The sequence below is a fragment of the Manis pentadactyla genome, chromosome 3 (genome assembly GCF_030020395.1).
Source record: "Manis pentadactyla isolate mManPen7 chromosome 3, mManPen7.hap1, whole genome shotgun sequence".
Taxonomy (NCBI): Eukaryota; Metazoa; Chordata; class Mammalia; order Pholidota; family Manidae; genus Manis; species Manis pentadactyla.
The window spans coordinates 87,636,359-87,708,074 of record NC_080021.1 but is presented as its reverse complement, the minus strand read 5'-3'; the positions used below and the strand labels follow the sequence as shown (position 1 = coordinate 87,708,074).

Sequence of the window (71,716 nt, the reverse complement as noted above, 5' to 3'; positions counted from 1 at the left end):
ACAAGTGCAACCAGTATTCTTCCTTTAGGAGGACTCCACACATGCCACCTGCCTTCTGACAGGCCACATGCCATGCTGGTGAGGCCGCTGGAGATGGGGAACACCGCACGGTGCCCAGGGCCAAGCAGGCATCTCAGGCGCTCCCTGGGGAGGCAGCCTCTGTGGGGATGAGCATCACACGTTTCCCTTGTGGCATGGGAAAGTGGACAAGGCCACCGTTCTTCAGCTACATTTCCACAAGCTTGAATGGGGTCAGATCAATGCCTAAATTATTTATGTCACTCCAGTACGAAGTTCATATAATGGGTGTTTGGACTTAATGTGTCTAAACTGGAAATTAATAGGATTTCATTTAAAGCTTTCTCCAGGTCACTGCTACCATTTGTTCACTCTAAGCTGCAATCTTGGAGTGTCATGTGGAGCTGGCCCCTGTGGGGTGCTCTGCTCCTGCCCTGGGAGCAGGCATACTAGTTCAGGTCTCCTTCATCTGGGGGCTGGGTCCCCTGAAGAGCACTGTGCTTCATTACTTCCCTGCCATGTTAGGGTAACACTTTTTTTGGGAAAGGGGGGTAATGTCCTCTCCCTTATTGTCATTATTTTCTTTCACGTGCAACATGATGATTATATTAGCTATAGTTTGCCTTTGCAAGATGATCCATTCTGTTTTCCTTCATGGTATATGTGTTGCAATTGGAAATAAAATGATTTCTCATCGTGTCACCTTTCTCTTGAGAAACGGGATTGTGGCATTTTTCAATTATTTATTTGCTTAGGCAACTTTAAATCTTCTCCTTATGTTTTCCCACAGTGAATGCTGACAAACTACAGGAAAAAAAAAACCCATAAAACTTTTAACATTACATTTCTGAGGGTTTTCTTCCCTACCCTTAAAAATTTTAGGATTGTTATTCTTCATAGGTTAATTGCCAAATAGTTCTTTAAAATTATAGCATTTGCTTCCTGTTTTCAAGGGTTATCTGAAATCAACTACTCAAATATAGACTGGTTGCAAAATACCATGCTTAAATTAGATGGTGTGGGGGCCGCAGTGAGAGCTCTGTGTCAGGGCAGGTGTCAGGGCTCATGGCTACAGATGCAGCCACCAGCCTTGGCAGGGTCTGTGCATGCCCTCCCCCATGATCCCAGCCCACCTCAACTTTGTGTCCCAAGAGCCTGGCCCTGATGTCTGCACACCCACTGCACCCATGCAGTCTGGGGTTTTCCTGGACGGCGAGTGATTGAGCTGCTTCCTTTCCATCGATGTCTACCGTGATACAAAGAAAGAAAGAAGTGGGTGCTCCATCTACACATTTCTTCTGAGATCTGATCTTCCTGGGCTGCAGGTGTTTCCGAGTCCCCCCTCCAGGCTGCTCCTCTGGGTGCCTCCAGCTGTGTTCCCTGTCACTGTCCTTGGGCTCCGGTAGAGCATGTTTTGTTTTCCTTAGGAGGTGCCCTCATCATGTGGGCGCAGCAACTGCTCTGCATATGGTAGCTGAATTGGTTCGATGTGCTGACAAAGCCAGAGATTTGAGGGGAAAAGTAGCAGCAACATAGAGTGGATACTTGGGCCTGTGGTCTGTGAATGACAGTGAGTAAGTGAAATCATTATGTGTTAATCTCTCTTATTAGCCAAACACTGCAATGCTGGCCTGTTACTTTCCTTTAAGAACACTGAAAACATGGAGGTGGTAATATCAATGGTTTGACCATGACTCGAGGCATTTCCCCTCATTTGATCCAGGGCTGCTGGTCAAGGGGCTGTCCAGCATTCAACATGCAGACATCACCGATGCATGACCCATGTGGTTGATGTCTGTGAGCTGGTGGACATGTGTCTGCGGTGGATGGTGTTGACCATATCTTGCTGGCTCATCTGCAAAACCCTGCTACTTTACTTCAAGGACAAAGTATGCCCAGACCGCATGTGGCCGGCTCATCACACAGGATGCCATCTTCCCTCCCACTGCTAACTTTGGGGAATCGCCCACCAAAGTGCCCACAGGTGTCTTCTGTGGCTCATTGTGATGGCATCTCACAAGCCCCTTCACTGCAGTTAGCTACCTGTCATCTTCTGGGACACCTTCCTCTAGAGGAATGTTGGTCAAGTAAGTTAATAGGTCTGTGGTTGTACATGTTCTGCATGGCTGTGTGTTATAATGAAGAGCCATCAGTGTTGGGTTTCTCGTCTGACTCTGAGCGAGGGTCTAGAGAGCATGGCCATGCTGCTGGAAAGGCCTGACTGCCTGCCGACTCTGCCCCTTGGGTGTGAGGGGCCTGATGAGTTGGCTCAATGGTACAACCTTCACTGGTTTTCACAACTTGGAATCTAGCAATGACATTTCTGTGCTTCCCTTCTTGGTTCATTTTTGTCTGCAAGTCTTAGACCATAAAGCCACCAGCAATAAACTTGCTCCAGTATTCTCAGGGCTGGGTCCTAAAGCCATTGTAGTCTGCATGACTGATAAGAGCTCTCTTTCTATAACACTGGTCTGCAGGTCTGCATTCCTTCCTGAAGACATGGTGTCCAGCGACCTAGACATGATGAGGAGTTGGCTTCCACGCTATGCCCATCCAGAAGGGGGGTGCATTTCCTGTTGTGGGTCTCCTTCTCACCTGCAGGCCATACATGCTGATCACAGATCAACAGCTCAGCATGACTTTGTGCCCAGACGTATAATTGCTGGGAGGTTTGCATGAGGAGTTACGAAATCCTTGTCATTCCTCATCACTATTAAGCAATCAGTTTCCCTGGGAATGCACTTGTGTTGGACCAGATAAGCTGTCAGCACTCTGAGTGGCCTTTCACTGATGTGCACAGCGTTTCCCGCTGTGTGCTCAGAACCTGCTTAATGGTCAGATCCTGTCAGCCCCAGTATGGTCACGGGCTGTTTCCCACCCACCACTCAGTTCTCCCTCGGCTACATCATTGAAAGAAACAGTGCGAAGAAAAGACTAAAGGATGTGCCGAGTGACTACCTCCAGCGACCGGCAGTGAGGAGGTGTCCATGCGATGCGGAGCCCTGCAGCTGTGTGAAGTGCCCTGGGAAAGGCTTCAGGGCCTGGCCCTGGGGCTGGCTTTCTTCTAGCAGATAGAGAGAGAGAGCAATTAGAGTCTGGAAGCATAAGCAAATCTGTTGTGTTTATACAGAGACGTTTCCCCAAAGTGAGGCAGAAGCAGAGACACAAGTAATGAGCACATGTGTTTGGAAAGAATATAAGGTACTTATAAATATTATAGTGGCGTCGCTATAGTTAAAGGTCTGGCAGCATTTCCATTATAAACTCTCATTGTCAGGGGTTTAAAACTCTGCTGTTAAAATTCCAGGCTGCAACTTGGCATCCCAGGGTATGCTTGGAAACAAAGCTTTCGTCCTGACCTCATGTAGGTTTTTTGTGGTGCTCCCACATGGCCCCGCCGAGCTCTCTGCTCCTCTGATCCTGTTTGCATCTATAAGGGGAGCAAAGTGGCAGGTCCAGAGTCCCTGTGTCAGGATAGGGTCTCTGGGTTATTGGAAAGGGGAGTCTGATCGGAAGCACTCATGTAATTTCACTGACCTCTTTATTGGGTACGAAGCTCAGTAATACCTGAGAGCTAATAACGTAGAAAAGCTAGCTTCTTTAGGGTCCATCAGTGATTTATAAGGGAATTCCAAGTGAGGCTGCCGTCCCAGGACATTGCTCATCAGAGAAAGCGCTAGGCTTTATCTTTGATCCACAAAGTGAATGGTCAGACAAAACTGATTAGTGAATTCGGCACAGGGCTACATAGTAATTAAATACAAGTAGAGGTTCCTAGAATAAATCTGCAAGCAATCTTAGGCCAACAAAACAACTTTTGAGAGAAACTTTTTCCCCCTTTCATTTAATGACAGCAGCATGTGGGCTATTTGATCAACAAATGCTCTGTCTTGATGAGCATTAACCTAAAGTGAAGACAGATCTGACAGCGAGCACATCCGGAGGCTCTGGAAGCAGTGTTCTTGCCTTGCCCTCCAGGTGAGGCGTCTGGGAGGCTGCAGTTCAGCTCCTCCATGCGGCGCAGCTGGACTTTGCCGGCGGTGAGCTTTCCACTGCAATCTTATCTCATTTAGTCCTAGCAACTCCTGCTCTTTTATCATGGAATTATCTCCACTTTTGTCCCATCCGTGTAACATCTACAAATGATGCCTTTTCCTTGTGTATCTGGACTGACATGAGCTGTGTCATGAGACACATCCTCAGGGAAGATAAAAGATTCTTAAGACAATACATAAGAAGCCTAACAGAGCCTAGAAAATGTGCCAAGAAGTTTGTAGAGCTTAGAACTTTAAAATTAAAAAAAAAAAAGAGACCATGATAATTGAAGATCCTATCAAGCTGGACAGATGCTTTGTTGGGGAGCTGAGAATTCCTTCCATCCATTCAGTTGCCATCACGAGTGGTCAAGAGCAAGTTTGAAATTTAAGAAAAACACCTTTCTTCAGTTCTCAGGCATGGAATCAGATTTGACCTTAAAATTGTATGTCACTCGCAGAGACACCATGCCATGTCCACTAAAGTAGCATCCATCTTTATCAAAGGGAAAGTTACCAGCAATCACTCTTTGCCACTTGTTCGATTTTGTCTAAAACGGGACACAGCTGACATTTAGTAGACTGATTGAACTTGCTAAGAAAAAAGTTCACTGTTAAAATGGACATTTTGTCTTAGCTGAGCCCAAGGTATAAAAAAGAAGGAAGCAGAAGGAAAACTGCTTGAGTTACATACAGCACAGAGCGGATTTTCAGGCTTACTATCCAATGGCTTGGCTCTCATTTAAATCCTAGGAAATGTAGAGTGAGGACTGGAGATTCTGTTTTAATTTCAGATTTACTTTTCTGCCAGTGGCATGGGTGGGGGGCATATGCTCCAGGCTAAATTCAAAACATCTAGTAAAATTCAAAGCTCCCATGGGGCAGGCTGTAATAGTCAGATGAATTAAACCATTTAAAAAGAAAATTAAATGTGTTTAAACATGCTGCTATCTAACCAGGCTCAACGCTCTTTGGAGCTATGAGTCGCTGATTGTTTTCTTTTGTTTTGGAGACTAAGTGGGAACTATGGGCTGTCTCATGGGGTTTGCCCAGCCCGTCCCCTGGGCTGCGGCCTCCTTTGCAGTTTGGATGCTTCCTTTCCATCCTTCTCTCTATTCTTCATCCCTTCTTATCACTGTTGTAAGGACCTACAGGCAAGAAGACCATAAAAACATTTTAACTGTTACTTACAAGTGAAAACAACAAGCAGATAGACGGGAAGATGTGGGCACCTGGCCAGCTGCGAGGGGCCTTGGGTCACAGTTTGCCTATTGTTTGCTTCTGCCATGTGGGCCTGGGACGTGACAAGACCTCAGTGTGTACAAAACCTGGAAAAAATGCGTGGATCGGAGTGCACAAATGGAAATATAGCAATTCTCTATTTGTTTTGTAATCAAAAATTGTTTGAGAAATTTGTTTCCCATTCTTACGAATTTTCTTCGAGAGATATTTGAAATCTATTTCACCTTGAGGTCTCACAAATGTATATTAGTCCCTTGCAGCCAATACCAATATTCTCCCAAATTAAACACAACGCACACACACACACACACACACACACACACACACACACACACACACACACACACACACATTACTCAGCAGAGCAGTCTTAGAACATTTACAGTTTCTTTTATGAGCCAAAAAATTAACGTAGCCTTCAAATAATACCAGAATTGACTTTTTCTTTTATTGAAGTTACAGATGAAATTTGTTTCTTTTTCTGTTCACCTTTAATCCTGTTTTATAGTACATTTTTTTTTCATGGCAAGTAGCCAGCTGGGGACAGGTTGGGTAGTTTTATTACTGGGTAAAGTGTTAGCAGTTATACCTCTGTGCATAGTCCTGAGTAGAAATTTCTCCCTAGGTAGATTTATATGTGCCCCAGGGAGAGCCCTCTGGCTTCTCAGTAGAACTGCCCAATTTGGGGACTGGACGAAATTCCCTGCCTCCACCCAGAGGCTGGGAGTGTGATGTGGGTGGGTGGGCAGTGCATCCTCAGCTTGACCAGAGAGAGGGGTGGGGGTGGCAAATTGGAAATTTTTTCTTTTAAATTTCAATAATTCTTCTACTATATACTATATAATATATATAGTAGTGCTAACATTCCTTTACTTTAATAGAAAGTTCACCTGCAATTCTGTAATAAAGACCTCGTCATCCGGAAAGGCTTGTCTTGCTTATCCTGAGCCCTCACAAGTTCCCGAGGAGGGAGCCCCCAGGCCTGTGGGAGAGAGGTGCCTTGGAGTAGCAGGGGTGGCCGCCACTCCTCGTAAAATCCTGCTGCTCTGGCTCACTGCAGTGAGGCCAGCCGGTCGCCCAGCAGCACCTCCGTACCCAAGCCGCTGTCCTCAGGCGCAGGTCTAGAGAGTTGAGGGGAGGGTCCCAGGGCTGTCCTGCACTAATGCAAGTCCTACCCTAATGTGTGTCCTAGGGTGAAGATCCTTCTGACTCAGGCACTCTCGGATACATGACCAGCCTGGAGTAGTTACACAACTACTTGAGTTAATTTTGGGGTGTCTCCACCATTGCTGCATTATGTCCTTATTGCAGGGTCCCATTCCCCTAATACTTTATAGTCATTGTCACTTACAAGCTGCAGTGTGTCCTTGTTATGCAGATGAAGACAGGCCTTCCAGGTGGGAAAGGATGTGAAGAGTGGGGTCCATTGTCAGATTTCTGGGATAGCCTGGGCTCAGGTGTTTGTCCCTGAGGCATCCTCAGTGCCATATGGCCTGGGCCTTTGCCACCATCCTGGGCACCGCTGCATGGAGCAGCATGACCTGGGACATTGCCTCATGAGCTTAGGCGGACCAGCAGGAGACAATGAATTTCATTTTCTCCTTCCTGCAAACCCAGTCTTGGTTTTCCTGCACCTATGCCTAAGAGAGGTAGGGTCTGGGTTGGCTTGGCTGCATTTCTAGGAAGAAATAGCACACACACTGTGACATAAATCATAAAACAAATGCTCTAACTTCTCAGATATGAAATTTAAATTGCTTCTTTCAGAGTCAGAGTTGTGGTTAAGGGTTGAAAATTGCTAAGATATTCTGTATGATATCATGAATTTTTAATGAAAGCTTTATAGTTATCATTTATTTAACATTTTTTTTGGAGGGGGGAGACTATTATCTCATGTTTATATGCAAAAATTGAGTCTTTTTCTGGATAGAAACTGTTTAATTAATCTCTTTGCCCAGAATGGTGCTTAGCATATAGCAGGTGCTCATGAGGCTTTGTTAAATAGAGGGCAATTTTTAATCACCATTTGATCCTGGCACACCATAAGAATTGAAATTTCGTTTCCCTTGAAATCTGACTCTTTGCAATAGTGTCACTAAATATATTTAATATACTTATATTATACAATTTACATAAAGAAATTAAAAATCATATACATATACATGTATTTATAAATATAACTTATTTACATATATACAATATATATAATTTGTATATTTATATTCTTATGTAATATAAAATACAACTAAATATACTCCAAGTGAGAGACCTCTTTATAGCCTTTTTAGGCCCTCCCTAGAATAGGATTCCAGTGTTGATCAAGTTTTAGAAATGATATATAAAAACAAGAGATTATAAAAGAAAATCATAAGGTAATTTGAATATTGGAATTGGACACATGTTGAGCTACTTGGAGTTATTTTAATTTTATGAAAGAAGAAAAACTAAGTATGGATGACAAAATGATTTATATTTTTTACAAAAACAGATTAAAAGAGATGGAAGAAATGATCAGAAATTAAAACAGATTGTTAAAAAAAGTCTGGTGGATTTTTCAGCCTTGGAAAACTAAAAACAAAATGATATGGAATAGTTTGTCCTTATAGTGAGGCCTTTCTGAGATCTGTTCAATACTAAAATTTTAAGGCAGTGTTTGGTTAACTATCTTTTCCAAAAGAGCAAATAAAAGCTTACTTACATTGGGGCCACACAGAAGATCATAATTTTGGGGGTGGTTTGAAGATACAGCCATTGTTGCATTAGTGATAATGGAAAAGTACACTTTTCTTACAAAAATCATAAAAGTTGGAAAGTTGCCAACTACCTGTTGGCTGAGAAGGGAAGCTAGTCTGCAGGGCTCACTTCCTTTCGCTGGTGGTGTTTTCCACAGAAATACAGAACCACACTTCCCACAGTGCCATTCCACTGCCACCAGGGCTGGAAATGGTAACAGTCCAGGACAGAAAAAAAAGATGATTCCCTGTTTTTTTATTTTTCCCCCATTGTCAGATGGCCAGTGGCCAGAGGACAGCCCTTGGCAACTAACAATGAAGCAGGAAATGGCCTATGGTAAATATTCCCTTCATTGCCCTGTTCTTTCAATAACACTGGTCCAGTTTAAGATGCAGATACTCAAATGACTAATGTGTGTGATCTAAAATGCTTTGAGTTTGCCTGAGGAATGCCATGTAAAAAAATTTCTTGTTTTCCCTACATTTTCATCATCAAAATAACAATAGAGAACAAATGCTGGCGAGGCTATGGAGAAAAGGGAACCCTTGTGCATTGTCAGCGGGAATGTAAACTGGGGCAGCTACTATGGAAAACAGCATGGAGGTTCCTCAAAAATTAGAAATGAAACAACCATATGAATGAGCAATTCCACTTCTGGGTATTTATCAAAAGGAAACAAAAACACTAACCTGAAAAGATATCTGCACCCCCATGTTCATTGCAGCATTATTTACAATAGCCATGACATGGAAGCAGGCTGAGTGTCAATCAACAAATGAATGGATAAAGAAGTTGTGATGTCTAGCTACAATGGAATACTACTCAGCCACGTCATATGAGGAAATCCTACTATTTGCAACAACATGGATGGAACTTGAAGGCATTATGTTAAATGAAATAAGTCATACAGAAAAAAACAAATACTATTTTATCTCACCTAAATGTGGAATCTTTAAAAGAAAGCAAATTTATAGAAAAAGAGATGAGATTTGTAGTTATCAGAGGCAGCAGCTACCAGGAGGGGAGATGGAAGAAGATGGTCAAAAGGCACTGACTCTCAGTGACAAGATAAATAAATACTAGCGATGTGATGTACAGCATGGTGACTATACCTACCACTGCTGTATGATATACAGGAAAGTTGTTAAGACAGTAAACCTTGAAAGAATTCTCATCACAAGGTGAAAAATTTTCATTTTTCTTCTTTCTTCTTTTTTTATTGCATCTGTATGAGAAGATGAGTGCTAGCTGAACCTATTGCGGTCATCAGTTCACAGTACATGTAATCAGACCATAATACTGTACATCTTGAATTTATACAGTAGTGTATGTGAATTATCTCTAAATAACCTCGAAAAAGCTGATAACAAAATTTAAAATAAAATAACTGCCTTGAAATATAAAATCATCCATAATTTCAGAATCCCATAGAGTTTCATTTTTTAAAACTTTCTTTAATATGAGAGAGTAAATTCTGAAGACAAAAAGATCATGAAATAGCTCAATATTGGAGAAAGGTTGCATAAACAAGTGTTCAATATATGGTAGGTATGGAAGATTTTGAATAAGACACAGTGGTGTCTTGTATCAACATAAACTTATCACTAGAAGCTTGCAATCCTAGCGTGCATACTATTTGGGGTCTGTGAGAAGGGTCAGCACTAAAATCATATGAAATTAATACAAATGTACAGTATCATCATCATTAAGCTTCTATTTACCCTAAACTTTCTTTCATTGTGCTGTTTATGATCATTAATTTACTGATGTACTTACTTAAGCTATAAAGCCTTCCTCAGAGTCTTCACACTTTGGGTGTATGTTGAATAAGTTGCATGTTCTGCATTCTTTTGTCCATCTGATGAGTTGCCCTTTAGTGTAATATTCATTGTCTAGGGTACTACTACTTTTCTGTATAATTTATTTTTACTGAGTCAAAAGCCTCTTTAGCTTCTTAAATATATCAGAGATATTAAATATATGTAGTATGTATTTAAGTATATATGTGAAATAATTTCTCCTGGACTGGATACAAAGATACTGTGTTTCATGCTCATAGATGTTGGAATCTACTTGGTATTCTGAAATTCTGCACAGTAATAAGTATTAACTGCCATCACATACACAGTGAGGAAAGTAACTGGTATCTTGGCTATTAATATGCTTTGTGAATTAAGCACTTCTTGATCTTTTTCAGAGCAGTTGAGTACATTTTCCACCTCCCAGCCTCCTACCTACATGTTTTATAGGCCTGTGAATACTGAAAGTGAAGAAATGAAAAACAAGTTAATTTGCTTTCATTTTTGCTGGCTGACTGCCTGGGCTTTTAGCTGCTTTTCTGAAATTCTGATTCAACTAATCTGCTAATTTAATCTGCATAACTGAAAGCTAGTATAAAATATATGAAAGTTATTTATCAGAACTGTTAAAGGTGGCAGAGGGGCTGGATTTACATGTCCTTTCTCCTTTCAAGATTTTAGTAAATCTCTCACGTGTCCAAAATCCCCATGTGAAAGAATAACCGTCCGTGCAAGCCACTCCGGCGGCAGTACCGCCTCATCCCGGAGGACCTGGAGCCTCTGCTCGCAACCTGCCATGAACCATGGCTTCCGCCCCAGTTTCTTACCCAAGAATCCTGGAATCTTGGCTCCCTCGAGGTTATGATTGAAGACACAGGTTTTTGCCTGTTCCCATTTTTAGTAAGGGCACTTGTTTTTCCTCGCGAATGTTTAGAAACTAGGGTCAAGTTAGACTTGACGTATCTGGCAAATGTTAATCTAGATCAGACGGAAGATTTGAATATGTAACTGGGTTTATGATTTGGACAGTGTGAGCTTGGTGTTGACGACCCCGCTGGAGGACTAGGCAGGAGATCACAGGGCAAGACACTGAATGAAATGGGAAGAAACCTGAAGAGCAAAGTTAAAAGAAGTCCTTAAAGCCCAGAGTTAAAGCAAGGTAGTGGCTTAGAAAATCATATTTGATTTGTATGAAATTTTATACTTGAAAATTGATTAATGAGTAGAATGTCAGATATTCTTAATGTAAGAAAGGTGAAAATCATGTTTTTTTAAAAAACAGATTTCCTGATTCCTTAAAATGTGTTTTCCATGCAATAGGGAACCTGAGTGTAGCATTAACTTTTTAAAGAACATGCAGAGATAATAAAATACTGTTCTACCATGTAGGGGTCAAGGCCTGATTCATGTGGGGTTGTGGGTGTCAGCAGAGATCAGAAACCATGCAGAAAGAAAGCTGGAGAGGTCTGGCCCACTTGTAACCACTCTCATTTTAGTTCCCAAATTAGAAGACCTACTGGGAAAAGTACATGTAGGTTCCTTTCAAAGCTTCAATGTGCATGTGTCTAACGCGTATCACAAGATAAGAAAGTTACTCTTCTTTTGATTAGTACAAAATCTGTAGGGCTAGACACCTGGGACGGCTTCAGGCTTTCTAAAGCTACTAGTTCTTCTAGGTAGTGAGATAAATGTGGAATGAACAGAGAGGTTCCTCCTCCAGCTGAGGAAATCAACCTTATTCCTATTATTTGATGTAATCAAGTTATTTTGGGGCCGCTTACATATGTATACTTTGATTAGTTTTCTTTGGTAATTTCATGATTATTTCTTAAGATATCTAAAAACTAACTTTCTTTGTGCCCATGCTCTTAGTAATTCTGATTTGGTAACCTCTTATATTAGCTAGAAGATGGATATTTCAATAATTTGAAATGAGTTAATGTGAGCCCACATCCCAATCAGATCCAAAATTTTAAGTGCTCATAAAAATCGGAAACTCTGCAATAACACTAAATCCACATACACAGAGGCAAACAATTTACGTTTTTGTGTCACTTTTGGTGAACTTTTGCAGACATTTCTGCCTGGATTGTCTGTTAAGCCTTCTCCTATATTAATGTAGCTTTGGAAGAAAAGGGCTAAGTTGGGTTTAAATGTCCTATTCAAAACATTGTGAGTATAAAAAATATAACTCCAGGGCCAAAATCACCAATGAAAAGAAATTGTGCTGGTTGTGTGACATTGGCCCTTGCACAAGGTGATTGGTGTCAGTGCAAAGGGAAACTGTCCCTCAGGGGAGGGAAGTGAGCTGTCCATTAGGGGAGGGAATCCATCACATAAGAAAAAGGGAGGCTGCAGGTGATGCACTTTGCCTTCTAAGTTCAGAATAGATGACAGCTTCATAGTTTGGCATTTTCTGTTACTACAGGAAGAGATTTCAAGTCTTTGCTTAGAGTCATACATTAGAACCATTCTACAGAAGTCATTAATTTATTTATTCACCAAATGATGGTCTCAGTGTAACTCTCCAGCTGTTGCTGTTCTTATGAACTGCTCCTCAGAATTAATAGAATTTCTGGTGCCAGTTGTCTTGTAGGGAAGCCTTTTGAGTGATGCTTTTCCCTCCCTGGAAAGCTTCGCCTTCCCCTACCAGATGAGCTAGTCCATCATGCCTCAACTTGGAAGTGCTTTCTTATGGGCCTTTCCTGACCCTTCAAGCCTGGATCAGTTGTCTCTCTCATGAGCTCCCAGAGCACCCTGTGCTTTCTCCTAATACACAGGCAGCCACGGCAAGGATGTAGACCAGCTGCAAAGGAAAACCCCATCATGACGATGCCAGCGCATGATGGCACGGCTCATCTCTGGTGATTATTGCTCTGCTCTGTTTGTCTGCGGGTCATCCTGATGCACACTTCCAGCATTTGTAGGAAGACTTTCTGCCAGCTGTTTACAGACCCTTTGACGGCAGTGGGTTGACACTCTACACAGGAAGTGTATAGTAGATTGCAATCGTGAATGTATAAATAGCTTAGAATTTAGATTTAACATTCAGATTTGATGAAAAGTGTGGAGAAAAAGTAGTGCTCTCAGAGGGATGGCTGCTGTAAGGAATAATACAATTGAACTCTCTGAATCAGCCTGGCAGTGACCTCTGGTGTCAAGCCACTAGGCAGAGCAACTTCCCAATCACTGTATTACCAAGTATACATTTTATATATATGTATACACTAAATATAATATATGTGTGTGTGTGTGTGTGTGTGTGTGTGTGTGTGTGTGTGTGTGTGTGTGTTACACAGTTACTGTAAAAGATACAGGTGAACTTTATGTAAGGTCAGTAAATCATATCCACTGGCTCCCCTGAGTCTCCGGTTCTGGAAGTTTCTAGAAGGAAACAGGAATTAAGAGGAGCCCAGGGAACATAGGAGCAGGGAACAATTGGGGTACTAGGGTTTCACCTCTGAGGCTCCCAGCTGGCTGTGCTCTTGCCCAGGCTCTGGAAGCCTGGCCAGCTGCCCCAACCATGGAGGGGCTTCCTGGGCACTGCTTCGGGGCGGGGCAGAGACACGTGCATGAGTGCTCAAAGGACTCATAGCAGTTCAAGGTATTGCTGTAATTACATGGCCTAAGGTAAAAATTGAGACTATACAGCTGCCTCTAGGTATTTATTCTCAGGGAATTAATGTGTTGTCTTAATCTGAAGAAATGGGGAAAAGACAGAGAAGCCAGCACTTGTTTCTGGGGTGTGATTTACAAAGACTATAATGTTCTTGGAGGAAATCTCACTAATACAATCTCTTTTTCGTTTAGGTTCAATTATTTTACATAATCACCTTTTTCATAAAGGTCTGTGAAGAAATCCAGCTTTTTTCCTTTATTAATAGGTGATCTGAATTTAAAATGAATGGACAGTTTTAGGGTTAACTCTATTATTTTGTGCTTCATCCACTTAATTCTTCCCTAAAAGTTTAAGTCCTTGAACAGATGTTACTTAGATTTTCCCCAAATGTAAATATGTGACCCCATGAGAAACAAAATCATAGCATGGGAAGTTTTCAGGAAAAAATACTTTTTTCTTTAGAAAATTATACATGAAGGAACATGAGATAAATGGGAGTTGTGATGAAAATATTTATACAACTTTAACTGTAATATTCTTTTCCTAGTAGTACTGTAATAACACGTATTTATCCATTTGTAATTGGGCTTTTGTGATTTTGGCCATCAGAAACTACAGTGTGTGCTCATTTACTTTCTGACTAAACTCTCATTCACTTTGTATTAAAAGATTTTAAAAAATCTTGTTGTGCTCCCTTCAGCAGCACATATGCTAAAATTGGAACGATACAGAGAAGATTAACATGGCCCCTGCGCAAGGATGACACACAAATTTGTGAAGCGTTCCATATTTTTAGAAAAAAAAAAATCTCCTTGTTATCACCCTACTCCTGTTTTCATGACTCCATAAGATTTTTTTGGAAAGTATCAGTGTTTCTGAAAGTTGTATAAGTGTTTTCAATTGCACACCTATGCAATTGAAATTATGACTCAATTATGATTATTTCAAGAGGTGTTTGAAACTTAACCTACCTTAATATTTTCCAGCAGATTTTAAAATCTATTAATTCACTAAAAGACTTAGATTTGATTTTCTTCAATCCTGAACATATAATTTTAAATTTTAGTCAAAACCATGTACTCTGTAACCTGCCAATGAACTTTCTTCTATATGGGCCTCTCACCTGCGGGATGATGACAGTTTCTAAGAAATTTCAAGAGAAATAGGAATATGAAATGACAAGTTGTGGTGAGGGAACATTTGATTAATTTGTAACAAAATGATTCAGATAATTTGAACTAACATGCATCTCCCTCTTCACTACCACTGAGAGTCAAGCCATAAGGAAACAAAGATACTGGAGTTTAAGAAACAGGAATTCTGAAGGAGAAAACTAGTTTCTGAAATCAGGTTGATCATACTATCTTTCCTCCGCTTTTCAACAGAGATGGTGTATATCTTCAGGGACAACTCCAAAATATGTGCTAGGGAGGTAAATAGAGAGGGACGGTGGGGAAGTAAGAGAAAATGGCAGATATACAAGGAAGGGAGGGACCAGCACAAACAAGAGCATGGACAAACCCTTTAGATCAGACTGATTGTTCTGGGTCTCATTGACCTTGGCAATACTCGAGGGTCATATTTTATATAGATGAACACTCTTCAATTTCCCCCGAATCTCTGGAACATACAAATGTTTTTCCTCAATGCTTTCTCACTACTTTCTTTATATTCCTCAAAGTTTTATTATATTAATAGATGTTTCTTGATGCATTTATCTGAACTCATCTCAACATTGTATTTTTTTGTTATTAAAGGAAAACACATTTTTCATTCTTGCCTGAACTTTTGGCCCACAGGCCTCTGGTATGCTGATGCTTTTCTGACACATCCCCCATCACCTCCATCTCTTAGGAGTGCGACAACCCAGCTCATAGAGTTTATGAGACCCATGAAATCATCCTCATCAAGTGTCATTATTTAACATGGCGGAGTACCCTCGAGGTCATGTTATTGGTGGATTCTTATTTGGAGAGGTCATTCTGGTGGCTTAGTCCACATCTGTTCCTGGCAAACTTCAGCAAGTGATGCCGTTTTCTTGACCTTAGTTGTTTATTGAGAGTTTTATTAATTTAGAAAAAATGCTCAGCTGAAGTGGAAGATAAAAGCAAGGGGATGGAAACACACCCTGACTAGAACTTCTCTCAAGTAATTGCAGTCGAGGGTTTAGAGCACTGTTCTGCCTGGTCAGGTGTCTGTAGGTTTTCTGGCCACCAGCTGTGCCAGCCTGGAGCTATAGGTGACATCATCTTCAGTGTGAGAGAACTCCTACCTGCTTAACTCGCATGCCACGTACGATGATAGCACTTTGTCTCACAGTAAAGTATTCAAAACGCAGCATATGTTTTCACATGAGCTTGGGCCACTGCTTTTCATATCTTTAAGATCTGTGAGATTGGGACAAAAGTTTAGTAAAGATGCGCTGGACTGCAAGTAAGAGAAAACTCTAACGATAAATCAGTTTATGATCTCAGACAAAAAAAGTCCAGAAATAGGATTAACTCCAGGTTGTTTGATTCAGTAGCTCATGGGCATCTTAACAACCAGTTTTATATCATCCTTCCCCATTTAGAAAAGATAATCTTAAATAAGATCACATGAGCAGTAGAAATCCAGGTTCAATTTCCAGATATTTTGAAGGTCTTAACTGAAATCAGTTGATGAGTTCTGGGGTTCAAATTTTCCATGTAATGCACTGGTCTCAAGTTGTGTTCCAGAGGAATGTCTGCAGTCAATCATCTGCTCCATCAGTCAGTGGAGTTTGGAGGTAGCTCTCGGTCCACCTCCTCACGGAGCAGTAACGTTTCTTCTGAGAGTGCTTATGCAGTTGGGCATTGAGCTTTCTTTTCCACATGATGTTTGGGGCTATCCTTTTGTGGAATATAGTCCAGAGTTTGATATAATAACTGGACTACTGAGTGATCCCAAATTTACTAGTACAAACTAGCCTAGCTCAGTGCTCTGGACAGCAACCTCTCAGGTGTCAGAGGGAAGGTGTAGACTCTTAGCACTCTAATTAAGTTAGGTATGGTAGTCCCATGTTATGTGCTGAATGCTTGCTATAACAGTAAAAACCTGATACGCCTCGGGACTTCAGAGTTTAAAGTATCTCAGTAACCGTTCCTCCTCATGACAACCTTATGGAGGTTCTAGGACAGCTGTTATTAGTCATTTTACAGATAAGGAAAACTCAGGTTCCAAAAATGAGTGACTTGCATGGGTTTGCAGTGATCTGGAGCTGGACTTGAGCCGCATCCTCTGCACCTCCTCCAGAATTCCCATTCTTGGTGCCATTGAGCTGGAAATTGGCAGAGCTTGCAGTTTTAGGGGTAGCCGGGCCACTTGCATCCACTCTACAGAGTTCATCTGGGGCTAGCTCCCAGCTCCGAGATTAGTGGCTTCAGCCCTGGTGGAGTATGACACCACAGACCTGAGGAGATGCCCCAGACCAGGGATTCACATCTCCTATGCCCCTCAAAAACTTAATTGCTAAGCGTTTAGCAGCACACCACTAATTAAAACTGTGTCAGCTTATGCTTACTGGTATTGCTGTGTGGACATTAAGTAATCCCTTTCCTCTTTACTGACCATATTCTTCCGCAGGGTTGGCTTAGCTTGTGCCTACAAGATAAAATACCTAGTATTTTAAATTTACTTCTCTTGGAGGTTGTGTTTTCAGTTTCCATGGATGGGCATGTTGGATGGGCATAAAACTTTCCCCATAATCAGTAGATTGTATAATCATGTTTTATATAAAGAGTGTGTTTCCTCTGAGAAGCTTCAAACAACCCTTGGAATTTACTCTTGTGAAAACTCTTGTTGTAAATATGACTATCTTTTCCTTGACTTAAAAAATAAACTGAAACAACACAACTGTGTTGAGTTCCTTAGTATCAAACATTTTATAGGCCAGTGAATGAAAGGGAAAATGTGGTCTGATGGTTCTCATGCAGCCAGGTGCCCATTTGGTTGGAACGAATGGATTTCCCCTCTGAGTCTCTCTATCACGGTTGAGGCTTCCTCTGTTCATTCAGGGTGGCTGTACAAATTAGGCGACTACCAATCCTACCCTCTATGCCCACACTCGATTCATGCCTTGTGGAAATCCACACATTTGTCAGTTACGTGGTAAAGTGTCAATAGTCTGTTAAAAACATGCTTTGGAGGGAGTAACCTGTTCAGCCAGTGCTTTCCGTGAGAATGTCTGCGCAAATGCTCAACGCGGGTAGATTTGGATGGGGGTGGGGGTGGGGCACAAAGGGCCTGGAGAGGAGCATTAGGAAAGAACTGGGCAAGCATGACTAACCTTTCCCTTTCGCAGATGACAGGCAAATGCAAGCCTTTTACAGGCAGTTGGAATGTGGGACAGACTGCTGCTGTCTGTCCCTCCTGCTGGCTGATACCCTGCCCACCTGCCAGGACTCCCTGTGAGCAGCGGCTGCACCTTGTTCACCTTTAGCTCCTGGTTTCTTAGCATGGAACTTGGCCCGCTGTCCTACAATAGTAATTAATATGATAGACACTAACAATACTAGTTAACAGGAACAGCCGCTTGTCAGATGCCAAGCACCATGCTGTTGTTTTACAAGCATGACTGCGTTTTATTTTCACCACCACTCTGGGAATTAGGCTGTATTATCCCTGGTGTAAATTAGGAAATAGAGGTTCTGAGAGGATAACATACTTGCTCACGGCTGAGCAATTGCTCGCTGACGTCATGGGCCTCACAGCCAGGTCTGCCCAATCCCTAGTTAAGGGAATGGGAGTGCTGTAGGGGGCCCCGCTTTTTGGATGTCTCTGAATTACTCTTCCTCTCTCAGTTGTCATCTGAATGTACAAATGTCAGCCTTGCAGGCTGCCCTTTCTTGGTTCTTTTTCCCTTTAAAGTGGATCTTAACACAAAGAGTAAGAGTCCAGAATGCCTCCTCTCTAGAACCACATGCCTGAAGATGCCAGGCAGAAAATGAGAGACTTTGCCACACCTGTGGTCACCAGTAAGACCAACATGGTGACATCCAGTGGTGCCTGCCTGCTCTCCTCCATGTTTTTGCTACATTTGACTGCATCTCCCCACTTCCCTCCTCTTCTGGAAACCCCCCTCCCTCAGGCTGCAGACACCCCCAGAATGCCAAACAGTGTGGCTTTGACATCAGACTGACTCAGTGCCCACTTGGCCGCCTCTTTCAGAGGGGGGCGGGTGCCTTCCCCATGGTGGGCCTCCATCTCCCCACTGCAGTGTGACACGTCAGAAGGGCCTGCAGAGGCCCACATGAAGCCATGCTCCCGAGGGATCTCACACAGTGCATTCTGCCCTCACCCCCACAGCTGGGACCACAGAACCCGACCCACTCATCGAGGGACAGGAAGGGACACTGTTGTCAGAGCTGGCACCCTACCTCTTCTCTGCAGAGGCCTGCAGCGTCACCCTTACACTCCCACTCCTGTTCTGAGACAGCAGGACCCAGCTGCATCAAGGAAGCAGAGATGGGGGACCACGGTTGCCTTGTGAAACCGGAGACCTCACTCACAATATCCTGAGGGAGAGCATCTCCTACAAGTTTATGGCCAAGTCCGAGGTCTAACTTTGAGCATCTACATTTCTGCCTTTTTGATGAGAAGTCCAGGCTGGCCAGGTGGGGGTCAGGAGAGGATGTCTTATTTATTTCCAACAACATAGAGAAGGCATTCAATAAATGTTAGGTAGACAAGTGAGTTATCATGTCATCACTCTTTGGTGGCATGGAACCATGTGACAGAGGTGTTAGGAGAGTTCTGTCTATTGCATCAGTTTCTCTGAAACAGAGATCAGCAAGCCTTTCCTCTAAAGAGCCAGATGCTAAATATTTAGGCTTTGCAGGTCACACAACCTCTCTCACAACTATTCCACAGTGTCATAACAGCACAAAGGCAGCCACAGACACACTCACACATGAGAAGAGCTGAGTTCCAGCAGAACCCGATTTACCAAAATGGGTACTGGGCGAGGCTGGGTGGGGGGCTCCTGCTGGAAGGGCTGGCACAGGTCCCACACAGTTAACTTCAGCGTCATAAACAGACGTTCATGCCTCCTGTTTCTCAAACATAGTCCTTCCAGCAACTGTGCCTCCCCTGTGGCAGACTCCATTCATTCTTCTATTTATTGTCCATGGTATGGGACCCTGCTATGGAGAAGTACTTTCTTGAGTGCAAAGAAAGAAACAATCCAGAAATATACCTGTTTTCCTAAGTGGTCCTGAGATACTTGCCCCAGAAGTTTGTGGCTCATTATTTCATATCAGTTTTCTGTTCTGGTTTCTGGAAATTTTTAGAACAGCTTTCAATCAGTCCTTTGCCTACTTGACATCATTTATATCTCATTTGAGTATGATGTGGCCTCGATGATCCCTCTCAGTGCAGCTCTGTCGCTTTGTTTTTGGAACACACTATGGTTTCCTGGGCAATCTCCCTCTGGGATTGACTCAAGAGCCAGGGATCGACTGGGTACCCTTCCCTGCCTCTTTGTGTTGACCCTCCAGTCTGAGCTCGTGGGAAAAAGCTGGACACTAAGGGTGCGGGTGGGTGTACCCCTGGTTTCTCTTTTGAAAAAGCGAAGTGTTTGTGTGCGCGTGTAATTAAAAAAAGTTAACTGAAATTTTAGGAGAAAAGTCTCTATTTAAAGAACAATTTAAACCATTGTATATAGCATTGTTGCATGTTTAAACAAGAATATAATTTATATGAATGTTATACATATCAAAATTTATCAAGTTGTACACTTTATTAAAGTTTGTGCATTTTATTGTATGTACCTCAATAAAAATTAATTTAAAAAGAAAAAATAATGTAAAGGACAAACATGGACACTATTTTCTGATTTATAATATACTGGAAAGGGAGTATCTAAACTGGTTTTGAGCAGCAGCATTTTCATAAATCACCTTTTGGTAATTATTACCAAAGAAACATTTCTTAACTAGAGCTATTTCTGTAAACACAAAATATTCGTAAAGTAACAATCATATATGCAACACACTTTTAAGTTTAATCTACATTCCAGGTATTTTCTTCATCATTTTCCTAAGCCTGGGCAGTCAACAAAAACAATGAATCAAGCCTTGATTTGTACTGTTTGCTGATTTCTGTGGTATAAATACCCCCACCACAAAATACCTTTTATGAACACAAAAACCCTTACTGTCTTCTTAGGAAAAATATTTAGGCAACTAGATCTCCTTTAGATGGGCTAGAGTTTTCATGCATACAGAGAAAAGCTAATAAAGCACAACCAATGGTGTCCTGGTAAATACTGTGCACCAGGGGAAAAAAAACGTGTAATCTTATCATCAGTCATCTTGGTGTAAAGATATATAGCATGCAATTTACAAATAATAAAATGTATGTTACTTTTTATCAAAAATTCAGTTTGATTCTCCAAGAATGCTTTTGTTGACTTTTGCTGAAGTCTTGTATCTGTAGCCGACCTAACAGTGCAGCAGACCTACAGACTGATTCTGGCTTTTTCTGAAATCAGACTGTGGGTTGGTATTTTCATAATTGTGCTACTGAGTAAGGTGAAGCGAAGCAAGGGAACTGATGTGGGCATGTCACCTCTTCCTCAGTGATGTGGATGACTTCTCTGCTAAGTTGGGTGATAGGTTTTGAGCACCGGAAAACTATCTTCTCCATTTGTTGTGCTATTTTGTAGTAATAGCTATAGACACAACATACTGTTAAGTTTCATCTGCATTATAAACATATTCTTCATCATTTCTTAGACCTGAGCAGGCCCTGGTTTGTGGTGTTTGTTGATTTCTGTGGTGTAAATACTGCCTCCACAGCCCATCTCATGCTACCAATGAGATGCTCTAAATGCAGAGTAGGGCTCGATGCAGCTCGCCAGCACGGAGTACTTCGACCACAGGGATGCGATGTAAAGACCTCAAGAATGTAGAACGCAGTAAAAATGAGTAAATTATTTAGAAAGTGATGATTTTTGAGTTTTTAACGTTTTGCACTTAATATAATTTATTGAGTTGTAAGTGAATATAGTTTAATTTTTAATAATGGTAAAGTTTAACAAACAGCTAAAAAAAATCCTGAAAATTATCAAATATTTCTTGTGAGCCACTCTGAACTTAACCCAACACACCACTGCTCTTGGCAAAACATACATTTTTCACTGATATTGTTCATTACCCAATGTTTGTTGAATGGCTCAACAATTAAAATTAAATGCAAGTAGTTGTAAATTTTACTTGGAGAACATATCAACAGTGGTTTCTAGCAAGACCAATTGCTTGCATGACTTTCATGGAATTACCTTTGAAGCTCATAATGTGTGTGGTGACTTTTATTGAACTATGTAAAAATAGGCATACACATTGCAGTAGTGAGCCCATTGAGGGACCTAATCATTAATAGCAGATATTGTGGATTGCATATTGACAGTGAACATGGAATTTCACAAAATGTGGATTGTAAATTTCATGGATATGGGGCCTGGGCCCCTCTAAATTCTTATAAAATAACACACACATACTTGGTAATTTGTATCTAAAATTATTATAGTCTATAATTATGATAATGTGTCATCCAGATTCAAACCACTTAATACAGGTAAAACCAATCATGAGATTAATATATAAAGTAGAACTTGGACCCAAGTAGTCATTATTGAATAAATTCTAAAGAGTCAATGGATAAGTATTAATATGAAGACAATACAGAAAATGTTATCTTAGAGTGAAATTGTTGAACCTCTGGGTTACTTTAAAATTTTTCTAGGGCATTCTGTAATTATGCAAGTGAAATTAACACAAAATAGGTCTTTTTATATCCAATTCTTTTTTATCTACTTCTTTGGAAATCAATTCCTGCTTATGAATGATAATGACTGTGTCTGTGTGCAAAACCCCAGTGTGTGTGTTGGTGGTTTGCACATGCATGTGTGACTTTCTAGAAGACAGGAGTGGAGAGTGGATGGATACATAGCATGTGAAGGAAATGCACTCTGTTAGCTGCTGCTGGATGAGGCACAAAGGGGCACTCTTTCTCTGGGGTAGAGACTTCCCCACAAACCTGGTCAGGCCTCTCACAAACTACTGGGACCAGGCTGAGGTGGGGGGACCTCAGGAGCCATGTGTGCACTAGAAGCAGCCCTGGGCCTGGGTCTGGATCTGGGACAGGAGCCATGGCTGCCCTGCACCGCCACATCCTGTCATCTGGCCAAGTGTCCCATGCAGTCAGATTTAAATATTTACCTGATTTTTTATTTTTTAAGCAAAGATAAATAATTTTCTCCCTAACTTAAATCACTTTTTCCTTAGGTGATCTTTTATTTATAAAATTGTATTTAACCTTTAGCAGTGCAAGGCACAGCCCAGGTTTCCTCTGGGGTGACCGGCCTGTTAGGAAGACCCCAGTTGTTGTGCCACTAAAGGAATCCTCTTGGACCTGAACTAAGCGCTGTCACTCAAACTTAAGGACCCTAAGCCTCAAAGACGCATACTGACAATATGGACAGTAAACACAGTTAATGAATTCCTGGGAGATGGGGCCAACCCTTCCTTGGCATTGTTTAAGCTGCAACTTCAGTCACTGAGAAAACTTGATTGCTCAGTTCCCATGCTGTAAGCGGGGTCCCCAGATTTACTCTACCACAGTGGATCCTGTACGACGTTTCTTAAAAAAATTTTGGTATCATTAATATACAATTGCATGAGCAACATTGTGGTTACTAGATTCCCCCCATTATCAAGTCCCCACCACATACCCCATTACAGTCACTGTCCATTAGCGCAGTAAGATGCTACAGAATCACTACTTGTCTTCTCTGTGCTATAATGCCTTCCCCATGCCACCCGCCTACATTATGTGTGCTAATTGTAATGCCCCGTATTCTCCTTATCCCTCTCTTCTCACCCATCCTCCCCAGTCCCTTTCCCTTTGGTAACTGTTAGTCCATTCTTGGGTTCTGGGAGTCTGCTGCTGTTTTGTTTCTTCAGTTTTTGCTTTGTTCTTATACTCCACAGATGAGTGAAATCATCTGATACTTGTCTTTCTCTGCCTGGCTTATTTAACTGAGCATAATACCCTCTAGCTCCATCCATGTTGTTGTAAATGGTAGGATTTGTTTTCTTCTTATGGCTGAATAATATTCCATTGTGTATATGTACCACATCTTTATCCATTCATCTACTGATGGACACTTAGGTTGCTTTCATTTCTTGGCTATTGTAAATGATACTGTGATAAACATAGGGGTGCATATATCTTTTTGAAACTGGGCTCCTGAATTCTTAGGATAAATTCCTAGAAGTGGAATTCCTGGGTCAAATGGTATTTCTATTTTCGGTTTTTTGAGGAACCTCCATAATGCTTTCCACAATGGCTGAACTAATTTACATTCCCACCAGCAGTGTAGGAGGGTTCCCCTTTCTCTACATCCTCTCTAACATTTGCTGCTGTTTGTCTTTTGGATGGTGGCCATTCTAACCGAAGTGTGAGGTGATATCTCAATGTGGTTTTAATTTACATTTCTCTGATGATTAGCAATGTGGAGCATCTTTTCATGTGCCTGTTGGCCACTTTGGAGAAGTGTCTGTTCAGATCCTCTGCCCATTTTTCAATTTGATTATTTGCTTTCTGTTTGTTGAGGTTTGTGACCTCTTTGTATATTTTGGATGCCAACCCCTTATCGGATATGTCACTTATGAATATATTCTCCCATACTGTAGGATGCCTTTTTGTTCTACTGATGGTGTCCTTTGCTGTACAGAGCTTTTCAGTTAGATATAGTCTCACTTGTTCATTTTTGCTTTTGTTTCTCTTGCCTGGGGAGATATGTTCATGAAGAAGTTGCTCATGTTTATATTAAAGAGAGTTTTGCCTATATTTTCTTCTGAGAGTTTTATGGTTTCATGACTTACATTCAGGTCTTTGATCCATTTTGAGTTTACTTTTGTGTATGGAGTTAGAGAGTAATCTGGTTTCATTCTCTTACATGTAGCTGTCCAGTTTGCCAATACCAGCTGTTGAAGAGGCTGTCATTTTCCCACTATATATCCATGACTCTTTTGTCATATATTAATTGACCATATATATGCTTGGGTTAATATCTGGACTCTATTCTATTCCACTGGTCTATGCATCTGTTCTTGTGCCAGTACCAAATTGTCTTTATTACTGTGGCTTTCTAGTAGAGCTTTAAGTTGGGAAGCAAGATCCTCCCTGCTTTATTCTTCCTTCTCAGGATTGCTTTGGCTATTCAGGGTCTTCTGTGGTTCCATATGAATTTTAGAACTATTTGTTCCAGTTCGTTGAAGAATGCTGTTGGTATTTTGATAGGGATTGCGCTGAATCTGTAGATTGCTTTAGGCAGGATGGCCATTTTGACAATATTAATTCTTCCTACCCAAGAGCATGGGATGAATTTCCATTTATTGGTGTCCTCTTTAATTTCTCATAAGAGTGTCTTGTAGTTTTCAGGGTATAGGTCTTTCACTTTCTTGGTTAGGTTTATTGCTAAGTATTTTACTGTTTTTGATGCAGTTGTGAATGGAATTGTTTTCCTGATTTCTTTTTCTGCTAGTTCATCATTAGTGTATAGGAATGCAACAGATTTATGTGTATTAATTTTGTATCCTGCAACTTTGCTGAATTTACATATTAGTTCTAGTAGTTTTGGAGTGGAATCTTTAGGGTTTTTTATGTACAATATCATGTCATCTGCAAACAGTGAGAGTTTAACTTCTTCCTTACCAATCTGGATGCCTTTTATTTCTTTGTGTTGTCTGATTGCCATGGCTAGGACCTCCAGAACTATGTTAAATAAAAACAGGGAGAGTGGGCATCCTTGTTTTGTTCCCAATCTTAGAGAAAAGGCTTTTAGGTTCTCACTGTTAAGTATGATATTGGCTGTGGGTTTGTCATATATGGCCTTTATTATGTTGAGGTACTTGCCCTCTATTCCCATTTTGTTGAGAGTTTTTATCATGAATGGATGTTGAATTTTGTTGAATGCTTTTTCAGCATCTATGGAGATGATCATGTGGTTTTTGCTCTTCTTTTTGTTGATGTGGTGTACGATGTTGATGGATTTTCAAATGTTGTACCATCCTTGCATTCCCAGGATGAATCCCACTTAATCGTGGCGTATGATCTTCTTGATGTAATGTTGAATTTGGTTTGCTAATATAATGATGAGTATTTTTGCATCTGTGTTCATCAGGGATATTGGTATGTAGTTTTCTTTTTTTTTCTGTGGTGTCTTTGCTTGTTTTTGGTATTAGAGTGATGCTAGCTTCATAGAATGGGTTTGGAAGGATTCCCTACTCTTCTATTTTTTGGAAAACTTTAAGGAGAATGGTATTATGTCATCTCTAAATGTCTCATAAAATTCAGCGGTGAATCCATCTAGTTTGGGGGTTTTGTTCTTGGGTAGTTTTTTAAATTTCTGATTCAATTTCATTGCTGGTAATTGGTCTGTTCAGATTTTCTGTTTCTTCCTGGGTCAGTCTTGGAAGGTTGTATTTTTCTAGAAAGTTGTCCATTTCTTCTAGGTTGTCCAGTTTGTTAGCATATAGATTTTCATAGTTTTTTCTAGTAATTCTTTGTATTTCTGTGGTGTCCATCATTATTTTTCCTTTCTCATTTCTGATTTTGTTTATGTGTGTAGATTCTCTTTTTTTCTTAATAAGTCTGGCTAGGGGTTTATCTATTTTGTTAATTTTTTCAAAGGACCAGCTCTAGGTTTTATTAATTTTTTCTATTGTTTTATTCTTCTCAATTTTATTTATTTCTTCTCTGATCTTTATTATGTCCCTCCTTCTGCTGACTTTGGGCCTCTTTTGCTCTTCTTTTTCCAGTTTCAATAATTGTGAATTTAGACTATTCATTTGATATTGTTCTTCCTTTTTTAAATAGGCCTGGTTTGCTATATTCTTTCCTCTTAGAACTGCCTTCACTGCATCCCACAGAAGTTGGGGCTTTGTGCTGTTGTTGTTATTTGTCACCATATATTGCTTGATCTCTCTTTTAATTTGGTCATTGATCCATTGATTATTTAGGAGCATGTTGTTAGGCCTCCATGTGTTTGTGAGACTTTTTGTTTTCTTTGTACAATTTATTTCTAGTTTTATGCCTTTGTGATCTGAGAAGTTGGTTGGTAGAATTTCAATATTTTTGAATTTGCTGAGGCTCTTTTTGTGTCCTGGTATGTGGTCTATTCTGGAAAATGTTCCATGTGCACTTGAGAAGAATGTGTATTCTGCTGCTTTTGGGTGGAGAGTTTTGTAGATGTCTGATAGGTACGTCTGTTCTAATATGTTGTTCAGTGCCTCTGTGTCCTTACTTATTTTCTGTCTGGTGGATCTGTCCTTTGAAGTGAGTGGTGTGTTGAACTGTCCTAAAATGAATGCATTGCATTCTATTTCCCTGTTTAATTCTGTTAGTATTTGTTTCACATATGTCGGTGCTCCTGTGTTGGGTGCATAGTTATTTATAATGGTTATAACCTCTTGTTGGATTGACCCCTTTATCATTATGTAATGTCCTTCTTTGTCTCTTGTGCCTTTGTTTGTTTTGAAGTCTGTTTTGTCTGACACAAGTACTGCAACACCTGCTTTTTTTCCCCCTATTGTTTGTATGATATATTTTTTCCATCCCTTCACTTTAAGTCTGTGTATGTCTTTGGGTTTGAAGTGAGTCTCTTGTAGGTAGCATATAGATGGATCATGCTTTTTTATCCATTCTATTACTCTGTGTCTTTTGATTGGTGCATTCAGTCCATTTACATTTGGGGTGATTATCAATAGATATGTATTTATTGCCATTGCAGGCTTTGGATTTGTGGTTAACAAAGGTTGAAGGGCAGATTCTTTACTATCTAACCATCTAACTTAACTCACTTATTCCATCATTATAAACACAGTCTGATGATTCTTTATTTCTCTCCCTTCTTTTTCTTCCTCCTCCACTCTTTATATTTTAGGTGTTTTATTCTGTACTCTTTGTGTTTTCCTTGACTGATTTTGTGGATAGCTGATTCAATTTTGCATTTAGTTAGTATTTGGTTGGTCTACTTTCTTTGCTGTGGTTTTATTTTCTCTGGTGACAGCTATTTAGCCTTAGGCATACTTCCATCTAGAACAGTCCCTTCAAAGCATTGTAGAGATGGTTTGTAGGAGGTAAATTCCCTCAGTTTTTGATTACCTGAGAATTTAATCCCTCCTTCAAATTTAAATGATGATCTTGCTGGATGTATTATTCTTGGTTCAAGGCTCTTCTGTTTCATTGCATTGAATATATCATGCACTCCCTTCTGACCTGTAAGGTTTTTGCTGAGAAGTCTGATGATAGCCTGATGGGTTTTCCTTTTTATGTGATCTTTTTTCTCTCTCTGGCTGCTTTCAGTACTCTGTCCTTGTCTTTGATCTTTGCCATTTTAATTATTATATGTCTTGGTATTTCGTCCTTGGGTCCCTTGTGTTGGGAGATCTGTGGACTTCATGGTTTGAGAGACTATCTCCTTCCCCAGATTTGGAATTTTTCAGCAATTATTTCTTCAAAGATACTTTCTATTCCTTTTTCTCTGTCTTCTCCTTCTGGTACCCCTACAATGTAAATATTGTTCCATTTGGATTGGTCACACAGTTCTCTTACTATTCTTTCATTCCTAGAGATCCTTTTATCTCTCTCTGCCTCAGCTTCTCTGTATTCCTGTTTTCTGATTTCTATTCCATTACCAGTCTCTTCCACCTCATCCATTTTGCTCTTCAATCCTTCCATTGTTTGTTTCATTTCTGTTATATCCATCCTGAATTCATCCTTTAGCTCTTGAATATTTCTCTGTAGCTCCATTAGTATGCTTATGACTTTTATTTTGATTTCTTTTTCAGGAAGATTGGTGATATCAGTCTCAACAAGCCCTCTCTCTGTTGTTTGAGGGATTTTGGACTGAACAAGATTCTTCTGCCTTTTCATGGTGATGGGATTGGTCACCAGCAAGTAGCATGTGTGTCAGCTAGGAGAACAAAGTCCCTTCCTGACTGCTGGTTGCCTTGCCTGTCTCTTCTGTCTGTGCTGGTTAACCACACAGGGAGCAGCCTCTGGGTTAATACCCTGAGTTGCTGTGGGCAGGGCAGGTTTTGAGATGGCCTAGAGCAATGACAGGGGTCACAGGAGAGCAGAGTGTGTTCTGCCACAAGAGCAAAGCCCCTTTGTGCCTCCTGTTCTCTGTGCCCATGTCTGCTGTCTGTGCTGGTTAGCCACATGCAGGGAGCAGCCTCTGGGTTAATCCCCTGAGCTGCTGTGGGTGGGGCAGTCCTTGGGATAGCCTAGGGCACTGGTGGGGGTCGCAGGCAATCCGCATGTGTTCTGCCATGATAACAGAGCTCCTTCATGCTTCTAAGACTCTGCCTGTCTCAGCTGTCTGTGATGGTCAACCCTGTGCAGGGAGCCACCTCTGGGTCAATGCCCTAAGCTGCTATGTGTGGGGCAGCCCTCAGGATAGCCTAGGGCACTGGTGGGGGTTGCAGGTGAGCGGTGCGTGTTCCGTGGCAAGAGCAAAGTCCCTTTGTGACTTCCGGACTCTGCGCCCGTCTCCGCTGTCTATGCCAGTCAACCACATGCTGGGAGCAGCCTCTGAGTCTGGGCCAGTTAGCTGTGCACAGGGAGAAGCCTGTGTGCTAAACTGTGTGGTTGTTGTAGGTGGGGGTGCTCCCCAGCTGTTCTGCCACAATGGCGGGTCAGCCGGTTTGCTTGCGGTGCCGGTGGGGGGGATGGAATAGCAGGCTGCTTATCGCCGTCAGGGGCTTCAGAACTGCATTGCCATGCAGGGGTTTAGGGCGCCTGAAGTTCCTTAAAGTTCCCAGCCTGTGGGCTGAGTGTGCCAGGACGATTTTGTACACCTGTTAAACCCTTGTCCCTTTAAGACTTTTAAAGGGCCTGCTTTTCTTTTGTCCCAGGGCAGCCGGCTGTGGGAACCTATTTGCAGTCTCAATCTCAGACCTTGCTTTTCCGCTCCTCTAGTATCCAGTGCACCATGCAATGTGTGTCTGTGTTCCCAGAGCAGACCACCAGGGCTGGTTATTTAGCAGTCCTGTGCTTCCACTCCCTCCCCACTCTGATTCCCTTCCTCCCACCTGTAAGCTGGGGTCAGGGGAGTGCTCAGGTCCTGCTGGGTCATGTCTTTGTATTCTTCCATTTTCCATGAGATGTTGGCCTCTTGCAGATGTATCCTGGCTCGTGTACTGTATCTTCCAGTCACTCTTTTAGAAATAGTTGTATTTTCTGTATTTTCAAAATATATATGGTTTTGGGAGGAGATTTCTGCCACCCTACTCATGCTGCCATCTTGAGAATCTCTCTGTATGACTCTTTGATTGGCCTTTGTAGAGAGAAAATATGTATTCCCACTTCTTGTCAGAGGCTGTGAAATGTGCAGAAAGTGGGTCCAGCTGGAGAACAAGTGATTCCCAAGGACGACCCCGCCTGCTTCTCTCCTCAGGCTCCCCTTCCTGCCAGCCTGGGACACAGCACCCCACAAAACAAACCACACACATACACACACACACATAGGCACACAGGCACATTGCAGGTCACTGCAACCCTCAGGACCCACTTCACAGGGCGGTTGCCACATTTCAATGTTTTTCATTCAATGAGTGCAGTTTTTAAATGAGACTAATAAAATGTAGGTGTGACTATTTAAAGTTGGGCCAAACATGGAATTAACTAAACCTTCCTATGGAAAACAACATAAGTGTATGGAACAGTGTCGGAGAACATGCTTTTAAGAAATGATATACTAGTCATACTAATGATAATAAAATACTAACTCACACCAGATACAGCTCTAAGTCCATAGCACATGAATATGAAGCCCTTACTCCTCCAGAGACCCCTCCCAAGTCGGTATCATCTTCCTTAGGTGGGATGTCTCTGTGTGCGTAACCCCAGGGAGGGTGGGCTATGGACTGTGCTCCCGTGTGTGCAGCTGGGCCCTGGGAGATGGCACATCTGGCCACCTCAGTTGCCGTTTGTAATGATGATGAGGGTCCATGCACTTCATGGTGTAAGGAAAAGAGTGAGGCGCACAGGGCCTTCCAGGCAGGGTGTGACCCAATTCTCCAAGCTCCAGGGCCGCAGAGGGTGTGCCAGGAGCTGGTATTCCACATGCTTGTGTGGTTTGTGTGTGTGTGTGTGATAAGAACAGACAAGATAAGATCTACTCTTAATGAGATCTTAAGGGCACAATATTGTTGCCTATAAGCACCATGTTGTACAGCGGGTCTCTAGAACAGATTCCTCTGGCCTAACTGAAAGTCTGTCCCCATTGAACACTATCACTGCATGTCTCCTCCCCTGGCCCTGGCACTGGCCATTCTACTGTTTCTGTGAGTTTGGCTACTTTTGACACCTCACAGAAGTGACACCATGTAGGATTTGTTCTTGAGTGACTGGCTTATTCTGCTGAACACAATGTCCCCCAGACTCATCCATATTGATGCATATAGCAGGATGCTCTATTTTAAGGCTGAATGATATTTCAATGCACGTATGTACCACAGCTGCTCTTTCTGTAGATGGATATTAGGTTCTTTCCACACCTGAAAATATAATTACCATATAATCCAGTGATCCCACTTCTGGGTATTTGTACAAAAAAGCTGGTATCAGGGTCTGAAGAGATGCCTGCATGCCCATGTTCACTGCAGCAAATCTACTCACTTTTGCCCATCTATTTTGGAGGCAGAGGAGATTGAGGACTTTTCAATGTCTTGCAAGGTGCTCAGCCATAGAGCTGCCGTGAGTAGCCTGGAGTGTGTTTTTTTTGCACAATCAGGCCAGAACTTCCACAAAGAAAAGAATTTTTGGAAGCCAAGCGGACTCTGCCAATGTTTGAGAGCTGGGATTTTAGGGAAGGATCATCTATTTTGTTACTAGAGGCACCTCAGGTGTCTGGGCCTCACCAGGGCCATGAGCCCTGAGGGACTGGATCAGGAGCCAGAAGAAGCATCTGCTCCTGCTCTTAGTTAGGGCTGCCTTAAAAAGTTGGGAAAATGGGATGTTAACATTCTCTGTGGGCTCTTTTCCCCTGAAGGGGTGGATGACACAATTGCATTTTGCAAAAGAATAAAATGCATGCAGCAAAATATCTCCCTGAGCACACCGAGGCTCAGATTCCTTTCTTTCATTATGCTTTTTCTTTCTCTTGGAAACCTGATTTTCATAGAAATGAGAAGTTTATTCTCCTGCCTTTGGATCTGTCAAGTGGAATACTATTTCCCTTCAACAGCTCCAAAAGAAAAGAAGTGACATATTTAAAATTGCTTAGACTTTATGATCTGGCAATTGTTTCCTCCAGCACTTCTTCCTAAGCTCTTGGGTATACGTACCCACAGGAGTTTGGGACTCTTGGTAGGAGCAGAGAAGCTCTCATGCTATAATCCCCTGCAGAGCAGAAGCCACCATCTGTGGGAATCATCACAAGGGGAAACAGGCTCGTGCATGTTCTGAAATGAGACATGGTGAAGCAGAGTTTGGGCCGGTAGTGCCAGCCCAGGGTCAGAGCAGACAGGTCTCTCCAGTCACACGGTAGGCTCAGGATGGCTGCAGGATCTTCCCTGGGTGCCACTAGGAGGTGAGTTCACTCTGTGCCTTCCCCCTGGAGCTCAGAGCTGTCCACTTACCTGGGAAGAATGGGCTGAATACAAAAAATGAGAAACATTTCTGGAAACTGTACAAGGCTGCTTTTAAAGATCTGCTGCAGAGAAATCACTGTCTGAGAGCTCAGTTCCCACTGGGCTGCAGCCAGGAGGGGTCTGCAGGTCAGGGCAGATACTTCCCTACAGCCCCCTTTCCCTTCTCCCCAGGTTGGAGGCTGGGGGTGGGGGCCTGGGTCCAGAGGGCGGGGAGTGCAGCCTGGCCGGGTGAGGTCAGCGAGGGGGCGTGGGGCTGGACCTGGGAGTCAGGGAAGGGGTGACAGCAGGAGGCCTGCAGGGCCTGGTGGTGGTTGTGGGGATGGTGTGGGTGGCGGCTGCATCCTGACTCCTCCACAGAGCCCTGTGCGTCTGGGTCGTGACTGCCGGAGGCAAACCAACAACAGGCCTGGACCTGCTTGTGTGCCTGGCTCTGAGGCAACGGCAGCGCCTCTAAACGTGCACATGCCCGTCTGGGAGGCAGAGCCCACGGAGCAGGTGAGCCGGTGTGCAGGCCCATGACCCTGGGCACCCAGGGTGCAAATGGCAGCTCGTAGGCTCTACTTAACAACTTCCAAGAAGCAGCAGCATTTGCCTTTAGAACACCAACATGAAGATGTTTAAAACAAAATTAAACCGAGTCCTAGGCACCCTGTGTGTATTTGCTCCTGAGAGAATATCCTTGGATTTCTTTATGATTTGAGGACCTTATGAGAAAAGCACTATAAAATGTAAAATAATACTGTGTTAATGTCTTATAAAAACAAAAAAAAACTTATTAAAAATGTGAATCTACACAACTATTGTCGTCCTTGGAAATCACATGTTGATTAGCTCTTAGCCGGCCCTTTGGCATTCCAGTATGACACAGACCCTAAGTGGCTCACAGCAAGCACTCAGAAGCTTTTGACAGTTTGAATCAGTGCTTGGGGATTCCTGACTCCTGTCCTTTATCAGAAGTTGCAGGCCACATGGCCTATGACAGTCTGAGACCACAAAATTGGATCTCATGCTACCGTTTTTCACATAAACTTTTTATGTCAAAAATTTAGATCACTCAGTCTCCTAAACCAAAGGATACATGGATAAACCCATTTCAGTAGAAGTTCTTTCCTTTAATCGTATTTATTTTGTGTATTTATAACATTATGCTGAGAAGGAGGTTCATGGGTCACAGGCCAGCCAGGCACAAAGACAGGCTGAGAACCCCTGGCCAGGGTACCCTCCACTCCAGGATTGCCAGGAAGCCCACCAGTGCCTAGGTGGCAGCCCTCCCCTCCTCTCCCACCTGGAGGCCTCAGGCCTGGCAGCTGGCCTGGAGCAGAGGACTTGCTCTCCACTTCAAACCACCTGAGTCTGGCCTCTTCCAACATAGGTCAACTGTGGAAAATGTGCCTTTCTGTCAAGGGAACCAAGGGTCCCGCCTGGGGCTTGGGTTGGCCTCTGGTCCCCCTGCACCATCCTGTGATGACCAGTGGCGCTCCTGGCAGGCTGAGGGCTCCGGCCTTTCAGCGTGGCAGGGCCAGCCCCACCTGAGCCTGGGTGGGCTGCTTGTTTGCAACATCTTTCTCCCTGTGCATGGAGGTCTTAAAAATCTGTGGCTCAGTCTCACATTGCTCTACTGCTGCCTTCAAAAGCTTAAGCTGCCCTATGTTTGCTTTAGTGTTTTTCACATGGAAAGTGAAGAGGCAAATGTGGAGTACAGCATTTGCTTAGAAGAAACACATGGGGAAACCCAGTGCTGACCGACTTTGGAGGAAGTCAGCTTCTCCTGCTTCACAGGCACCAGCCCCATGAAGGACAGCAGGTCTCCCACCCACAGCCCACACCTGGCTTGGGGCTGTGCTGCAGGGCATAGGCTGTGCCAGGGAGGGGGTGCTGCCTGGCTAGGAGGTGTTTGCAGATGCCCACCCAGAACCCACCTGGTTCTGTCTGTGTATCCATGCTGGAGGCTTCTGTTTCCTGGAGCTGTTTTGTACAGAAGTGGAGGGACTGGGTCTAAAGATAGGGAGTGGTGGTCAGAGCTCTTCTGTGCTATTTATCTGCTGGATTACCCTGGGCTCATGAAGTCCTTCTCTGTAAAATGGGGTAATGACAGCACCTTCCCTTGTTCACTCTGTCCTCTGCCCATCTGATCTCTGATAGTCCTGGGAGCCTGTCTCCCGGATGAGCTGTGGTCTTGTCATCCATCCTGCCCTCCCTGGATGGTACTTAGTGATCAGAATGTGTACTTAAGTGATATTTCAAGGTCCTTTTCAGATGTGTAACATTCTTTCTGCTCTTAGTACAGGGCCGGGACTGGCCTTCCTTGCTTCAGCTGATACCCAGCCAGGCAAGGAATATGCTGAGTGTTGCTTCTCAGTGTTAATATTTCGACAGTTATTTAAAGTTTTTTTTTAAACTGTGTGTGCATATATATATTTTTTATATCGGTAAGCTTCCAGAGCCCTCTTGAGTTCTGTAGATCTTTCTGAAGTTCACGTTCTTCTACCTGAGCTAAGAAGCAAGTTGTCTGATTTCATTCCTACCTAGATTTTCTTTTCCATACGCACATTGGAAAGAAGGCTGTGTGCTGAGCCGGGAGGCCTTCCCCGTCTGGGCTCTGTGACAGCCTGTAGCTGTGGCAGGCATGCTGCAGGGCCTGAGCCCTCCCTGCCCACCTCCCCCCGAGCCCCTCTTTCCAGGGGTCCCAATGTGCTGAAGACCTTGGCTTGGCTCATGCTGAGTCTGTACTGGCAGGATGTGCTGTGAGCTCCCTAATTATCATGGAAGAACTTTTCACCTGTTCCTTCTTTTAAACTGAGAACCCTTTGCAGTGGAATTCTGATGGGAGATACTCTTTCTATGGTTTGGTAGCTGTGAGAAGGGAAGACAGAGGGAAATGGGATTCAAGAACAGGGGGGAAGGCCTCTTGGTCAAGAGGAGTGTCTGCTTAGAGGTCTCCCCTTTCCCAGGTCTCGTTTCCAGGCAGGCTGCTTATTAGAAAGACAGGTGCATGTGTGTGCCTGTGTGCGTGCATCTATGTTCATGTACACAGACAGGAAACAAAGGATCCAAAGCCTTGAGGGATTCCACTTCCAGGAAATATTGCTATGGTTGATGCAGATTAAAAATAACCCCTGATGGTCTCTTAATTTAAAAAAAGTTTTGGTTTACAGAAGTGCAAATATTCAGCAGTTTGGTGGTGATAATAATGCAGTCACTTTCTAAAAAATTATTTGAACTTTTTAAAGCCCTTTGTGTTTTCCTAACTGTTACTCATAGGGCTGGGATAGGAAAAATGCAGGCAGGCTGGTGCCTGCTTCTGAGTACTCAAGTTTGAGCAATAGTATACCACACAGATTCAGCTAGTTATATATATATTTTTTTCCTGGTGGTGGCAGCAAGAAGTTGGACGGGTTTCTGGGTACATCTTGTTCTCCAGTCAAATGAATGATTTCCTTTCAGCCTTGTAGGTCTGAAATGAGTTTCTGACATAGTCTCTGTGTCCTGATGTGAGCTGCTTGTCTGTATGAAAACAGCCAGCAGGACATAGGGTTCCAGGTGGCCCCAATCTCGGTTCTCACCAAGGCCAGCCACTGCCTCACTACCTGCATGTGCAGAGGGATGGCTGTGACTGCCACATTGACCCCTTTCTTCCTCCAGATGTCTCAACTCAACTTTGGGCTCTCATGCCCTAGGACATGTGGTGGGTAGATGCTGCTGTTGTTTTTGAAGTCTCCTTGAGGCTGGGGCTGTTGGGTGAATGGCCAAGAGATGCTATCTTTATAACATCTCTTATCATCTCTGCTGTGAGGGAACTAATGGTTGTGTTTGAATAATTGGGCCTTTGCACCGTAGCACGACAGGAGCATGCATCACTCCACTACAACAACTGCAATTATTGCAGTATGCAGAGCCAGAACCCCTTCTACCCTGCAGGCCCCATGCATTTGGACAGGCCTGCATGTGGGAGTGCTCACTCAGGTTCGGCAGAAGAGGGCCCGCTGGATGAGGGTCTGCCTCAGGGTGGAGAGTGCACACCTGGAGGGTGGGGTGTGGTGCCTTCCCATGTGCTCAGCCACCCCGCAGTCTGCCTTTGTCTCCTCACACATCCATGCTGCCATTTGGCTGTGTGAGCTCCATGCATCCCACTAAGCCAGGCCTCTCTGGGCCAGCACTGCAGTTTGGGCCACAGGCATCTCTCTTACACAGACATTGTTGCTGATGTCTGGGCCTCACTTTCCTCATCTATTAATCATCACATCTGCTTCAGCCTACCAGGATGGTTGTAAAGATCAAATGAAGTCATGGATATAAAAGTGATCTGCAAAGTATCAAAACACAAATAATAAAACTCCTGCCATTACCTGGGAGAGGGCATGGATACAAGCCCTGCCAACCATTTGACTCGGTATGTGGCTCTTCAATGAATACTTCAGGAAATAGGTTTTGTTTTCATGGTGGCCAGAATAACTCTAGAAAGAATGATAGTCCTGTTTACTGGGAACTCTGGCCTTCAGCTTCGCAGGAGATATTTCCCTTAGGTCAGTGATAAGTGAATTCTTTTCATCGATCAACTGATCAAGATTTATGGACACCTATTACAGGGAAGACACTGTGCTAGTCGATCCTGAAATATGAATATGTCTGGGGGCAGTGATGGATTAAGACAAAGATGGCATCAGGGAGTCAAAGGATAGAGAAGGGGATTTATGCATACCGCTCTCATTTTCTATCTTTGCTTTCATATTGAAGAATCTAGGGCTAGAGCTACGTCATGAAAGTAGCATATAGGTTATACCTTCAGGGATGGATTGACTTTAGTCAGCAGAGGAAAGATGGATGGACTTGTAAGATCATTGATTGAGAGTACTGATGTCAATCATATTTTGGAATCTGCCCTGAGATACCCAGCCACCTGTTGTTTCCTGTGTGACTCTGCACCCCACCGTACATGGCATGAGTGTTCGTGTTGACTGCTGGCTATTAAAAAAAGTCTGAGATCTTCCTGAGACAGAAACCTTCAATGGTGGTGGCAATGCTGGTTGTGGGTGAAAGGGGACATGAAGGCTAAAATTCTTCACCTGTGTGTGTGTCACTTTCTGAATGAAGAAGGGTTTTGTTCTCCCATTCAGAATGTTAAGTCTGCGGAGAAGGACCCAGACATGTTTGGTCTTCTTTAGATCTTAGCAGTACTCCTGGGTGCTCTGACTTTCCAAGGGTCCAGACAATGAGCTGTCCTCCCCAAAGCCCTCGGCTTCACAGACCTGGGCCTGGCTGCTTCCAGAATCTTCGTACAAGGTGAGAGGCTAACAGTTATTTATTGCCATAAAATTGCAGATGGATGAGGTATATTTTGTCTGTTGAGGAGCTTGTGTAAAGTATAAAGTACACGCACAGAAATTGGATCATAAGCGGCTGAGGACAGCAGCGGGGAGGCTGGAGGCTGTACTCATCCCACCAAGCCCAGCTGGGAGGGTCTCTTGAAAGAGACAAGGTGGGAAGCAAGTCCGGCATTTAAGCGGGAGTTACCAGGATGAAGACAAGGGACAGACATGCTAGGAAGAGAGAAGACAGCAAGGTCAGTGCAAGATGATAATTTGAGAGGAAATACAGGGGTTAAATAGTGGGGAGAGGAGACTGGGGTTTGAGAGGAAGAAATCTAGAAGACTATATTCAACGTTTAAAATAATCAAGATGATGTTCCAATCAAGCCTGGGCTCCAATGGTGGCCAGGTGTGTGGTGTGGCTGCTTGCTGAGAGAGTCTGGGACCCTGAGGCTGGGACAGGAGAGTTGTCTACATGGGCATTCTGTGAATGTTTGGGGAATTTTTACAGTCCTCTAGAGTCCGGTTTGGTCTGACAATGCTCTTCAAGTGCACACCACGTCCAGTGTGAGTTGTAGGTCAGACAAGGGCATGGCAACGATAAAGGAGTCTCTGGGATACGTGTACGCGATGCTGGCAGAGATGCTGGATGCGGGCTTGCAGGTGGGGCGGGGTGGGCCTCTCCCCAGAGGATGGATGGTCCAGAGCAGAGGTGCATTTTAGCGTGAAGGGAGAGCCGTGTGTCGGGCAGGAGAAGGTGGAGGCAGGCTGTTCCTGAAAGAAGTGTGCTGGTGAGGAGGGCGTGGGCAGGCCAGGGTGAGCATCACAGCAACAGTGACTGCAGTGCACTCCAGATGTCTGTGGTCTCATTAAAGTGTTCAGGCAGCCCTGAGAATCTGGGAAGCCTTGCAGACACACCAAACTGCCCTGACACCTTCTCTTAACTGGCATAAACATTGTCCACTTCTAAAAATGTAATAGAAACATGCTAAGGCAGGCAGCTTTTTCTCTGTTGGTATAACTTTTATCATATAATTTCTTATCCTGTTGGCCTGCACATTCCCTCCTCCTTGAAGCTAAGATTTGTGATTAGCCATGTGCAAAAAACCTGAGTTTTGAAGTCTTCAACAGAATAACTTGACCCAGGCCTGCTCTGGGTCATTATCCTCATCACCATACTAGGTCCTGTGATGAGTTACCTGCCCCTGCGGGGCTTGCCTTGGGGACCATGGAATATCTGATGGCTTGACTTTTAAATTTCACTCTATTTGTTCCTTAACAGATTGTCATAGCTTGTTCTAGCCATACCAATAGAATAACCTTTAAGTCAAACCAAACTTTCAATACATGTTAATTGGAGTCTATGTGCTTTTTTCCATTTTTTTGAAGATACATCCCATGTAGTAAACTTGCAGTGTAGAGTTCAAGTAAAGGCATTGAATCAGCTCTTACTCTTCTCTTGGCAAAGAAATGCTTATCCAGTAACTCTTCCAGGTGTGTGAGCGTCTCTGGTTAACTCCTTCTGTTCTCTAAGGGGCCATTTTCAATTTTGTGTGATGAAGAAAAGAAACATCCTGTTACGGGAGCCTCTGCGATGACAGGTGGGATGAAAGCACTGACGCCTGTTTCCGATTTCATAGTCAGCCACCTTCCCTGTAATAGCACTTGCGTGGTTGAACGGAGAGAGCCACAGCGACGGTTCCGTTGGATTTCCATTCATCTAAAGTTTGGCAGATTAACTTAGTGCAATGTCTTCTGCTTTGTAACAAAATTCTGATAGAATATTTAATACTGCCTAAGGATCAAAGCCTTTTGGAGAAAGCAGAGAGTTGGATTAAAGTGTCTGTTAGGAGCAGGGGTCCCAGTCTAAGTTCTCAATATCATGCAGACATCAGATGGGGAAGAGGCTTCCCAGAGGAGCTGTGAGTCCTTCAACAAGAACCACTGAGGGCCAGCAGCCTGCATGAGCCTGCCGGCCTCTGGGGTGCTCAGGGAAGTTGGGTAGCCCTGGAGCTCCTGCACTTTCAAGCTCTGAGCTGGGAAGCACAGGGAGCTAGTTGGCCCAAGGATGGCAGAAGGTGGGAGGAGAAAGATGCCCAGGCACAGGACAGGAGGGCAGCGCTGAGCTACAGCCCCCAGGCTCCCTGTGTCCACTGTCCATGCAGCCTCTGGAGAGTGGGGAGCCATCCCAGGGATGGGGTCTGGTGGGCGGGTCCCTGCTCCATCCCCTCCTCTGCCTGCACCTTACTTCTACAGCCCCCTGCGCCATCAAAGCTGCCACACTGGGGATGCTACCCCTCCCCCTGCACACCATAATCTCACAGGCAGACAATGAAGAGAGGACAGCTATTCAGAAAAGCTTGTGGCTTCAGAGACTCGGGGCATGTCCCAACTGCACCTGCAGGTGTTCTTTCCTGGAGCCGCGGGCGGCTGGCTGCACTGCACCTGCCGCAGGCCAGCTCCCTGCCTCTCAGCCACATACCTCGTGCGGACGCAGGCCCTGGCCTGCTCCACATCCTGCTGCCCAGGCAGTGCCTCCTCCTCCTCTCGCCCCGCCCCCCACCCCACCAGGCTGGTGCTCAGGGAGTGGGGCTGGCCCTCTTCTGCCCACCGCTGGACTTTCTGTCATACTGTGGCTGTGAAGGAGAGGCCAGCACAGCCCTGCCTCTCTTCTCCCCCTGCCATGGTCCATGGTGGGAACTTGATTGCCTTCATCTGCTCTGTCACTTGTCAATTCCTTTCTTTATTGTGGTTTTTCACGCTGTGTGGGTTCAAGCTGTGCACACACCAGTGGGTGATCTTGGAAGAGAGGTGAAACCAATCGGAGAAATAGGAATCTGGTGGTCTTTGAAGGTCTTTTGAGGAGATGGCTAGTTCTTACCTATCAGAACCAACATGTAGGCTTTTTGTAAAACCCAATGCTATTTGCTACTCTCCCTTGAATGGTTTAATATCTTTTTAAAGCTTTAAGAGACATCTACAGGGATGGGTTTGTTCAGAAAGATAAGGAGATACGGAGAAAGAAGTGACTGTATAACACTTCTGAGCAGTGTGCTGGCTGGCGCGCACAGTAAACTTGTCTGAGGCTCAGACAAGCCTTCTCCTTTCAGCTCTGTTAACTGCCTGTCTCAGTGTAGATCAGACTCAATGCTTTTTAATGACACTGTTTTGTGGTGTGTTACTCAGTGCTGGGATAGTGAGATTTGCTATTAATGACTAAACACATTCCATGAACTCTTCTGACTAAAGCAGTGACTGAAGAACTCAAAACATTCTCTGATGACAGGAGTCTCAAGTCTTATTTCCTTATTTTTGGGACTTTTTCACTTAGACTTTTGCATTTCCTCCACACTCCACTTTGTGCAAGACTGGGAGAAAATGGCCCTCTGTGGTGGCTGGCAGTGGGGTCTGTCTGTGGACATTGGTGTCGTGGGGGGGACGGGAAGAGCCCATTGGTCCCAGCGTCCTTCTCCCGACAGCCTGCCTGTGGGGACTCTGTGTGCCTGTGGCTGGGCCACACAATGAGCCAGTGTAGGCTGAGTGGGCAGGAGGGATGAGAACCAACAAGGGATGTGTGTCTTAAGAGAGGGATGTTTTCTCGAGGGATTAAATCGTGGTGTGAGTACACAGTAAGCCACCAATTACTGAGCACAACGGCCATGCTGCCCAGCACCGAAGCCTGCCGGCCATGGCCGGAAGACAGAGCAGCACAGGATGGGCATTTCTCGAGCAGCTGCAGCATGGCCCATGTGGCTCCTGACATTTCCATGCATGTGTCCATGTGTGTGAATGCACACTTGAACAAAGGGCAGCCAGGCAGACCACATCCGTTCTGTGTTCATGCTGAGGTAAAATCTCTTAAATAATAGATTGCCAGCAGTCCCAAGATGTGTGGGTCAGCTCAGCACTTCCCAGCCTCTAGTCCACGGTCCTGCAGCCATCCAGGACTGCTGCTTCCTGTAGCTGCACATTCCATGGAGGAAATGACATATCCTATCACTGCACCCACAGCCCTTCAAAACCTTCTTTCTTCTTGTGTCTTACCAGATTATTTCTGGCTGCAATAAAGACCATTTCCTTAAAAAAAATTTTTTTTGAGGCATGGGTAAATTAGACTGACATTTGGATTAAAACAACACTCCTTTTTGTTTTTCTTTGAGGACTCAGTGCAATTAAATCGAACCTAATTTAGTTTTCACACAAATGATTTCTTTTGCAACGTGTGACATGTAAAGTCTTTGCAGCATGCCAAGGGTCCTGCTTGGTTGGTCTGCAGGCCATTATGTTATCACTGTTGGGTCTGGGAGGTGATGGCTCTGATTCAGCAGGGCTGTGGGGCCTGAGACCTCATCCTAACCAGCTCCCTGTGAGCTGTTGGTGCTGTACAGGCAGCGCAGGACGGCAGATACCCCGCAGGATGGCAGCCGTTGGTGCATTGGGTTCACAGGGGAGAGAAGGGCATGCCCTTGGACGCTGCCCTCTGTGAGGCCCCGCCACATCCTCGGCCCAGCACGGTAGTGCTCGCTGTGCTCCGGCCCCTGCTCATCCTCCCCTCCATCACTTCACTCACATCACAGCCAGAGCAAAAGCTGGAGCCCCAAGCAGGTGGCCCCTCCTGGGAGCTCTTTATCACCTGACACGCGCAGGTTCATCCCATTGGGCCATGTGCCACCAGAACGGGTTGCCCTGGGACCCTGCTGTGAGCAAGGCAGCCCCTTCCTGCACCCTGCAGGGCCTCCAATCTGCTGTTTATTATTCCTGCAAAACCTGTGCTTAGCTACTTCCCCTCATGTCCATCAGCAGTGTTTTCCTGAAGAGAAGGTAAAACACATCTCTTTGTTTTGCTGCACCACACACCTGGTGGTCCAAGATAAGGGGGAGGCACTTGCTGCCCTTTCTTTCTCTCATTTGCTTTTTCCCTCTTCTCCTTACTTTCCTTATCTCCCTCCTTTCTCCCTCACGTCCTAGTACCTGACATTTTCCATGAAAGCACAGAGGAGCATGCTTCCTTGTGGACTCCCGTGGTGATCACTTTGTAGCCCCATGCCAGCACTTTTACTGCTTATATTTTTCAAGGTTGTAGCTTTCTTCTAAGCAGAGATATGTAAACAGCCACGTGGGGATGTCCACATAGGAGTTTGTGGCCTGGCCACTTTGGGCTCACCATCCCCACCTCGGCAGTCGGCACTGCCAGCCACCTCCCTCCTGATGGCCTCCTTGCTAAGTGGGAAGAGACTGGCCCCCAGGAACCAGCAATCAGAGGCAGCCTCTGGCCTGAGGTTGTGGTCAAAGCCTGAAGGCCCATTGCCTGTGATCCCAAGACTGTGTCCAGCTCCCCTTTCCTATGAGCCCCACATGGGATCTAGTCCCATGGTCTTCTGTGAACAGACTAGAAATGGCCAGCAGGGAGAGGGATCATCTCCTTCCAGCAGTCCTAGGAGGCCATGTGCACACATCCAGAGGCTCCCAGGCAACCACCAAGCACATGCAGAAGGACTGGCCCACAGGTGACCACATGAGAGATTTGGGAAGGAGGGAGTCTCAGGAGGGACAGGTATGAGTTCATATGTGCATGTACACACATGTGCACATACGGACACCTCTGTGACTGCAGCTTAAGATCAGATAGCAAAGCACTCTAAAACTTTCATGGCAATAGATTGTGATTTGGTGGTTGGATAGGTGTAGGAGACGCTTCCTCAGGAGGAAACTGTGTTCTTCCAGGAGAGAAACCCTGGATGCCCAGTCAGCTGGGATTCCAATGTGCCCAAAAGTCTGCACCCTGGGAGAGTATGGTGTTTCATTCTCAGCTGTGTAATTTTGCATGGAAGACCTTTTGCCTCCCATAACAAGGGCTCTTTTATCCCTACTCAGGGTGGCTGAGCTGCACCTGCCTTCGCTCCTCCCAGGCATGCCCACTGTGGGCCCTGCTCCCTGGAGGAATTCCAAGCCTGCTCAGGAGCTTCACAGGCCCCCCATGGTAGCACTTCCTGGGCAGGTCTAAATGCTGTACAGGTAACCAGGGAGCAATGGATTCCCAAGCTGTTCTTGAGAACCGGACACTGAGTAAGAAGAGAGGTCCCAAAGCCTTGAAATGCAGCCAATGCTTGTGAATCCCTACATGGTAAATCACCTGTGGGAAATAACGTACGAGCTAGCACTTACTGAGTATCTGCTGTGTGCAAGTGTGTAAAGTGAGGCACAGAGCGGAGGGCAACGGGTGCACTGGCAGTGGTGTGAGCCCTCCTGGGGTCCTGCCAGCTGCCCAGCCCCAGCTCTGAACTGCCTCTGGGAGTCTTCCAGGCTGCGGGGGGCTGCCGTGGTCCCAAGGGGCTTGGAAGGAGGGGTACAGTGCTAAGGGGTCCAGGTCAGACACCTTCCCAGCTGCTGCTCCCTGGACCTGGGGACACCCCTGTGCCAGGGCACAGGAATTCACCACCATGGGAATTGTGCACAGGAGCACAAGGACTCCATACTCCTCGGCCCACCTTCTGTTTCTGGGTCCCATCCACAGTGTTCTACAGCTGGGTTTGGGGTATGGCTGCTCAGCAGGGGGCCTCAGATAGCCTGAGGATGGAAGCGGAAGCGCGGGGCCAGAATCCAGTCTCCTGAGAGGAAGGCCCACCTGGAAGAAGCTGCCCGCTCCTTGTGGGTACATCTCTGCCCACGCTGCCTGGGGCTGCTGCCCTCCTGGGGCCCACAGGCCTGTGCCAGGCTGAGCAAAAATCCAAGTGGGCATGCAGAGCCCACCCTGTATGCGGCCGCATGGTCACCTGGGACCTGGATCTCTGGGTGTGCCCTGCTGCCCCATGGCTTTCCCCAAGAGCCCTCCTCACCCTCGTCCTCAGCCCGTACTGCTGCCCCAGATGGTTCTCTGGGGTGCCTGCCCTGTACCACCCTTGGGGCAGTCTGGAAAGGCCACAGCCTTGTTGTCTGGCCCATTTTGTTGGAGCTGTGCCTCCCCGGCACTCCCCATCCTGGCTCACTTACTTCCAGTTACAGGCAGGTGCTCACCCTCAGGGTCCTCCAACAAGAACCACTGAGGGCCAGCAGCCTGCATGAGCCTGCTGGCCTCTGGGGTGCTCAGGGAAGTTGGGTAGCTCTGGAGCTCCTGCACTTTCAAGCTCTGAGCTGGGAAGCACAGGGAGCTAGTTGGCCCAAGGATGGCAGAAGGTGGGAGGAGAAAGATGCCCAGGCACAGGACAGGAGGGCAGCGCTGAGCTACAGCCCCTGAGCTCCCTGTGTCCACTGTCCGCACAGCCTCTGGAGAGTGGGGAGCCATCCCAGGGATGGGGTCTGGTGGGTGGGACCTGTGGGACCCACCCTGCCCCATCCCCTCCTCTGCCTGCACCTTACTTCTACAGCCTGCCTGCACCATCAAAGCTGCCATGCTGGGGATGCCACCCCTCCCCCTGCACACCATAATCTCACAGGCAGACAATGAAGAGAGGACAGCTATTCAGAAAAACGCGTGGCTTCAGAGACTCAGGACATGTCCCAACTGCACCTGCAGGTGTTCTTTCCTGGAGCCGCGGGCGGCTGGCTGCACTGCACCTGCCGCAGGCCAGCTCCCTGCCTCTCAGCACATACCTCATGTGGGGCGCAGGCCCTGGCTTGCTCCACATCCTGCTGCCCAGGTGGTGCCTCCTCCTCTGCTCACCCCTCCCCAGGCTTGTGCTCAGGGAGTGGGGCTGGCCCTCTTCTGCCCACCGCTGGACTTTTTGTCATACTGTGGCTGTGAAGGAGAGGCCAGCATAGCCCTCTTAACTTTCCTGCTCACCTGTTTTCTTTTTTAAAAATTTCAGGCCTTGAAAACTTTTGCCCCTACACCAGTTTACATCCTCCTCTCTCTTTTTTCCCTCCGGGTTCGCTTTTCCCTCTTGCTCCTGTTTTCCCCCTTACTCTGCCCCTTCTTCATCCAAGACTACAGCCATCCTGCTGTCCTACACTGTGTGCTCCTGCGGGCAGGGACAATGTCCTTGCCACACATCCCTTTTGTTGTCTAGGAGAGGCCGCAGGTGTTGGGTGCAGCGGTATGCACGCATCATGCCTGAACCCAAACGTGGTCATTTTCAGGGTCCTCAGAAAGGAGGAGGAGGCACCCCCCTGCCCGGCTAATGACTGATTGGAATTCCTGGGGCTGCTCTGATCTGTCCTGGTTTTACATGAATCAAAGTACATTAGTACCAAGTAGTATTTTGAAATTCAAAGAGGCAAGTGACCTGCTTTGCACTTAGTCAAATTTACACTATCCAATTTAAGAACCCAGCATGCAGAGCAAGTTATGAATTTGGTTAGTTGGAGCTCACATAACTTGGATGCAAGTTCATGTTTACTCAAAGGGATTTTAGACTTCAGTGCTTTCACACAAGCCACGAATCCTATTAATTTCTCTTTAATATGTTAGAACCTTAGTGCCCACATAACAAACACACTGAAGTCCTGAATGTGGTTAATCAGGACCATCACCATTAGTAGTATGGGCTGTCACTTTAGAATTATAGGTACACTGATGGGATGAGAGAGAAAGTCCTGGAACTCCAATGTGTCTGTTAAATGGAATAAACTGCCACATGTATGTCTGTGAGTTTGTGATGAGGGATATGTGTGTGTGTGTGTCAGTAGGAGAGGTAATGTCACTGATGCTAATTCCAAGTGTGCAAAATTCATGAAAATTCTAGTAATGTTTATATTGAGTTTTATCCTAGTTTCATGAGATTCATTTCATGAAAGATGTTAGATTATTAAAGATATTTTTTGAGCTATCCTTCAGCTTCCTGTGACTGGCTAAGTAACTTAAGCAACATCACCCATTTAATCAAATGGTCTGCATTTCCAGGTTGGCATCATTCGTCGGTTACATGTGAGCAGCTACTGAGACCACAGTGTCCTCCAAGATGGACGCACTTCACAGCCCAAGAGCTCCTGTGCTATCTGTGGGTCATAAATACCTCACAGTTTACAAAGTGGAATCATAGACATTATCTTGCTCGATTCTCACAAAATCCTTGCAAGATGGAGGCAGAGGGGAGGGATCATTGCCACCTCACATGAAGCATGATGTGTGGAGTGCTGTGTGGCTGCACAGGGTGGCCAGGCTCCCTGCCCTGCCTGGATGACCAGCAGCATCTCTCTCACTCTCAGGAGCACCCCAGTCTAGATGATAGACACTGAGGCCCTACCAACATATAACTCACTTTCGCTTGTATCAGACTTGCAAAGCCCTGTGACCTGTGAAAGGCCATGCAGTACCTTGTGGCAATGAGGGGCTATTGGAGCTAGAACAAGGCTAGGGGTCTTGGGCCACAACTCCAAGCCACACCTTCACCAGCAGTGCATCCCTGGGTTGCTTCTGGCAGCTAGGATACTTCTGGCATCCTACCATATTTTCTTCAGTTTACCCATCCGTCACACAGCCATCAACACTGGCACCTTCTTTTTCCAAGAGAAGCCTTTCTTTGATGCTGTCCAGATGGCCCAAGAGACATTCTTTGTCCTTGTCCATTTGAAGAGTCCACCCCTTCTCTCTCCTTCCCGAAGGACTTCTGCCATTGTCCTCAGATACCAGCAACAGTCTCAGATTTTCCTTCCTCCTTCCACGGTTGGCTGACCCCCACCTGCTTCTCCTGCCTGGCTGACCCTGGACCCACAGAGTCTGACAGCCTGGCCGCTATCTGGACTCTTGGCGAGGCAAGGCCCTAGCCTGAAGTCCAGAATCCTAATGCTACCAAACAGGGACACCTCTACATCCAAATTGGGAACTTCAACCAGAGAAAGCAAATTCCGAGGTGTCTCACATGAACAGAGTGCCTTGGGGAGGGCTGTCGTGGCCTCGCTGCACCCACGTCCATCACATAGCACCTCCAGGCAGCCCTGAAGATGCAATCTGAAGATTCTTTGGGGAGCTGGAGTGCTCAGTTATTCCAAACCTCAGGGGGATGGATGGCAAGAAGAATACACACTGCTTCAGAGAAAGGTCTTTAACATTAGAAGCAGATGAGGTCTGGATCTGGACTGTGCTCTTCACCAGATTGGGACATCAAGGACGTTTCTTAATTTTTCTTAAACTCCAATTTCCCCAATTGTAGGCTGAAAGTAGGAAGTAATGTTTACATTTGCCACTCAGGATAGTTGTGAGAAATGAGTGTGATAATGAATGTAAAGGGCTTCACATAATACCTGGAACAGAAGTGCTCATTGGATTTTTGTGTAATGTATTATTGAGCTGACTGAGATTGTTTTATTCTACTTCCTGATGCTCCTGTATTTCTGAGAGATGCAGTAAGGAAGATTGGAACAAGTGGTGTTAATCTTCTGGACTGCCCTGTCCTTTGGCACTAACTGCTCCCATTGGGAGGTGGCAACTCCAGCTCTGCATGCCACTTGCCCAGAGACCTTGCACATTCCCTGCTCACTTCCATGCCATTCTCCACCTTGGGGAGCACTGTTGCCTGGACTTGGGGCTGGGGCCTGCCCTCAGTCTGCACAGTGACTTTGGAGATGGAGGCAGGAGATGGGAGGGTGCACCCACCCCAGGTACGGGGAGGAAGGCCCATATTTTAGCTTCATCCAATTTTTTCAAAAGCCCTTCAAGCTGACAAGCCTCTCACCCGGGGAACCTCTGGGTCTGGCTGGGCCACATAATGAGGCAGTGTGGAGCTGAGGAGGCAGGAGAGGCTAGGACAAACAAGAGGATGTGTGTCTTAGGGGAGGGATATTTTCTTGAAGGATTAGGAAGGAGGCATGAGGTACACAGAAAGCCACAAATCACCAGTGATGGGGCTGGGGGCAGGTTCTGACTGCTGGGGTAACAGCCCCCGGGCACCCTGACACACACATCAAACACAAGAAGTGTGCTTTGCTGCCCTTGGGACAGTTCGTTGTCACACTTCTTTCCTTTCTCGCTGCCCCCTGGGAAACTGAGTGAGTGTCCTTGGGACACAGCTCATGAGAAGGGGGCTTTGATTTACTTGGCATGTATCTGGGTTGGCTGCTTCTTCAATGGTAACACACTGGAAAACACCTCAAGAGGTCATCAGCATCCCTCTAACAGAGGGTGGATGCTCTCCGAGAAGACAAGTCGATTACTCCTGCCTCCTTTTGAAATAGTACCAACGAATCCTCAAAATTTGCTAAATTGTAATTAACATATGCATAGGTTAGATTGGTATTTCTTATGTATCTTTTATAGCCTGTCCCTGTCAAATGCAACTCCCACCCTTTCTTGGCTGCACTTGGAGGGAATTAGCCATCAGCTCTGGGCAGCTGTGGGAAAGTTAGGGCCAAGTGTGAGGAAACGCACAGTTACATAAAATGCATTCTGGAAAAATGGGCAACCCAAGGAGCGGCTCTGAGGACACTTCTCCAGACGTGGCTGTCTTCATAGTTTCAAAGTGATTTTAATTCCCTTTAACAATGTCCTTTAATTAAAAATGATGTGAGATTTTGCGGGGAGAAAGGCAGGGGAATCCAACAGTGACGGGCGGTGACAGCTGTCGCCTGGTGCAGAGTCCTCCTTTTACACCGCAAACAAGGTGAGCACAGGGCAAGTGACTTAGAACACTAACCCTCATGGCTTAGCACTTAGAGAATGTTTTGGATGATTTTATGATGCAAGCAATTGCAGGCTTGGCTTTCTACAAGTGCAATCTTGTACACAAAGATATTTGCAGGTTAAGAATGCAGGACTACCAGTTTTCAGCGGTAGTTTTTAAATCCTGTAGTTAAAAAAAAAAGTACTTGATTGTTTCCCCAACAGAATCTCTCCATGCTATTTGCAGGGGGATGCACTCCTCTCCCAGAGGGGCCCGGCTGCTTCCTGCCCACCCTCCCAGAGCACCGAGAGGAGAGGGGAAGCCAGTGCTTTCAGGATCCAGTGAGAAGAAGGCCACAGCAGTCGTGCAGATGATAACTGCTCCTCTGTAGTCCTGACCCAGCTGCCCCCAAGCAGGCAAGCACTGAGCAGAGGAGGAGTCAGGGCAGCCTGGCAGCAGGGACCGAAGCCCAGAGTGGGAGCAGAGCTCAGAGGAAGGGAAAAGGGCTTTCCTCCCTGCTAGTGAGAGAATTTTCACGTTAAAATCATTTATGAGTTGCTGCGGTAGTAAAATTAAGAGAATCTGGAAATCTAGATATAGTAGCAGAAGGAAATGATTTGGGTAGATTATGAGGAGGAACAGCAGAGGGGGTGTGCTCTGTGACACATGGGGAAGCCCTTGAACAGGGCGTGTGAGTTCTTATAGTCAAGTCATCATCTTTAGCGTTACTTAGAGTTTTCTTTAAAATATATATATATATATTTTTACTTTTAAATAATGTCACATAATAAAATGGGCTATTCACATGGAAGCCAATTTTTATTTAATCTACAATAAAAACTTTCAGTACAGACGTGCATGTAAGATTAGTTCTTTATTATTATTATTTTTCTTCTTTTCTAAGATTAGCTATTTAGATGATAAATTAAAATCGTGGTCAATTATGGTCCACAATATTGGCAAAGAAATTAAGAGGCTGTGGACTATGAGGAGGGGGATTAACATGCTCTTGCATCAGCACGGCCTGCCTGGGGGGTAACCCGGCCATGTGGGCTGGAAATCTCACCTTTATGCGGGCCTCTGATCCAACGTTTTTGCTTTTACAAATCTACCCCAAGTAAGTAAGCAATGATGCACGTGAAAAGATTTATCTACAAGGATAATTCACTTGGGGAATTATTTATAATAGCAAAACTGTGGGAGTCACTCAAATGCCAGTGGCAGGGAAGTGGTTTCCTGAAGTCTTCTGTGATGGACAGCGGGCAGCTAGTATGAGTCAGGCTGTGGATAAATATTTAAGGACCTGAGAAAATGTTTCATGTGATAGTGGCATCTTAAATAGCAGCTTACAAAAGAGCATGTTCAATGTGATCATTTAAAAAATATAGGTATACTCTGGCAAAAATACAGCTTTACTGACAAATGCCTTAAGAAAGCTTGAGTCTATACCAGAATATAGATACATATTTTATTCTATTTTTTAATTTCCTGAACCCCTGAGATATTCTTCATTAAACCTCTATCACTTGTAATCATAAAAATATAATTAAAAATTCAAATCATTGTGTATTCCATTTTATACCTACTCAAGATTGAAAAATTATATCCAAGCCCATTGATATAAAAATCTAAAATTTTAAGAAAATACTTGGACAGTAAAGTATCTCTTACCTCATAGAATTGCTTATTCAATTTACTTGTAGCAGTCTCTGATTTATACAGTATACTCCTTTGCTTACAATATTACACAGGTTGTAACAAAAGGGACTTAGGACCCCAAGTAGTCTCTGAGCACTCACATGGGGCAGGAGAGAGATCTGCATGATGACTCTCTCCGCCACTTGCCTGTGTCTACGAGAGGGGAAGGGTGGCTCACAGAACCTAACCAGGCCCTCCTTCTCAGGCTTCTTCCAGTGCCCAGGGGCACCTGCTGACAAACGGGGGTGGAGGGAAGGCAGGTCTGTCTTCTGGGGTTTGTGGCCAGGGTGGTGCTGTGAGATATGACCCCTGAAAAGGGGCTGAACACAGGGACTCCCAGCCCCTGAGGTGCACCCAAGTGGGGACAGTGAGGTGGAGAGACACAGAGGGCCAGAGCAGAGAGTGGGCTTCATAGCCGACTGCAAAGAGGGGCATCTGGGATGGCTCAGACACACGGTGCATCCACTGACCCCGGAAGGAGCACGTTCTTCCTCTGCTTGCCAGGAGCCTGCATTTATCTCGTGTTAGTACTTCCCATCTGCGGTATTCTACTGTGGGCTGCTTCTGTGCAGTGGATGGTACTAACTGCTGTGGAGGTTACAAATTCAGGTCTGATGAAACCTGCCTTCAGATGCTCATGATCCAGGCAGGTTGTTCAGGCAGGCCTCAAACAATAGCACAGATCACACTTAAAAGAGTCCGTGTTTCTTCATCTCTCTGAACCTCCTTCCATGCCTAGCAGAAAGGGGTTCTTTTGATTCCATCTTAATTATTTACTGCTCAAAGGAAATGAGTAGTTTCACTAATTTAAATGTATACCCAGCACATCTTTCTGACATGAAGAATATTTTCCTTAATAATTCATGATTGCATACTCTTCTCTATTCATTTCACCAATACCAAGGTGTGAACATAGTCATGTGCTTCAACAGATAGTCCCTGTGGTGTCCCCATGGCAGAATGTCCCCACCCATGTTAGCTTGTCTGACTGAGCCCAATGCCATCCAACAAGAAACTTTGTCTTCCATCTGTTTCATTCGTATCTTACACCAAAGTTGAATGACATATAAGTAAGCCCATCCCCACCCCCAAAATCACAATTTCATATCATCTTTCACTATGCAGGAAAAATAAACCATATGTATGTGCCTCCTTTTTCACTCACTTGAGACAGCCAGACATTTAGGTTTTCACATATAATTGAACTTGTTTGGATCTTTGAATACTTGGGCTTCAAATTCCATCTGGCTCTGTAGAATAAAAATACTCAAGTTAGAACAGACTTCCCAAAGAGGTAGAACAAAATGTTCTGTATATCTCCTTAATGTTTGCAGAGACAGAAGACAGCTGAGGAAGGTTGGGAACAAAGCCCTGGTGGATCCATGCTCTTCTCATACACAGACTGCGACGGGGTTGACCATGTTCCAAGCACAATGCCTGGTCTGGGGCCACAGGGAAGAGAGAGACCAAGGGACCGCATGCAGCCTGGAAGGGCTGCCCTGGGTGGGCACACAGTAGGCTCACGGAGTCCAGGAGCGTGCATGTCACAGGCAGGCAGGTGGGCCCTGAAGGTGCTTCCTGGATCAGGTGAAGCAGTCCATAAGCTGGGCTGAGGGGTCCTACAAGGCAGGAACCCAAGAGCTAGGGGCTTGGGATCCACCAGCAAGGCGGGAGTTGTGATGTGGGCACACCCAGTTCCAGGAGTGAATGGGAGAAAGTGACAGTAATGTAGGTCACAAAGATACATTGTTGTTTTTGAAGATTTAATTAAGTGATTCATGAGTTGGGCAGCATCCTATCTAGCATGTATAGAAATTCTCTCAAAGATAGACAGCTCTTTCCAGACACTTGGCCGTGGAAATGAAATCCCTTAGACAGGGAACAGAAGTAGGTGCAGAACTGAGATAAGTTCTCCACTTTTTTTTTTCCTCCCTCCTTTTTTTCCTGTCTTTGTTTCCCTCCTTCCCTACCTGTCTCTCTCTCTCCCTTCTTTATCCGCACCCCCCCTTCCTTCTTTCCTCCTTTTCTTCCTGCTCTTTTGCTTTTTACTTGGGGCAGGTTTAAATCTGTTTAAATTCTGAAGGGAAGGTTCTGTGTTGAGGGAAGAGGTTGTGATGTAGGGTAAAGAGAAAGGTGAATGATGTAGCTCCCGAGGAGCTGGAAGGAGATGATCTGGACTCTCTATCAGGCCCTCTGAGACCCACCCATCCATCCACCATCCACTCTTTTACTCTGCACTGACCACATGCTACATACAGAATATGTGGAAAATGTGGTGAAAAAAGACTGAGTTCCCGGCCTCAGGGAGTTCACATCTATGTGTTGAGACAGACAACAAGTAAATGAGTAAATATTTCTACATAATGATCAGAACTATGAAGAAAAAGCAGCGCTCAGGGGACAGAAGGGGCAGAGTAGGTAAGATGGTCCATGGCATTGAAGCAGAGAATGAATAAAGTGAGAGTCTGAGGCATGTGATGGTCTGAGGAAGGGATGTTCCAGACAGAGACTACAGAAGAGGCAGCCAGGGAGGAGCAGCAGGATGGCTGGTGTAGCTCCGCAGGCAAGAGAGAATGGGAGTAGTTGGAGACGTGCTTGGCCAGCGAGGAAGGGGTCACACTGCAGGCTTCGGAATACTCAGGGTGGTTTTGAGCAAGGGAGGGACACGACATTTGTGTTTTTAAATATATGGATACTGTGGAGAATAGGCAGTAAGGGACAGTAAAGCAAGAAGGCCAATGATCTGGTTAGGTGACAGATGGTGGCGGCTTGATTTAGGGTGGTGTCCACCTAGATGTGCGGAGAAGAGATTATGTTCAAGGATGCACTTTGAAGGAGTAGCTAATAGTACTCTGACAGAAATTAACAATGAGTCCTAGGGTTTTGACTGAACAAATGAGTGAAAAAGGGTGTTGTTTATTGAGATAGAGAAGACCAGGGAGGGGCCAGTTTTGGGGAAAAAATAAGAGTTCACTTAGATTATCTACTGGACATGCTGTGTAAAGACCTGGAGATACAGTTTAGATTTTGAGATGGTGAGGGTAGGAGGTAATATTCACACATCACATCACTGCACCTGCTTCAATACTTCTGGTGAATCCTCGTAACCTCAAGACAAAAATCTAAGCTCTGAGCTCAGTAGGACTTGACCCTTCTATGCATCTCCAGTCTCATCCCCAATCTTGGACCCCACCAAATGCTCTTCATGCAGATTCACCTGTGTCTCTCACTTTTGCTCCATGCCTGTAACATTCCCTTTGCTTAGACTATACTTCTCCATTGTGAGCTGGCTGATTGTTGTATCCCTACAAGCCCAGGGAAGCCTGCCTTGTCCCATCAGCCCATTTACCAGTCATTACACACAGTGGGTGTAGATGCCATCTTCTTGACCCCCCAGCACCTTACAACTATTCTACAGATCTAGCACCGAGTGCCCAGGGTCCTCATCTGTAAAATGAGCATCCCTACTTCATAGGGAGCTCAGCGGGTTAGATGAGGCAACATGCGCAGATGCTTATTACAATGCCTGGCATAGGTGAAGCACTGTGCAACTTATCAACTATTATTATAATAGTACTACACTGTTGTGATATTATGTTCATATTGCTTTTCCCAGGAAAATGTTAGCAACCACTGAGACTTTTCATCTATGTCTCTGGCACACATTAAGATTCAATATTTGCTTCTTACATGAACAAATGAGTTAATTAATGAAAAAAGAGCATTGGGTTACAATAGTAGTATTAGATGAACCAGCAGGTCCTCTGTCAGTGCGCTTTCTCTATTTGGAAACTATTCTTTGTGGGTGAAAGTATTAATCTGATCCATTGTTCATTAAACCAAGAAGTGCTGTGTTGTGGGTTGTTGATCATACATTCTATTTTGGTCACTGAAAAGTGAAAGTCCGATCACCACCTTTGGATCAGGTAGACATGGTCCAAAAGCTTCCAGCAGAAGGGTCTCCTCTCTCACAGCTTGCTCATAGTCTGCAAAAGACAGTTTCCCATCATGGTCATAGTCCTAGGGGGTGGAAAGCCATGAGTCAGTCAACATGCAAAATCCTTGTTACAAATACAGTCTTTTCACCACTCAGGGTTAACAGAAGAAAGGGGTTAGAAAGGTAAGAGACTAAATAGTGAACTTGGAAAGAACTATTAATAGATAATAAAAGAGCACAATCTATGTGTTTCATTTTACAAGCTGGAAACTGTTTCTGTAATTTGAATTCTTATTCCTAGACCATATCTGGCCTGTAAACTTCAATATAAAACCATGTATTTCCCATATTTACCATTTTTTTAAGTGCTATTTCAACCAAATCTTTAATTCCTTCATCGGGGTCCTCTTCAGATGGCTGCTGGGGAAGGCTGTTCTTCAACATGTGGAATATTTCTTCCTTTGAAATGAATCCATCACCATTCAAATCAAACACTTCAAAGCAATCTTTCAAAAAATAACAGATTATGAATTTTATGCTATCACTAAGGTAACATTTGCTCCAGTAAAGTTTAAGTTTAAGCAGCCAAGGTCTACATTGTTGATGCCTTAGCACAACCTGATTTCCACAGGGAACACTCAGTGTCCACCTGCTGAATGTAGTCAGAGAGCCTTAGGAAGTGCTTCCTTATACTCAGCTATGAGAAAGGATGCCAAGGAAGAATAACTTGAACATTACTATCTTGAAACTCTTGGAAAACCGATTGCAATATGACTCTTTAATAGAGTTCATCAGAATTAGTGAAGGATTAGCTAAGAATCAGAACACTGAATCAATGTTCTCTATGGTTATAATTCAAGGAATGAAATATGCAAAATACCTACTAGGTATACAGAAATGCCTGTGTACATAATTAGTGTGTATAGTCTATGCTTATGCAGTCTTGCTTAGCATGAATTTCTCCTTAGAATCTCTTGATGTTCCTTTTCAAAAATTTTTTTCAACTCTTACCATTGACTTGAATTTGCTCCACAACAGAGGCTAATGGGGGTTCAAACCAGCAACCCTACTTCACTGGTTGGGTTGGAGGACATTGATTTTAATTCTTTAGTTATGTTAATCATAATGTACAAACAATAGGATGATGTGAAATCTTACATTTTATTTTTTCTTCCAAAGTTCCTCGAAGAAACAGTGATAATCCATAAATCCACTCTGATATGTTTACACAACCATCATTGTCTTTATCAAAAGCTCGAAATACTACAAAGAGAGAAATACAATAGAATATTTGTGCTGTATTTTTATTCTCAGTGATGTATCTACATTGGTACTACTCCTAAAATTTAGACAAAACTTTAGGGTCATACAGTCTAACATTCTCATTTGACAAAAGGGGAAACCAAGACAGTTTAACACTGGAAAGCCCTTATTTAAATGTTCACAGTTTCTCTTCATAGGATAAAAGTAAATTTTGAATATCTAAAAAAGTAATCAACAATTATTAACATATAAGAATATTGGTATAAAAAAAAATAATATTGGTATATTAAATATGTTGATTTAGTGACATAAAATACATAATTTTATATTTTTGTTACTCAAGAAAGTAAGTTATTACATGATAGATAGGATTATATCCTACTTTTTACTGAAATATTCTCAATGATGTAAGGAAATTTAAATGTCCATTAAAAACTATTCTTTGTATTGCTACATTACTAAATAGAAATAGAAATATTTGGGGTTTTCTGATACCAAGTAAGGGAAATCTAGCTCTTCAAGCTGACTTTGCATTCTTAAATACACAAAATAAGGTATATATTATCTCCTTCCCTATGAATATAAAAATATAGGTGAAATTGGGAGTGCAAAACAATAGCTCCCTACCAAGTGTATATCCAAACTCCAAATTTTTTTGTTTTTCAGTTATGGCTGGATTTGGCTCATTTGAATATCATATGTCTTCCTACCTCTGTCCATAATCGTGTCGTCCAACATTCCAAATGTCCTGTACAGGATGTTTTGGAAGGCATTACGATCTAGTCCAATCGCTGTGCCTTGCTGCTCAGTTATGCCTCCCACCAAGTGATAAAAGAGATTTATGAGACATTTCACTTCAAATTTATTAACTGTAGAAGAATAAGATAGGACAGAAATGCATTTTTAACCTATAATTTCTAACTTAAATTTTGTATTATTGAATTTATAGGCAAATAACATCACAGCCATCAAATAGGTAGTTATCAACAAAAGACTATCCAGTTTTGAGATGCATAACCCTTAAGCTAATAGAGAATGGTTCTTATGGAGGACTCTTCACTAACATAAGAGAAGCAGCCTTCCCTCCAGATGGGGAATGTTCAGCAGATGTAAGTTCAGTCACATTTAAGAGAAGAGAAGGTAGTGTCAGCCAAGTTACCTGAATAATGATTGTGGGTCAGAGCCTAAACTTTACAAGACAGTAGACGTATGATTCATAGTAAGCATGGTAATGTTTAAGAATGGTAAAATTTTTCCTAGGTTTGATTATAAACATTTATGGGATTTACAACTTAACTTCTCCCTAGAAATGGGCAGCAGGCACTTGCAAGCCAGGCAAGTTTTCATTTCACATTAGCCTCAGTGAATTCATAAACCAGATTATGGAAGTCAGAATCACCTATTTTCCAGTAAAGAGGTGTTTAAGTAAGTATATTCTAGCACCCATTATAGTTCTTGGTGTGGAGGATATGAAATTAACATGCAGCTATTCAACAGAACTTCAGAAGAAGGAAACTTTCATTTAAAGGACACACACAGTGCATACTTGCACAGAGACATAATTGCATTAAGGGTGGTGTTTATAAACATTGAGCTAATTATTTGTATTCCAACTTTCATTTGAGGTATGTAGGTGAAAAGTTTTTGCCTGGCATTAAGAACATAAAAGTGCAGTTACATATGAAGTATAGGTGGAATTTGGGGAATAAAATATTTCAAAACAAGAGAAAATCATGGTTCAATATTTTTAAAAACAAAGATGAAACCAGTGTGCCTATAAAAGCACAGAAGAATGGAAAAATCACAGCTAATCCTAGAATCAGGACGGGCCTGAGTGTGATGTCTGGTTTGGGTATCGCAACTGAAGAGGAACACTGAGAATTTTGGAAAAATAAATGACTTAGCAAATATAATGATTAAAGAGTACAAAAGAATATAATGGTTATCATTAAAAAAGAGCTGTGAGTTGCTTAGAAAATGGATCTCACTTCCTCAAAAAATAACAGTAAATGTGTGATCTGCTGATTCCACTTCTAGGTATACACCCAAAAGAATTGAAAGGAGCAACTCGGACACTTGTACACTGATATTCATGGTGACACTATTCAGGAGAAAGATGGAAGCAACCCAAGTGTCCATTCATGGAAGAATGGATAGCAATGTAGTATGACTATACAATGAAATATTATTTGGCCTTGAAAAGGAAGGAAATCTTGACATAAGCTACAAACTGGATGAACCCTGAAGACATTATGCTGAAGGAAATAAGCTAGTCAAAAAAGTACAAATATTGTATGATCTCACTTAAACGATATTCCGAGAGTAATGAACTTCACAGAGAAAGTGGAATGGTGATTGCCAGGGGCTGGGGGAAAGGGAAATAGGTAGTTATGGTTTGATGGGTACAGAGTTTCAGATGGGAAAGATGAAAATGTTTTGGATATGGATGGTGGTGATGGTTGCACAACAATGTGAATGTATTCAAAGCCACAGAGCTGTCTACTTACAATGGCTAAAATGGTAAATTTTATGTTATGTATTGTTAACCACAATAAAAAGAAACTCTAAAAATTTAAAGAGCTATTAATAGTTGGGGAAGAAAAAAGCCTCATGAAGAATGATGCACTATGTTCAGCTATTTGAAATGCCAGGAGAGGGAATGTTGATTAGCCATTTTTCCATCATGGCTGAAATAAAATGAAAGAATATTGACTTATTACTTAAACAGAAATTCAAGAATGAATGGATTCTCATCTGCCTCGATTGGTCTGAGTGTGTTCTGCAGATCATATCTGTGGAATGGTGGATTAACCAGATGGTCACTTAAGATAGTTTTATTTTTCTCTGATTCTAAAATGTGTATCCATTTCATCATCTGGCAACTGAACGGAAATCTGACTCTAGGGGAAAGTGCCTCTGTTTAAAGAAATTTAAAATAATCATGTCCATGATTTGTAACTATTTCTATAGAATTTAAACAGCAATAATTAAGGCTTTTAAGGATCACTTAAAAATTTTATGTAAGGACAAAATCAAAAGAGTTGACAGATTTTCCTGCCATGTTTTAAATTATCTTTAATACACCTGCCTTTTGATTGTTCATACAATGTCCACAGTGCAACTGACTGACCAGTGACTACATCAAATTCAGCACTGAGTATAGCAACTATTGCATTGCTTATTCAGAATATTTACCAGATGCCTTAATATCTAGTCTTTTTCCCATAAATGGAAGTATCTTTAAGAAAAACAACAGAACACAACTCTCATCAGGTTATAATAACTCTAAATTATAGGACGATTTTTTCCTAAGAACTTTAAGATGTTTATACACACCATAAACTTTATTTACAGCATCACTACACTAAAAGAGCATTTCTTACTACTTATTACATTAGATTCTAAATATGATTAGAAGGCACTAGACCCTGTAATCTCTAGAACAACATTCAAACATGTGTGTTCCTGCTTCCTTGAACAATGGGTGTGGTTTTTGGATTATGGCTTCTGTTTCCTCAAGGGGCCAGCAGTTTTATGATCAGCACATAATTTATAGACTTGCTGCTCATCAGACAATATCCTCCCCATTGAAACCATATCCATAATTTCCTTGCCAAGCTACAGTTCTGTTTTTCTAGTCTGAATATAATTCTAAAATTACCTATGAAATTCTAGGACCACCCTTTAGAATATGTGATTGGAGCAGGTATCTTTACTAAAGGCTCATCTTGCCACCTGCAATGTCTCCTTTACCTTGCAACCCTCCCAGCAACTGGAAAGTGAAAGGCTAGAATTGGGACCAGTTTCCTATGTGTTTAGATTTTTGTTGAGCTTTTTAGTTCCAAAGAAATCTCCCTGCGCCACATCAATTCATCTTTCCTAAGGATATTCAGCCTTTGATAACCATTTTGGTCTCTTGGCAGGTTTCCAGAACTTGGACACTGCCAGTTATTTGCTTTAAAAAGAGCTAGAAAGCAGGTGTATGTTGGTTGTGCACTTTTCTTGAGCCCAGTGGGTTTTACTATGCCTGTGGATTTTATCATCTCAGAGATATATTGGGTTCTGTTCCAGACCATTGCCATAAAGTGCATATCACAATAAAGTGGGTCAAATGAGTTTCTTGGTTCCCCAGTGCATATATAAGTTATGTTTACATTATACTGTAGTCCATTAAGTGTGCAATAGCATTATGCTTAAAACGCCATATACATACCCTAATTTAAAAACATTTTATTGCTAAAAAATGCTAGCCATCATCTGAACTTTCAGTGAGCCATAATCACTGATCACAGATCACCATAACAAACATAATAATGATGCAAAGTTTGGAACATTACAAGAATTACCAAAAGTGTGACACAGAGACATGAAATGAACAAATGCTGTTGGAAAATGGTGCTGATAGGCTTGCTCCTGGCAGGTTGCTGCAAATTTTCAGTTTTTAGAAAATGCAGTTATCTATGAAGCGCAATAAAGCAAGGCACAATAAACCGAGGTATGCCTATTCTTATCTTACACTTGTGTCTTAGGCTGAACCCACTGTCTCCTGTGTATATAAATCACGTTTCTATAATGAAAAGCTAAGTTAAGAAGGTTTGAGAAGTAAGTGCATGTGGGAGTGTAGTACTAGCCTCCTGGGCCCCTGAACATGGTCCTAAGGTCCTGGGCAAGGTGGATGCCACTCAGGCGTCGACACCCAGGCATCCCCTCCCAGACTTTTGGCGGGAGTATGTGCAAGGGGCTCCCTGGCACACAGGCTTTGCTGGCCGGAGGCAGGTCAGGCCAGGAGGTTATTACCGAGTGGGACCCGCAACCCAGCCCAGGGACCTCTGCCCTTCCAGCACCTACTCCTACTTACAGTGCTTGCAATTTTTAGTTAGGGTGTCTGTCAACTTCTGTAGCTTCTTGCGGTTCATGCCTCGCGCTCTTGGGACAGGGCAGCAAGTGTGGCCAGGTCAAAAACGGACCCAACACACGGTGGCCATGGCAACGCTGGGCGGCGCCGATTGGCTCCCGGGCGCGCGGCTCACAACGTGGTCATGGCAACAGTGGGCGGTGCCCGTCAGCGAGCTGGAGGAGGGCCCGGCGTCCTGGAGGGGTCGGCGTCGGACGTCCGGGGTCACCTTCCCACGCGCCTGGCTCTGCTCTCCGAGTCCCTGCGGTGCATCGTGCGATGTATGAGTGTTCGGGGCGGCGGCCTCGGGCGTGGGGCCGGGAGCCTGGAGGAGCTTCCCGAGGGGCAGGCGCGATCCGGGCGGCTGTTCCCAGAGCAAGGGTGTGTGTGTACACGTGTGTGTGAGTGGGGTGGGGTGGGCTTGCGCTTGGGGCTGAGCCCTCACTTGGTTGTCAGTCCATTTGCTCTGATGCCAGCGGCGAGTCTGGCAAGAGACAATGGCAAAGTTTTGGTAATGTTAGTGAGAGGAAAAGGAACTTGGAAGAGTTCTTTTCTTCCCACCCTCCCCCCATACATTCTTGGGGTCGGGGTGGAGGCTGTCAGCGGACTCTGGGAAAAGCCACTGACAACTTTTAAGCGAGTTAAAGAGGCAGCCTCCCAAACAGGCTGACAACTTCCACTTGACTGTGGGGTACCGCCCAACCTTGCTTTTCTGGAAAATATCCCAGTAAAATCCATCGTTTTCTTATTTGAAAGACAGCTTCTGTCACAGCAAATGAAGGATGGTCCTTACACATTTAATGTGGGAGGACTTTCTGTCCTTCTTAGCAACAGATGGGACACCCTCTTTGAATTAAGACAGCAGTAAACTGGGTTAGCTCGGCCAAGAGCACAAAACCTACTCTCTCCAAAGTGTGTACCTGTTTAACTTCAGAGAAGGAAGTGCCTTTGAACACCAAGTATTTTATAGTACACATACTGTCATTGTTAGGCAAAAAGCAGAAAAAGTCCACCAACCATGAGTAACAATCCATAATGAAATAGTCCCAGTGTTGAGGTCTTGATTGTCTTACCTTGTTCATTTGTTTGTTGAATGAAGATCGGGATGCTGTTTGAAGCCAGAGTCAACGATGCCTGTGAAGGCAGGAACTGTATTATCTTAAAGCAAATTTTCTGAAAAGAGTTAACCATAATGATTATGAGATTATTACAGTTTTCTGGTTAAATAGTATTCCCATCTGTCCGCTTGTGTAGCAGCTGGGACATTTCTAATGAGATTGTAGAGAACAAATGGGAAGGACTGGACATATTCTAATTACACTCACCTGTGAAACTCTAGTGGCTTTGGTTAGATTACAGAGTTGTAGCAAATATTTAATTCCCAGAGGTTTTTACGATGCTCATTTAGAAGACAAAGAGCAGAAAGACTGGTTGTCAGTTAATAAGAGAAACGCTGGTAAGTCTGTAAGAACCACCTATTAGGTGTTCTGAACGCCTTGCTACCATGTCCTGGTGAGCCAACCTCCCCGATGGGGAGCACACTGATGCGCATGTCCAGGGTTTCTGCAGAATCATACACTGGGAGCCTTTTGGGGAGCACTTACAGGGGAACTAGTCAACTCTTACTTCACAAGCTTCAGGTCTAGGACCCATCAGCCATGTTCTCCTAAAGTGGAATAAATAATGTAAGGATACCATAGAAGGTGGAGAGGAAGGGTCAAATCTGTTCTACCAAGCAGAAATTCTTTAATCTGCTCAAAAGAGTTTGTGACATACCCCACTGCCATTCCTCCCTACCTTCTAAGTTCTTTCTTCCATACTTTTTCTTTTAGTGAAAAATTTCCAAATGCACTTTTCTGTGAAACTCACCTCCCTAAGATAGTGGGCTGCAAAGCTGCCCTTGAAGGTCTTGCAAATCTTTCTTGGGGAAATCAAGGTATTTATTGGGGCATGTTCGGTCAACATGTAAACTTCAGAGCATTCATTACTTTCTTGTGAAGTTTTTGAACTTAATATTTTTAGCCCTTAGAAACAAGCTGTAGGCCTGATAGAGTCAACTAATCACATTTCAAGGCAAATTGACATTTCTATTTGTAGTTTTTAGTTGCTCATGCTGAGTAGATACAGGAATTGCTTCCCCCTAAGGGCTTTTCTAGAGTAAGGCAATTAAGCCTGAACATTACCTCATATTAAACCAATCAATAGTGTAATACTAAAAACAAACTGTGCTTAATTTGTACACAAATTTACTATGCATGTAATGACCATAGAACTTTCCAATATTCAAGCAACTTTGAGATGTATACTTTTGTAAGTACAAAAGTACATTAAAGTGACTATTAATGCCATAAATGTTTCCTTTAATTTTGTGTGCAAAACAATATTTGACTCACAATTAATTGGAATTTGGCCATGATAAATAGCTTGGACCTTGAACTGATTAAACTGTTTTACTTAATTGGGCTGTTTATGGTGAAGGCATTTGGAAATTGTTTAGGAAATGATATCATAGAATTGATTTTCAAATGTATTACAAATCTATTATGAAATTACTTTAATAAAAGGAAAATACAAAAGTTTATTATGTACATATATTCAATTTTACCAATCTTATTTTGTAGAGATGGTGATGGGAAATTTGGAGGTGATTCTAGCCAAGTGTTGGGGTGGTTGAATCTCCACTCTCTCCCTTGCCATTTTCCCCTCTCCTGCTCTGCTATAGTGACCCGCCCCTTTCAGTATTTGCAGCCACCCAGCTGTCTGTGCCAGGATTTCTGTGTGTTCTTCACCCTATCCTAAAGGGCAACTCTTCAGCAAGCTTTAGGCTTCTCTCTGTGACACAAATCCCTCCCCACACCATCCTCACTCTCTGCCTGGGGATCATTTCCTTTCCTGTACTTGTCACAGTAAGTGATTACTTTCTTTCTCCATTTTCCCCTCCCCTCTAGACTGTAAATTTTATGATCTCTCTCTTCCTACACTTATGTCTATTTTATCTCTGTATCTTTTTGTCTATCATCTACCTGTTTACAACTCTGAAGTTTGACAGTACTGTCCATGTCCTGTTGTCTGTGATAAGGGAGAGGGTGGGAGAATTCCTCTGAGCAGGAAGGAGCCTGCCTCTGATCTAATCTTTAACACGGGGTTACATTTAGGAGCATCAGAGGGGATTGGTCTTTGTAGTTCTAGAAACATGGGCAAATGAAGAAAGACAATTTCACATTCAAAGGATTTGAAAGGATTTGGTCAACATTGTTATCTTTATATTTGTTTATAACTCTTCATTCTGTTTTAGGGAGGAAGATGTTTTTAATGATATGAACCCCAGGAAAGCCATGGGATCAGGTTCTTTGTGGTATACTTGTTGCACTCACTGATTCATTTAACCATTATTTTGGGTGTGGCTTTGTGCCAAATGCATCACAAAGGTACTCATGAATTATGGCCATTCCTGCCTTCTGGGCTCTGGCCAGCCCTGGTGTAAAGTCACTTGATAAAGTGATGCATATGCTATACCAGGAAAATGATGCTCTGAGCTGGGACATGCTAATCCAGGCAATGCTTCCTAAAATCAAGAGTGGGGAGAGCTCAATTTGTTCACTCATTCAAACATGATGATAAGATATGACCTGTATTATTGTAAAAGAATGGGCTCTCTGCAGAAGTGAGAACAGAGAGGTGGCAGGTCCTAGCAACCTTTTCAGAGATGCACTGGTAGGATGTTGCAAATGATTTGTTGGAAAGCAGGCCTGGGACACAAATGCATCATACTCTCCTTGTTCTCTCTCATCATCTTAACCAGAGGATAATGAGCAGCATTTGGAGAAGAAAATATAAGAGGGGTGTATACTTATGTGCTGTTCACTTGCTCATCATTCAGTCAGTCAGGCAGCCAATGACCATGTATTAAGACCTTGCCATGAACTGAGCATCAGCTAGCAATGGAGATATAATGCCCAGCAGACAGACGGGTCCCCCTTAGGGCACTTGTTAATAATAAAAAAAAACCAGATAATACGAGCTGCACAACATACTGTGAAGAAAAAATGCAAGAGATTCTGAGGAGGAACTGGTGAGAGGCCAGAGTTCCTTTCACTGAAATAAGATCTGCTAACAATAATATGGTGACCAAAACACAACCAGTTTAGTGCTTTCCAACCAGGTAGGTCAGAATCTTATGTCTGCCCTGTCTGTCATTAACCTGCTATGTAATCCTGGAAATTTACATACCTTTCTATGCTCATTTCTCACAATGTCCAAAGAACTAGTGCCCACCTTGTAAGGCAGCTGGGGAGACAAACAACTTTGACAACTCTGAAGCGTTTAACCCAGCATCTGGCACACAGCAGGCTGCACTCAGTGCCTGTTAGTTAGCTGTTACCATTCTCAGTTATTAGTGGTAGTGGGCTGTCCATGGGGTCACTACTATGGTTCCCAAGCCCCATTCCATGAATAAGTCACCTTTCATAGCAAATGAGGCAACTGCAGAAGTCTAAGCTTCTAATCATAGGAAAATTATCCTGTATTATCTAGGTCAATCCAGTGTAGTCGCATGAGCCCTTAAAAGCAGAAGGGAAGACAGAAAGAGAAGGCAGAGAGATTCAAAGCGCAAGGATTGTGAACCATTGCTGGCTTGAAGATGGAAGGGGATCCAAGTTAAAGAAATGAGAACCCAGTCCTACAACCATGAAAATATTAATGCTGCCAACAACTTGAAAGAGCCTAGAGGTATATTCTCTGGCAGAGCCCCTAGATGGCTGACACTTTCAGTTTTCCTGCAAGACCTAGAACAGAGAACCCTGTCAAGCCTGCCAGAACTTTATTTCTTTGTTTTAAGGTTCTAAGTTTGTGATAATTGATAACAACAATAGAAAACACATACACCATAATTTTCCAAGTTCTTAAATTTCAATAGTCATTGTCATAACAATACCAAACATCCAATCACAAAGAACTATTAAAAAGTTTTATTGAGATATATTTTACATAAAACAAAGATCACCAATTTTAAGTATGTAATTTGAGAGTTTTGAAATGGAAACATTCATGTGACATCCACAATATCCATGCTGTAGAATGTCCTGTCACCCATTGGAGTCCTTTCCTGCCCATGGGCAGCAAACCCATCCTCACTTTGGCAACCACTGATCTGTATGCTGTCCCTTTGTTTATTTTCTAGAGTATCATATAAATAGCACAAATTTTAGAATCAGTTTATCAATTTCCAAAGCATTCCTGCTGAGATTTTGATTGGAGTTATATCACACCCACTTAGGAATTTGGTTAAATTGACATCTTAAACAATATTAACTTTTCTGTTCCATGGACATGGTATAGCTCATGGTTTTGTATCTGGCTTCTTTTACTTTGTGCATTGTTTATGTTGTGGCATGCATCAGTTTATTTCATTGCTGAGCAGTGTTCCATTGTACATCTGAATGTACTGCATGCATTCACCAGTTGGTGGACATGTGCACTGTTTTTCATTGGGCTACCATTAATAAGCTGCTATGGACATTCAAATGCAAGCCTGTGAGATCATATGTTTGTATTTCTCCCAGGTAATTACATGGGGACAGAATTGCTGGGTCAGACAAGAAGTATGGGTTTACTTATATGAGGAACTGCTAAACTGTTCCTTGTGGCTATAGGTTTTGCATTCAAAGCAGTGATGTATGAGTAATGTTCATTCCTGGTATTCACAAGTGCTTTGTGTAGTCATTTTATTGTATGTATAGTGTTGTCTCATTGTGGTGTTCATTTGCATTTCCCTATTAACTGGTTGGTTGTGTTATTTATTTATTGTGGACAGAGTATCTTTATTAGATAACAGTCTGCAACTTTTCTTTTATTTTCTTATTTGTAGCTTTAGAGAAGCAGTAGTTCTGAATTTTGATGAAGTCCAATTTATCAGATTTTGATTTTATGGTTCATGTTATTTTTTTGTCCTTTGTAAAAAATGTTTGTCTAACCAAAGCCCCAAAGATTTTGTCCTGTATTTTCACATGGTTTATGGTTTTATCTCATACATTTCTACTTTTATCTCTTACATTTTGGTCTCTGGTTCCTTCAGTTAATTTTTGCATATCTGTGAGCTAAGGGTTAATGTTCATTATTTTTCATATGGATATCCCATTTATATAAAAGACTCTCAATGTTTCACTGAATTACTGTGGCATAAGGGTTTAGTTTTGGACTCTATTTTGTTCCACTGATCAGTATGCCTATCCTTATGCCAATATCACACTGTGTTGATTTCTGTAGTTTTATAGTGAGCTTTTAAATCAGGTAGTGTACATTCTTTAACATTCTTTTCCAAATTGTTTTGATTAACAGCCTTTTAATTTCATATGAATTTTATAATCAGTTTATCAGTTTCCAAAACATTTCTGCTGAGATTTTGATTGGGTTACATCACACCAATTTAGCAATTTGGATAAAATTGACATCTTAATATTCTGATCCATGGACATGGTATAGCTCTCCATTTATTTGAGTTTACATTAGTTTCTTTCAACATTGTTTTGAGGTTTTAAGTGTATGCATCTGAGCAACTTTTGTTACATGCATTCAAAACTATTTCTGATGCTAGCATGAATGCAATGTTAAATATTACAATTGTTCTTTGGTAGTACATAAAACATAATTGACATCTGCGCATTGATCTTAAAACCTGGAACTGTGCTAAGCTCATGTACTACTTCTCTTAGATATTTTTTTTTGTAGATTGCTTAAGATCTTCTACATTGATGATCATGTTGTCTACAAACGAAGGCAGTTTTACTTCTTTTCAAATTTGCATGCCTTTTTTTCTTTATCTTCCTTTAATGGTGAAATATTGGGCATGTGCCTTCCAACACAGGCTGTAGATTTTTCATAGATTTGCTATGTCAGATTAGGAAATTGCCATCTATTCCAAATTTCCTGAGAGTTTTATCAGTAAATTGTTGATTTTTGTATTGTTCATCCACCACCACTGGAGGCAACACAGGTAGCTGTTAGATGAGAGCTACACATCACAGCAGATGTCAACAAACTTGGAATGCTTGTCTTTTAGTAAAAGTGATTCAACAGCTTATTCTGCAATTTGTCAGCTTTTATATACACTGCCATTGTCTGATCAGTAAACGTCAGTGTGCCACAAAGGGGTTTGTAATCACTCTCTCTCTCTCATTGTGAATTATTTTCAAGGTTTTATGACATTTTAAAGCTGTTTTATAAAATTGACTACCTTCCTGACATTGCTCACTTTGAGTTTAATTTCCTTACAGAAGCAATTCCTTGCCCGTGAATTAAGTGATGGCTTCATTTTATGTCTGGTGCTATCTCCATAGCCCTACTCAATGGTTGTATTTTGTTTCATCCTAGACAAAGCTATACAGTTTTTCAATAAAATGTTTTTTATTTACTACTTCTGTTTGCATTTAGAATATATACTCTTTGGCATATCTGTTCAATATAGGCTCATCAAATTTCATTCTTGAAGCAGAATTTATCAAATGCCATAAGCATAGACATATTAGACACGTATCATGATAGCCTGAAACACCTTTAATGCTCCTCCTAGTCACACGGGGAAACTGCTCTTCTCAGCCTCTTTGCATGAAGGTGGGACAATACGACTGGCACCTGGTCAATAAAACATGGACAAAAGTGAGAGGAGCTGCATGCAGGGCTATGCTCAACATCTTGCTTGTTCTGCTCAGTTCCTGCTCTGCAGCTGGTGTGAGCACTCAGTGTTAGGAGCCTGGTTCTCCACAGTTAATCCTTGGGAGACAAACACTCAGTAGAGTGTCCTGGTCAAGGGGACTTTCAGTGGTTGTTGAGTGAGAAAAAGATCTTCATTGCTTTACAGCATTGGGATTTGGGATTGTATGTTACAGATCACCTCTCCCAACCAATAGGTGTTTATATAGCAAAATAGTGTAGCAAATCTCCCAACTTGGTAACAGGATTCACTCTATTTTAATGCTTTAAAGAAACAATTATTTATATGCACCTGCTAGTAGTGTTTACTGTAGAATGAATGACTAATATATTGTTGACATATTTGTGGCCATGTATTTAACACTTTCTACAGCAGTAGGAAGAGCAGGTGCTTCTCCAAAGCTATTTGGCTTTTTCTTTCACTGTTAAGCAAAGGACCCCAAGCAAGACTTACAAATATTTCTCATTAAGTTGATTAAAATTTTGTAAAGTACTATGTTGAGTACTCATAGTTTTTTAAATTTCTAAATAAAAATTTATAATTGAAAAAAATTATGGATGTTTTCTTCATATTCCACATTCACATACTTATTTTTAATTATCTCATTGATCCCATTGTCATTAGTTTATATTTAAGTCTGGCTTAAAGTGCATAGTGCACATTAGGTTCAAGTTGCCTCTCCAGTGATTCATTTGTAATCTCTTAATTCAAATAATCTTTCTAATTAATACATGTGTCTTTCTTTCTGGCTAGCTTCTTGCAGAACTGACTAGATCACTGCTGACTGTACTCATGGTATTTTGGACAGGAAAGCTAATAGGGAGAGGGAGAAGGGGAAGTCTGATTGCTCTTGTGGCTTGTGCCTCCTGTTTAGTATGACCCACAACTCAGGGTTTCTGTGAAGGAATGATTTTAACCTACCCGCCCTTTTCTTCATGGCTAGTTAAGTTAAAGCTAGATAATTTAATCCATAAACCCTCTTAACCAGGCACATATTAATGGCAATAACCATCACATCCTGAAAGCACATATATAAAGGAAGGTTCTCTTATGAGCTCCACCACTTTCTTAGAATAGTGGCCTTAGGATACTCACATGACCTTCCTACAATCAGGAGGATTTCGTATTTTGAGAGCCTGCCTTAAAATACACATCATAACAACAAAAAACCTCATCTTAATTTAATAACTCATGACGGGGAAATTCTTCTTGGTAATTTGTGAGATTATTGCTGCCTTTGTTTGCTCAGATCCTCTGTAGGTGTCGTGCCCCTGAGCACACAGCCTTGTTTCCTACTTCAAACAAAAAATAGAGGGCATCCTAAGCAGAGCTTCTCAATTGCCACCTCTTTTCCTCCTGCCCTGAGAGATCTTATCTACCCTTCCTTCCTGTCCCAGGGGAAGAAATGTTTTCTCCCTGACAAGAAGAAGAATATAAGAATGTTTCCAAAAGCACATCAAATTCCCTTCAGTTTTTTAGCTTATATTCAGTGCACTTTTTAATGATGTCCTTGAAACTTTGGAATTCAGTTTTCTATTTTTTTTCCATTTCTATTGTTTTTGAGCATCTGCCTGCCTTGAACTATATTGTATTCTGTTAGGTGATATCATGTCCTGTGCTAAGGAGATATCAAGTTAAACAATAAAAGTCCCAATGAGAGCTGTAGTTATAATGACATCATTCAACATGTCAGAGTTTGGTTTGAATTTGTAGATAATTAGTTTCCTACAATTTTCTGGCTCTGCCTCATCTACTCTTTAGGCCTTGGTGGCCATTTAGCTAGACCTTCACTTTCCCTCTTGCATTCCACATGGAGTTTTACAGTGACTAGAAATAGCATTACTGGTTTTCTGTTTTCGTTTAGCCATACCTACAGTGTAGCTACACTTGAAGAGTTGGAGCCAAGTGAATCTTTCATAAAATATCGATTTTACACATTTGACCTTACTTTGTTTAAGGAGAGCTTAGGAGGAATCAAATACATTTTCCTCCATCTTCATTCATCCCTGGTGAAATGAGTTCCTGATTGAGGTCAAGTTTTAACTTTGGCAAAGCTAAGAGACTCCTAGCTCTGATTGCAGACACATGCTTATTTAGGAGCCACAGTAGGGCAAGGGGTCAAGGGCCAAAGGCTGATGTGGTTTCTGCTTCTTTACTCCAAAGTATCCAGCATGTGGGAAATTGTAACAACTGACTCTGTTTCAGTGAGACTTCACAACTGATGTCTTTTTGGATCCCCCCAAAGCAGAACCATCCAATTCAGACTTGGGAAGCTATGACACTAAGTGTAACTAACAATGTTTTATAGAACATGGCTGATAAGACAACTGCTATTGATGATCAAGGAGAGAAAGGCTAAGTCAGTGACTAAGCCTTGTTTTATAATCCCTGTGGCATTAACTGATTGGTTTTCTGCAGATGGCAATGATGCGTTTGAGAAGGTGGCTCTTGTGGCTGGTGTGGCTCTGGGAGGAGGGCGGTTCCGTTCTCTGCCTGGGGAAAGTTCCTTACGAACCCAGCAAAACTGAAGGAAGACAAGGGAAAGGGCAGGTTGGGGGAAAGGGTTTTATTGCTTATGACTCAGTGTGTCGCTCAGCGCTTTCTGCCCTCTCCCACTTGACTTCACTAACCAGCCCGGCTCCCTTCGTCCCTGCTGCTGGGGCACGCGTGCGCTTTCCATCCCCAACCGCCCCTTCCAGGAGGAAGCCCATGGGTGAGTCCCTGGTGACTGGTGGGCACCAGACCAACTACATACTAGGAACGGGGAGAGGAGAGAAAGGCTGTTTTCTCTCCACACCTTGCCCCAGCCTGGGCTCTGCCATGGCCCACTGATAGGCAAACAGGCCCTCTTTGGCACACTACCATGAAAGCCCGTCGGGAAATTCTGGGTGAAAATTTCCATTTACTCCACAGCTGGGAATGTAGGTTCTGCTACACTTACGAAGTATTACGCGTCTAGCAGGTACTTGGGAAATCAGGAGGCCAGAAATCTTGGCAGGAAGAGAGTGATTCCATTTCAGGTGTACTTGGAATTAATCAATGGCTGATCAGTACAAAGGGTCCCAGTGTTTGACCTGGGCTGCAGGAAATTCTCTGTCTCTTTTTAGTGGTCAGAGAACCTTCATTTAAACAAAAACTGAAGCCAGGATTATAGTCTTTTATGTTGATTAAATTCTGAGATGTTTCTTCTTGTTCTGAATTTCAAGTTTTAAAATATCTTTGTTTCAAAGTCTTTGGTTTGAACTGTT

General features: G+C 43.3%; 1 protein-coding gene, 1 long non-coding RNA gene and 1 other non-coding gene across 5 annotated transcripts; 2 read left to right on the top strand and 1 right to left on the bottom strand.

The window, feature by feature from the left end:
* The first annotated feature begins 14,132 nt into the window (after nt 1-14,132).
* LOC118932211 (U6 spliceosomal RNA) lies at nt 14,133-14,239 on the top strand. The gene has a single exon (XR_005032651.1). It is a non-coding gene; the product is annotated as a U6 spliceosomal RNA (small nuclear RNA).
* A 17,537-nt stretch (nt 14,240-31,776) lies between these two features.
* LOC130682895 (uncharacterized) lies at nt 31,777-32,920 on the top strand. The gene is made up of 2 exons (XR_008996323.1): nt 31,777-32,067; nt 32,486-32,920. It is a non-coding gene; the product is annotated as an uncharacterized LOC130682895 (long non-coding RNA).
* A 16,678-nt stretch (nt 32,921-49,598) lies between these two features.
* On the bottom strand, nt 49,599-61,119 carry CLXN (calaxin). Of its 3 annotated transcripts, none has more exons than XM_036925489.2 (7): nt 60,725-61,119; nt 56,577-56,735; nt 55,762-55,866; nt 54,958-55,109; nt 54,582-54,686; nt 51,816-51,916; nt 49,599-50,249 (listed from the first exon to the last, which is right to left on the bottom strand). In XM_036925489.2, the coding sequence occupies exons 1-6, from the start codon at nt 60,780-60,782 to the stop codon at nt 51,857-51,859; spliced, it is 639 nt and encodes a 212-aa protein (XP_036781384.2). In that variant the 5' UTR covers nt 60,783-61,119; the 3' UTR covers nt 49,599-50,249; nt 51,816-51,856. The 3 variants fall into 3 exon arrangements, with proteins under 3 accessions (XP_036781384.2, XP_036781383.2, XP_036781385.1); XM_036925488.2 differs by having other exon boundaries at nt 49,607-50,249; nt 51,832-51,916; XM_036925490.2 differs by lacking the exon at nt 56,577-56,735 and having other exon boundaries at nt 49,651-50,249; nt 51,832-51,916; nt 60,725-61,118.
* Nucleotides 61,120-71,716: the final 10,597 nt, after the last annotated feature.

Excerpts from the sequence above, each read along its gene's own strand:
- CLXN (XM_036925489.2), bottom strand. The coding sequence starts at position 60,782 with ATGAACCGCAAGAAGCTACAGAAGTTGACAGACACCCTAACTAAAAAT. Across the intron at positions 56,736-60,724 it reads AACTAAAAATTGCAAGCACT|TTAATAAATTTGAAGTGAAA; the intron begins GTAAGTAGGAGT and ends ATTCTTCTACAG. Across the intron at positions 55,867-56,576 it reads CGACACGATTATGGACAGAG|TATTTCGAGCTTTTGATAAA; the intron begins GTAGGAAGACAT and ends CTCTCTTTGTAG.